This window comes from Suncus etruscus, chromosome X (genome assembly GCF_024139225.1).
Source record: "Suncus etruscus isolate mSunEtr1 chromosome X, mSunEtr1.pri.cur, whole genome shotgun sequence".
NCBI classification, from domain to species: domain Eukaryota; kingdom Metazoa; phylum Chordata; class Mammalia; order Eulipotyphla; family Soricidae; genus Suncus; species Suncus etruscus.
Window position 1 is genome coordinate 74,094,012 of NC_064868.1, and position 72,089 is coordinate 74,166,100.

Genomic DNA, 72,089 nt, shown 5'->3' on the forward strand with positions numbered 1-72,089 from the left:
TCTTTATCTCGGATCACTTTCTTGAGGTTGAATACAATTTGGTCTGATATAAGAATGGCTGTCCCTGCTCTTTTTTGTTTTCCATTGGCCTGAATAATTACTTTCCATCCTTTTATTCTAAGCCTGTGCTTATCCTGTAACTGTAGGTGTGTTTCTTGCAGACAGCAGAAGTCCGGTTTATTTTTCCTAACCCTGTTCTCTACTATGTGTCTTTTAATTGGAGAGTTTAATCCGTTAACATTGAGGGAAATTATTGATAGAGAGGACTGTTGTGCAGTTGTATTGTGTGGAGTGGTTGTTGTTACAATCGGGGGTTTGGATTGTGTAGTTCGTCTCTGAGTAAGTCGCTTAGGATCGCACAAATAGTTCCAGTTCGTTCATGTTTGAGAATGTTTTTAGTCTGCCCTCCCATATGAATGATAGTCTTGCTGGGTATTGGACCCTGGGTTGGAAATTTCTTTCGTTCAGTCGTTTAAATATGTCATTCCACTGTCTTCTTGCTTGAATTATTTCAAATGGGAGATCTGGTTTGATTCTTATGTCCTTTCCTTTGTACTTGAGGTTTTTTTTTCTCCCTTATTGCTTTCAGGAGTTCCTCTTTCTCTTTGTTTTTTGCCATTTGGATTATTATGTGTCTTGGTGTGGGTTTATTAGGGTCTATTTTATTAGGGACTCTTTTGACTTCTTGGATTTGTCCTGAATTGTCTTTCCAGAGGGTGGGAAAGTTCTCTGTTATTATCTCCCTGACCACCTGTTCTTCCCCCTTCCCTATTTCCTCCCCTTCTGGTATACCCACAATTCTTAGATTGTTTCTTTTGTCCTTGTTCATTAGATATTGGATTTTTCCTTCTAGAGCTTTGCCTTTTATTTCTTTGTTGGTTTCTTTATCATTTTTTGATTGCAGTTTTCCTTCGAGTTCTTCGATGTGCTTCTCCAACTCTGTGTTTCTACTCGTAAGGCTTGCTACTTTGTCTTTTAAATCCTTCACTTCTTTTTGTATGGAATCTCTCATGTTCTTTGACATTTCTTCTTTAATTTGGCTGATTCGTTCGTCCATGGATTTCTTATACTCGGTTTCTAGGGTTTCTTTCATTTGTTTTAGTAATTCTTGCATTTCCTTCCTCATGACCGCTTTTAGGTCTTCTTCCCATGGATCTGTGCATTTTGGTGGACTTGGAAACTTGATAGGGTTTGTCATGGTGTCTCCAGTTATTAGGGATCTCCTTGATTTACGCATAATTCTTTTATTTAATGGTGTGTTTTGGAGTGCTGTGGCTTCTAATTTCGGCCTGCTTTGGTCCTCTTCCTGAAGGTGTTTCTAGAGGGTGCTGTTGGGTGGGCTTGTTGAACCTAGCTCTTTCTCTTCCCCTTTGCTGCCTGGAGTTCAGCCTTCCTGCAGTGGTTATTATAGCTTTTCTGCTCCTTATTTCTGTCAGCGGTGCAGTTCCACTCCTGGCCACAATGTTTGCTGGCGCTGTTGAGCCTAGCTCTCAATCCCCCTTCCTTTCTCTGGGAATCAATGTAGCTCCGCCCCCTCCACGCCTCCCTTGAAGGGTTCCCTCAGTCCAACCCTTCAGGCTCTGTCCTAGCCCTTGGGGAGTCCCTGGTCTGCTCCAGGGTCCAGGGGGGTGGACTGCTCTAGGTCACCTGCGAGTCCAGATGGCTGGCCCTATCTCCCTTGTCTATTCGGATGGCTCAACTTGCCTTCCTAGGCGCCCTCCTGGGGGAAGGGAGTCATTCAACCCTCTCCAGCCGGCACGCAGGGGTCCCTGGGGGGAGGGGCCGGCCCAAACGCGCGCAAAGGGGAGAAATTCACTCCCAGTTCTCCAGCCGGCAGTCCGGAGTCCCTTCTCTTCTTTCTTTCTTTCTTCTTTCTCTCTCTTTCTTTCTTTTTGTTTCTTTCTTTCTTTTTCTTTCTTTTTCTTTCTTTCTTTCTTTCTTTCTTTCTTTCTTTCTTTCTTTCTTTCTTCTTTCTTTCTTTCTTTCTTTCTTTCTTTCTTTCTTTCTTTCTTTCTTTCTCCTTCTTTCTTTCCTTTCTTCTTCCTTCCTTCTTCTTCCCTTCCTTCCTTTCCTTCCTTCCTTCCTTCCTTCCTTTCCTTCCTTCCTTCCTTCCTTCCTTCCTTCCTTCCTTCCTTCCTTCCTTCCTTCCTTCCTTCCTTCCTTCCTTCCTTCCTTCCTTCCTTCCTTCCTTCCTTCCTTCCTTCCTTCCTTCCTTCCTTTCTTTCTTTCTTTTTTTTTGGTTTTTGGGCCACACCCGGCAGTGCTCAGGGGTTACTCCTGGCTGTCTGCTCAGAAATAGCTCCTGGCAGGCACGGGGGACCATATGGGACACCGGGATTCGAACCAACCACCTATGGTCCTGGATCGGCTGCTTGCAAGGCAAACACCACTCTGCTATCTCTCTGGGTCTTTCTTTCTTTCTTTCTTTCTTTCTTCTTTCTTTCTTCTCTTTCTTTCTTTTCTTTCTTTTTCTTCTTTCTTTCTTTCTTTCTTTTCTTTCTTTCTTTCTTTCTTTTTCTTTCTTTCTCTCTTTCCTTTTCTTTCTTTCTCTTTCTTTCTTTCTTTCTCTCTCTCTTCTTTCTTCTCTTTCTCTCTTTCTCTTCTTCTTTCTCTTTCTTTTCTTTCTTTTCTTTCTTTCTTTTTTTTCTTCTTTCTTTCTTCTTCTTTCTTTCTTTCTCTTTCTTTCTTTCTTTCTTTTTTCTCTTTCTTTCTTTCTTTCTTTCTTTCTTTCTTTCTTCTCTCTCTCTTTCTTTCTTTCTTTCTTTCTTCTTTCTTCTTTCTTTCTTTCTTTCTTTCTTTCTTTCTTTCTTTCTTTCTTTCTTTCTTCTTTCTTTCTTTCTTTCTTTTTTCTTTCTTTCTTTCTTTCTTTCTTTCTTTCGGGCCACACCCGGTGACGCTCAGGTGTTACTCCTGGCTATGAGCTCAGAAATCGCGCCTGGCTTGGGAGACCATATGGGACGCCGGGGGATCAAACCTAGGTTCGTCCTAGGCTAGCGCAGGCAAGGTAGGCACCTTACCTCTAGTGCCACCACGCTGGCCCCGTCTTTCATTTTTCTTAAAACCCATAGATGAGTGAGACCATTCTGCATCTCTCTCTCTCTCTCTGACTTATTTCACTCAGTATAATAGATTCCATGTACATCCATGTATAGGAAAATTTTATGACTTCATCTCTTCTGACGTCCAGCCAGCTTTTTATTATTCTTTATTCAAGAACCCCACCACCACACCCCCACCCATCCCAGTTGTGAGTGGGTCTGACTATCCAGGAGGGTTTAACATATCAACAGAAAACTTAGTGAGTTGGGGGAGGGATACTTTACAGATGGAATATGCAACTGCATGCCCAAAACTCCTGCTACAGAGCTCATTCGTTGAGTATGTCATTGTAATTTGTTTTCAATTTCAGGTTGTTTACCATTATACCATAATGATCATGATATTAGTTTGCTTTTGGGAAAGGAAGCTGAATGCTCAAGACCTTCTGGTTGATTCTTCATGGTATAGACTCTTCTTACAGTGCTCATTATCATGTTGCTTAGTTTTGAAAATTATGATTGCTTTTAAGAATGCTCTATACACAGTCTAACCCACGAAGACTTTCTTCAGTGAAGTTTACCCTCACCAGTGATGACTGGCATAGAAAATGGGAAACTTTTATATCTGACTTGCTGGCTTTATATTTTTAGGTGTTCTGACCCATTCCACCTGGGTCAGCTTTTCAACTGTAACCCATGGATCAACCCTCAGTGTCTGCCTATGTGTGTGTGTGTGTGACTGTATGTGTTGGCCAGCTCAATGTCTGTATAATGTCAATCTGTAACATACATGTTGTCTATGTTGTATATTGTCCTTCCCTTGTTATATATAACCCTTCACCCCTTTTTGGCTTACCACCTTGTAGAAATAAAGGAGCTTGGAGGGGAGGCCAAAGGAGACAGTTGGACAGAGGCAGTTGGACAGAGGCAGTTGGTGAGAGGGAATTGGAGAGAGGCAGTTGGATAGAGAGGATAAAAGGAGGAGAAGAGAGAAACAAAGGGGGGACACAGAAACAAAAGGACAGACAGAAGGACACACAGGGAGACACAGAAACAGAAGAGAAAGGGAGACACACACAGAAGAAGAGAGATACACAGAGGGAGCAGAGAGAGAAAGAGACACAAAGGAAGAGAGATAGAGGAGAAAGACAGAAGAGAAGACAGACACAGAGAGGAGGACAGAGAGAAAGACAGAGACACAGAGAGAGACAGAGAGGGAGAAGACAGCAGAGACAGGAGAGAAAGACAGAGATACAGAGACAGAGAGACACACAGAGAGAGACAGAGACAGAGAGAAAGACAGAAAGGAGAGACAGGAGAGGAGAGGAGAGAGATTGAACCAGGAAGGATTAGGCTCTTTTGGCCAAACCTTTTGTCCCCCCAAACCTCTTTGTTTGGATCATTTATTGCAGACAATTATTGCCAAGGTCTCCCAGAGAATGGGAGGTGGTCTCTCAATTTGGGAGATATTTGGGGACCCTGGATATATCAACTTCATGCCACACCACCTTACGAATTATTTTCTAGTTCTTTACTCTCTCAGCCCAGATCTGTTATTTCCCCTTATTTAACCCTTTTTACCATCAGTTCTTAGCTCTTCAGGAACCAGAATGTTCTCCCTATCCCAGCCAGCTGCCAACCAGCTCCCAAAATGAAAAGACAGATTACCAGCCCACCTTGTCTCAGCCCTAGAAGAAAATACCACTGCCTCTGCTGCTCAAATTGCTCTTGGTGGCCCCTTTTCCCCCACCTCCCTTCACTGTGGACTGCTGCTCAGTACCATATTTGCTTTCTGAGAAGCCCCCAGCTCGAGGACATTTCCTGATATGTGACTGCTGGGAGCCATTTTTCAGACTCCACAAGACCACATCACAGGCTGAAGCTGTGCTCTGAATTTTATCCTCCCAGACTATTTCAAAAGACTTAAAGGGAACACGTATATCTACATCAAATATTACTTTAGATGTATTTCCTTAATAGGTATAACTGTTATGGCCTATCTTCTTGTGTAGTTTTCCCCATTCCCTTTTTGGACCTATTTATTAGAAAATTCCAGTAGATAAGTTCCTCTACTCTTTCGAGTTCATGTTAGAATTAGGTTATCAGGATTGTTTAGTTTGTTATTTTTATTCTCATATACACCAGTAGTACCATGTGGCATTGTTTCTTTTTGCATAGGCACAATAAAATGGGGGAAATATTACATGTGCAAACAAGTTCTTATCTAAGAGAAAAAGAGAATCCATACATTTTATATTGCAGTGGACCCTTATACCCTAAACAGTTGTCAGAGTGACTGGGGTTAGGTTTCGGAAGATCAGACATTGGCCATTCACCCCTGAACCTTGGATTCTATTTATGGAACCAGCACTGTTTTCTACACCAGTTCCAGTAATTGGACTTCTACTAGGGAAAACTCTAATAATGTCCTGTCATCAAATTTTTCCAAAGTGACACCCTGACAACTTGATAACAGAAATGACTTGCTTTCAGGGCAGGGTTCTCTGCATTGCCACCTAATGGTGAGATGAAACCAGAAGACAACCCATGTCACACTGACTTCGACATAGGATCCGTACAAAAACCAGGATCTGTAACTACAGAAACCTGACCACAACAAGTGATTGTGAAGATTACTGGTACCACAGAGAAAGACTTTGGGATTAGACAATTTAGTATGCCCAGAGCCAGTAGTTGGCCCTTTTCTTTCTTTTTTTTTTTTTTTTTTTTTTTTTGGTTTTTGGGCCACACCCGGCGGTGCTCAGGGGTTAGTTACTCCTGGCTGTCTGCTCAGAAATAGCTCCTGGCAGGCACGGGGGACCATATGGGACACCGGGACTCGAACCAACCAGGTCCTGGATCTGCTGCTTGCAAGGCAAACACCTCTGTGCTATCTCTCCGGGCCCTAGTTGGCCCTTTTCTTAAAATAAAATCTTTATTTAAGAAACATGATTACAAACATTTTTGTAGTTGGGTATCAGTCATAAAAAGAACACTCTCCTTCACCATTGAAACATTCCCACCACCAGTGCTCCATGTCTCCCTCCTCCCTCACCCCCTGCCTGTATTTGAGACAGACATTCTACTCTCATTCATTAACATTGTCTCACAATAGTTGTTAGTGTAGTAATTACTCTAACTGCATTCACCACTCATTATGGTAAGTTTCATACATGGGGTGGTCTTTCCAGCCCTCATCTTTATTGTCTCTGGTATTATTACTATAATTACTTTTATTTTTCATAAATCCCATAGATGAGTGAGACTATTCTGTGTGTCTCTCCCCTCTGACTTATTTCACTCAGCATAGTAGTTTCCAAGTGCATCCATGTATAGGAGAATTTCAAAAACTTCATCTCTCCTGATGGCTGCATAGTATTGTACTGAGTGTATGTGTTTTTTTTAGCCATTCAACTGCTGAAGGACATCTTGATTATTTCCAGATTCTCTATTGCAAATAGAGCTGCAATGAATATAGGCTTGAAGAAGGCATATTTGTATTGTGCTTTAGTGTTCCTAGGATAGCTGGATAATATGGGAGTTAAGTCCCCAGTTTTCTAAGGACTCTTCATATTGTTTTCCATAAAGGCTGGACTAGACAGCATTCCCATCTGCAGTGAATGAGAGTTTCTTTCTCCCCATATCCCCACCAGCACTGATTGTTCTTGTTCTTTGTGTTATGTGCCAGTCTCTGTAGCGTGAGATGGTACATCGTTGTTCTTTTGATTTGAATCTTCCTGATGATTAGTGATATGGAGCACTTTTATGTGCCTTTTGGCCATTTGTATTTATTCTTTGAGAAAGTGTTTGTTCATTTCTGTTCATCATTTTTGATGGGGTTAGATGATTTTTCTCGTTAAGTTCTGTCAGTACCTTGCATATCTTAGATCTTAGCCCCTTATCTGATGGGTATTTGGTGAATAGTTTCTCCCATTCTTTGGTTGGCCTTTTGTATCCTAGTCATTATTTCCTTTGACGTGCAGAAGCTTCTCGGTTTAATATAGTCCCATCTGTTTACCTCTGCTTCCACTTGTTTGGAGAGTACTGTTTCCTCCTTGAAGATACATTTAGTTTCAATGTCATGGAATGTTTTACCTATGTGTTCTTCTATATACTTTATGGTTTTGGGATCTGATATCAAGGTCTTTAATCCATTTGCATTTGACCTTTGTGCATGGTGTTAGATAGAGGCCTGAGTTCACTTTCTTGCATGTGGCTGACCGGTTGTCCCAACACCACTTGTTGAAGAGGCTTTCCTTGCCCCATTTTGCATTTCTGGCCTCTTTATCAAAGACTAATTGTTTGTATGTCTGGGAACATTCTCTGAATACTCAAGTCTATTCCACTGATTTGAGAGTCTGTCTTTATTCCAATACCATGCTATTTTAATCACTATTGCTTTTCTGATACAATTTAAAGTTGGGGAAAGTGATGCCTCCCATATTCCTTTTCACAAAGGTTGCTCTAGCTATTCATGGGTGTTTATTGCTGCAGACTAATTTCAGGAGTGTTTGACCCACTTCTTTGAAGAATGTCATGGGTATTCTTAGAGGAATTGCATTAAACCTTTACAATGCTTTGGAGGTTTTGCCATTTTAATGATATTTTTCTCCCAATTCGTGAGCAGGGTATGTATCTCCATTTCCTTATGTCCTCTTTTATTTCTTGAAGCAGGGTTTTGTGGTTTTCTTTCCTTTTTTGGGGGGGGTCACACCTGGTGACACTCAGGGGTTACCTCTGGCTCTGTGCTCAGAAATCACTCCTTGCAGGTACGGGGGACCATATGGTATGCTGGGATTTGAACCACCTTGCATCCTGGAATAGCTGCATGCAGGGCAAACGCTCTACTGCTGTGCTATCTCTCCAGCCCCTGTAGTTTTCTTTTTATAGGTCTTTCACCTCTTTAGTTGACTCTCCAAGGTATTTGAGTTTGTATGACACTATTGTGAATGGGATTTTTTGAGTTTTTGTTTTTAATAATATCTTTATTTAAACACCATGATTACAAATATTATTGTAGCTGGGTTTCAGTCATAAACAGAACACCCCGCTCCTTTACCAATGCAACATTCTTATCACCTATGCCACTATTTCCCTCCTCCCTCATTTCCTGCCTGTACTTGAGACAGGTTTTCTACTTGCCTCACTCATTCACATTGTTATGATAGTTCTCAGTGTAGTTATTTCTCTAACTGCACTCACCACTCTTTGTGGTGAGCTTAATATCAAGAGCTGGTCATTCAGGTCCTCATCTCTGGGAATTATTTCGATAATTTATTTTTTGCTTGTTTGTTTTGGGGTCACACCCGGCAGCACTCAGGGGTTGCTCAGGCTCTACCCTCAGAAACGGCTCCTGGCAGGCTTGGGAGACCATATGGGATGCAGGGACTGAACCACCGTCCTTCTGCATGCAAGGTAAACGCCCTACCTCCATGCTATCTCTCCATTTTTCTCTTATTTTTCTTAAAACCCATTGATAAATGAGACTATTGTGTGTGTCTCTCTTCCTCTGACTTATTTCACTTAGCAGAAGAGATTTCATAAACATCCCTATATATGAAAATTTCATGACTTCATCTCTCCTGATGTTTGCATAATATTCCTCTGTGTATATGTTCCACGTTTCTTTAGTCATTCATATGTTGAAGGGCATCTCGGTGGTTTCCAGAGTCTGACTATTGTAAATAGTGCTGCAATGAACATACGTGTGAGGAAAGGATTTTTGTATTGCTTTTTTGTGTTCCTAGGGTATATCCGTAGGAGTGGTATAGCTTATCACATGGGATCTCAATTTCGAGTGTTTTGAGGAATCTCTATATTCTTTTCCATAAGGGTCGAACTAGATGGTATTCTTACCAGCAGTGAATGAGAGTTCCTTTGTCCCCACATCCCCACCTGCACTGATTGTTTTTGTTCGTTGTGATGTGTGCCAGTCTCTGTGGCATGAGATGGTACCTCAGTGTTCTTTTGATTTGAATCTCCCTGATGGTTAGTGATGTGGAGTATTTTTATGTGCCTTTGGCTATTCATATTTGTTCTTTGAGAAAGTATCTGTTCATTTCTACTCCCCATGTTTTGATGAGGCTGGATTTTTTTCTAGTAAAGTTCTGTCAGGAAGTTGTATATCTTAGTTATTAACCCCTTATCTGATAGGTATTTGGGGAATAGCTTTTCCCATTCTGTGGGTGGCTCATGTATGCTAGACATTATTTCCTTTGAGTTGCAGAAGCTTCTTAGCTTAATATAGTTCTATCGGTTTACCTCTGCATTTGCTTGTTTGGAGAGTGCTGTTTTCTCCTTAAAGATACCTTTAGTCTAAATGTCATGGAGTGTTTTACCTACATCTTGTTCTATACACCTTACAGTTTCGAGTCTAATATCAAGGTCTTATTATATTTGCACTTACCTTTGTGCAGGTTGTTTGATGGAGATATGAGTTGGTTTTTTTGAAAGTGCCTGACCAGTAGTCCTAACACCACTTGTTGAAGAGGCTTTCCTTGCTCCATTTTCCATTTCTGGCCCCTTTATCAAAGATTAATTGATTGTATATTTGGGAAATATTCTCTGAATACTCAAATCTATTCCACTGATCTGAAGGTCTGTCTTTATTCCATTACCATACTATTTTAATGACCATAGCTATGTAATATAGTTTAAAGTTGGGGAAAGTGATGCCTCCAATATTCCTTTTCTCAAAGGTTGCTCTTGCTATTCTTAGCTGTTTATCCTTCCAGATGAATTTCAGGAGTGTTAGATACACTTCTTTGAGAAATATCATGGGTGTCCTTAGATGGATTGCATTGAATCTGTACAATGCTTTGGGGAGTATTGTCATTTTAATTATGTTAATCTTTCAAATCCATGAGCAGTGTATGTGTCTCAATTTCCTTGTGTTCTCTTTTAATTCTTGTTTCATAATGTTCTTTGTACAGGTCCTCAGCATCTTTAGTTAAGTTTACTCCAAGTTATTTGAGTTTGTGTGAGACTAATATGAATGGGATTGCTTTTATAATGTCCATTTCTTTTCTATAATTATTGGTGTATAAGAAGGCCATTGATTTTACGTGTTAATTTTATAGCCTGCCACTTTGCTATCTGAATTTATTGTTTCTAGAAACTTTTTGGTAGAGTCTTTAGGGTTTTCTAAATATAGTTTAATGTCATCTGAAAACAGTGAGAGCTTGACCTTTTCCTTTTCTATCTGGATGCCCTTGATATCTTTTACTTGACTAACACTATGGCAAGAACTTCCAACACTATGTTGAATAGGAATTGTGAGAGAGGCAGCCTTGTCTTGTTCCAGATTTTAGAGAAAACACTTTTAGCTTATCTCCATTGAGAATAATATTTGCTACTGACTTGTGGTAGATGGCCTTGACTATATTGAGAAAGTTCACTCCATTCCCATGTTGATTAGAGTTTCCATCAAGAATAGATGTTGGGTGTTGGAGTGGTGGCACAGTGGTAGGGTGTTTGCCTTGCATACAGCTGACCTAGGACAGACCACGGTTTGATCCCCTGGCATCCCATATGGTCCCCCAAGCCAGGAGCGATTTCTGAGTGCATAGCCAGGAGTAACCCCTGAATGTCACTGGGTGTGGCCCAAATACCAAAAAAAAAGAATAGTTGTTGGACATAATTGAATGATTTTTCTATAATTATTGATATGATCTTTTTTTTTTGGTCACACCTGGCAGCTCTCAGGGGTTACTCCTGGCTCTACCCTTAGAAAATGCTCCTGGCAGGTTTAGGGGACCATATGGGATGTCAGGATTTGAACCACCATCCTTGTGCATGCAAGCCAAACACACTACCTCCATGCTATCTCTCCAGCCCCCGATCATTGGCTTTTTTCTTTTTGTTGATGTGGTGTGTTATGTTGATTGATTTATGTAATTTCTTTTTGTAATTTTTGGGTCACACCCGCTGGCACTCAGGGGGTAACTCCTGGCTATGCGCATGGAAGTACAACTTGATTCATACCCCCTAGCCTAAGATAAAGTCATTATTGTTTTTAGTTTTATTTTTGAATTGAGGCCACTGCTCCGAGTGCCAAGGGGCTACTGTCATTTCAGTGTTCAGGGATCCTTTTTGGTAGTGCTCAATGAACAGTCAGTACCAGGGTCTCAACCTGGGTGTCTTTTTGCAAAACATGTGATCCAACTATATGGTCTGTCTCTCTGCTACTACCTTACTTTTTTATTTATTTATTTTGGTTTTGGAGCCACACCCAGCAATGCTTATGGCTTACTCCTGGCTCTACACTCAGATCATTCATGGTAGGGATTTGGGAATCAAGTGTGTTTCTGATGATAAAACCTTAGTCTGCTTTGTGCAAGGCAAACACCCTACCCAATATACTATTGCTCGAGTCCAATCTGTTAATTTTTTAAATTTGAGTTTTTTTAAATATTTTTTCTTTATTTAAACATCTTGATTACAAATATGATTGTGATTAGGTTTCAGTTATGTAAAGAACACCCCCCTTCACCAGTGAAACATTACCACCACCAATGTCCCAAATCTCCCTCCACCCCACCCTACCCCAACCTGTACTCCAGACAGGCTTTCCAGTTCCCTCATTCATTCACATGATTATGGTAGTTATCAGTGTAGTTGTTTTTATAACTGCACTCACCACTCTTTGTGGTGAGCTTCATGAAGTGAGCTGGAAGTTCCAGCTCTCCTCTCATTGTCTCTGAGGATTATTGCAAAAATGACTTTTATTTTTCTTAAAACCCATAGATGAGTGAGACTATTCTGCACCTCTCTCTCCCTCTGACTTATTTTACTCAGCATGATAGATTCCATGTACATCCATGTATAGGGAAATTTAATGACTTCATCTCTCCTGACAGCTGCATAATATTCCATTATGTATATTACCACAGTTTCTTTAGCCATTCGTCTGTTGAAGGGCATCTTGGTTGTTTCCAGAGCCTGGCTATTGTGAATAGTGCTGCAATAAATATAGGTGTGAGGAAGGGGTTTTTGTGTTGTATTCTTGTGTTCTTAGGGTATATCCCTAGGAGTGGAATAACTGGGTCGAATGGGAGCTCAATTTCCAGATTTTGGAGAAATCTCCGAATCACTTTCCATAGAGGTTGGACTAGGCAGCATTCCTACAAGCAGTGGATAAGAGTTCCTTTCTCTCCACATCCCCGCCAGCACTGATTGTTCTCATTCTTTGTGATGTGTGCCAATCTCTGTGGTGTGAGATGGTATCTCATCGTTGTTTTGATTTGCATCTCCCTGATGATTACTGACGAGGAGCACTTTTTCATGTGCCTTTTGGCCATTTGTAATTATTTTTTCTATCAAAGTGTCTGTTCATTTCTTCTCCCCATTTTTTGATGGGATTAGATTTTTTTCTTTTAAAGTTCTGTCAGTGTCCTGCATATTTTGGATATTAGCCCCTTATCTGATAGATATTGGGTGAATAGTTTCTCCCACATGGTGGGTGGCTCTTGTATCCTGGGCACTACATTTTTTGAGGTGCAGAAGCTTCTTAGCTTAATGTATTCCCATCTGTTGAACTCTGCTTCCACTTGTTTGGAAAGTGCAGTTCCTCCTTGAAGATGCCTTTAGTCTCAATGGCATGTAGTGTTTTACCTACGTGTTGTTCTATATACCTTATGGTATCAGGTCTGATATAAAGGTCTTTAAACCATTTGGATTTTACCTTCCTACATGATGTTAACTGGGGGTCTATATTTGCTGTTTTGCAAGTGGCTAACCAGTTCTGCCAGCACCACTTGTTGAAGAGGTTTTCCCTGCTCCACTTAGGGTTTCTTGCTCCTTTGTCAAAAATTAGGTGATTGTATGCCTGGGGAACATTATCTGAGAACTCAAGACTATTCCACTGATCTGAGGGTCTGTCGTTATTCCAATACCATGCTGTTTTGATAACTATTGCTTTGTAGTACAGTTTAAAGTTGGGATAAGTAATGCCTCCCAATTTCTTTTTTCCTAGGAGTGCTTTAGCTATTCAAGGGTGTTATTTTTCCAGATGAACTTCATAAGTGTTTGATCCACTTCTTTCAAGAATATCATGGGTAAAAAAAAAAGAATATCATGGGTATTTTTAGAGGGATCTCATTAAATCTGTATAATGCTTTGAGGAGTATTGCCATTTTAATGATGTTAATCCTGCCAATCCATGAGCAGGGTATGTGTTTCCATTTCCATGTGTGCTTTCTTATTCCTTGGAGCAGGGCTTTATAGTTTTCTTTGTATAGGTCCTTCACGTCTTTGGTCAAGTTGACCCAAGATATTTGAGTTTGTGTGGCACTATTGTGAATTGGATTGCCTTCCTGACTTCCATCTCTTCCCTATCATTATTGGTGTATAAAAAGGCCATTGATTTCTGTAGGTTGATTTTGTAGCCTGCCACCTTGCTATATGAGTCTATTGTTTCTAAAAGCTTTTTGGTAGAGTCTTTAGGGTTTTCTAAGTAGAGTATTATGTCATCTGCAAACAGTGAGAGCTTAACTTCTTCCTTTCCTATCTGGATTTCCTTGATATCTTTTTCTTGCCTGATCGCTATATAGCAAGCACGTCCAGTACAGTGTTGAATAGGAGTGATGAGAGAGGACAGCCTTGTCTTGTACCAGAATTTAGAGGGAAGGCTTTTAGTTTTACTCCATTGAGAATATTTGCCTTTGGTTTGTGGTAGATGGTTTCAACTAGATTGAGAAAGGTTTCTTCCATTCCCATCTTGCTGAGAGTTTTTTTTAATCAAGAATGGGTGTTGGACCTTATCAAATGCTTTCTCTGCATCTATTGATATGATTATGTATTTTTTTATTTTTCTTGTTGTTGATGTTGTGTATGATGTTGATAGACTTACGGATGTTAAACCATCCTTGCATTCCTGGGATGAAACCTACTTGGTCGTAGTGTAGGATCTTCTTGATGATGCATTGGATCCTATTTGCCAGGATTTTGGTGAAGATCTTTGCATCTGCATTCATAAGAGATATTGATTTGTAATTTTCTTTTTTGGCAGCATCTCTGTCTGGTTTTGCCTTTGTAGTTCACATCTAAATTCAGAGCCTTGTGATCAGCAAAGGTAGCCTGCAAGATTTCTATCCTCTTAATTTTATGAAGGTATGTTTTATGTGTCAGCATGTAGTCTATCCTGGAGAATGACCCATGTGCATTGGAGAAGAATGTGTATCCACGTTTTCTTGGGGTGGAGTGTCCTCTATATATCTACTAGTCCTCTTTCTTCCAGTACTCTTTTCAGGGCCAGTATGTTTTTGTTGGGTTTCAGTCTGGTTGACCTATGAAGTGTTGACAGGGCCATATTGAGGACTCCCACAATTATTGTGTTATTATTGATGTCTTCTTTCAGATTTGTCAGTAATTGTATTAGATAATTTGCTGGTCTCTAATTGGGTGCATATATCTTTTTTGCTGTTGTTTTTCTGGGTGCATATATCTTTAATAGTCTGATTTATTCCTGTTGCACATATTCCTTGATTACTACACAGTGTCCATCTTTGTCCCTTACCACTTTTCTGAGTATAAAGTTGGTGTCATCAAATATTAATATGGCTACCCCAGCTTTTTTTTTTTTTACTTTTTCCAATCCTGGCCTAATTCCAGGGAGGGGAGGAGAGTGGAGGGGAGGGGAGAGGGGAGGGGAGGAGAGGAGAGGAGAGGGGAAGGGAGGAGATGGGAAGGGAGGGAGGGAGAGGGAAGGAGAGGGGAGGAGAGGGGAGGGGAGAAGAGAGGGGAGGGGAGGAGAGAGAGGAGAGAGATAAGAGAGGGGAGGAGAGGGGAGGGAGGGGAGGAGAGGAGAGGAAGAGAGGAGAGGGGAGGAGAGGAGTGGAGAGACTACCCCAGCTTTTTTAAGGGTGTTGTTTGATTGGCCTTGCATGCACTAACCTAGGACGAACTGCAGTTTGGTCCCCCGGAGTCCCATATGGTCCTCCAAGTCAGGAGCGATTTCTGAGCCCATAGCCAGGCGTAACCCCTGAGCATAGCTGGGTGTGGCCCCAAATAAAAAAATGAATCAGTTAAGTAAATCAGAATACAATATTTACAATTGTAAATTCTGAAGCAGATAGATTTATATATTACATAGGATAGAAAGTCTGCTAAGATGGATTAATCGTTGGGAATGTCAAATACAGACCATTCTGTTTACTATTATTCTCTTTGTGTGCTTTTTTAAATTTACTTTATTTAAAGAACATGTAATGTATACTATAGTTGATCATATCACATTGGTTTCAATGTAAGTGGAAGAGAAATTATTTTAAAAAAGGAAAGCAAAACAGGAAGAGAAAAAAGAGCACAGTGACAAGCAAATTTGTGTAAATTACTGTATTTCACAATGAGGTCACTAAGTCATTGTCAGGAGGTTTAGTAAGCTCTTGCTCCTAGTAGACCATTCTGTTACTTCGTTTGTTTCTGAACATTCAGGTATACGTTGGTGTCTAGATCACTGTGTTTCTATGGGGATGGCAGTCTTAAACAAAAATGAAGGGGGCCGGAGAGATAGTATGGAGGTCAGGCATTTGCCTTGAATGCAGAAGGACGGTGGTTCGAATCCCGGCATCCCATATGGTCCCCCGAGCCTGCCAGGAGTGATTTCTGAGCATAGAGCCAGGAGTAACCCCTGAGCGCTGCTGGGTATGACCCCCCCCACCAACAAAAATGAAGCCATTTCCTGGCCCAGGAGATCCAAGAACTATTGCTGATACTGTGGCTTTTGCAGGGCATATTTTCATCTGCCAGGGCTTCCAGAAGTATGAGAAGGTAGGGGCAAGATGCCCCCATTCACTCCATTAAAACGTCCTGGTGAGGGGGCTGGAGTGGTGGCACAAATGGTAGGGTGTTTGCCTTGCATGTGGCTAATCTAGGACAAACTGCGGTTTGATCCCCTGGCATCCCGTATGTTCCCCCAAGCCAGGGACGATTTCTGAGGGCCTAGCCAGGAGTAACCCCTGAGCGTCACCAGGTGTGGCCTAAAAAAAAAAAAGTCCTGGTGATGTCAGCCCAAATACCAACATATCTGGAGTTTGGGCAACATTGATGTTTCTGTAGAGAACCATAGAGGAATGTTGAAGCAGGACTATTGGTAAAGTGGTGTGGGTGCTCGAGCTATGTCCCCATAATTTGGCTTTTTTTGGGGGGGTCATACCCGGCGTTGCTCAGGGGTTACTCCTGGCTGTCTGCTCAGAAATAGCTTCTGGCAGGCACTGGGGACCATATGGGACACCGGGATTCGAACCAACCACCTTTGGTCCTGGATCGGCTGCTTGCAAGGCAAACACCACTGTGCTATCTCTCCGGGCCCTTCCCATAATTTTTCATGACTTGCTTTACATCCGTTTTGAAAACAGAGTGAGTCTATGGAGCTGGTAGAATGCAGACATAATGACTGAATTTCTCTTTGTGTTTTATTTACATTTTTTAAATATTGTTAGGCTTTTGGGTCACACCTGCCAATGCTCAGGAGTGGCTGATACTCCTGGATCTGCCTTCAGGAGTCACTCCTGGCAGTACTCAGGGGGCTATATGGGATGCCAGGGATAGAACTTAAGTCTGGTGCATTCAGGTCAAGCGCCCTACCTGTTATACTGTCTCATCAGCCCCTTGTGTTTTATTTTTGCTGGGGAAGCCACTCCCAGTGGTACTTGAGGGCTACTCCTGGTACCCAGGGCTCCTGCATACATTTGAGCTCTCTCTGGCCCCATTTTGTTATTTTTGAAAGAGGAGATGTTACTGTGCATGAGATGTTTCTTAAATGAGGCACAAGTTCAGGGAACCATTACCATGTTTTGTAATAAGCCAGTATTTGGTGGTTCTCTGGCCTATTTTTGGATGGGTCTGTGCTTAGAGCCTGAGATGGCACCACTTACATTACTTGGGGGAACCATATGTGGTGTTGGTGACCGAAGCAGGGTCACCTGCCTGTGTGGCAAATGGCTTAACTCCTTTTACTGTCTTTCTGGTCTAGAAAAATTTACATATTTTGGTCACAACCAGTGGTGTTCATGGCTTACTCCTAGCTCTGGGCTAGGTGGACTCAGGGAACTATAAGGGGTACCAAGGATTGAACCCTGATTGACCTTGTGCAAGGCAAGTATTCTACCTGCTGTACCATCTCTCTGGCCCTGAAACCATTCACATTTTATCACATGGTATCCTATATGACTAAGACTATCTTTGAAACACAGGGTTGTGCACATATATGTAAACATATCTGCATGAATATTTTGAATTGTATGTATGCATAATATACATCTATTGTAACAATATATTTGTCCATTTATACAAAAATCACAGATTATAACCGAGATCATCTCAGTCTATTCATAGTGATTTTCTTTCAGAGTCTGAGATTGTGTGTGTTGATTGCTGTTTGAACATTTTCCTGAAAGGGTTGCTTTTATGAGAAAATTGTTTTTATATATGTCATGTTGAACATTTTTAGAAAAATCAAAGATGTTTGTCTCTGAGTGGTGTGAGCACTGTGAAGAGTTGAATGAAGCATATTGTGGAGATGTACAATGATTTTTGAAAGCATCCCTGACAATCACCATTGATTCTTCTTTTCCACTCCTCTTATAAGGAAGATTGGAAAAAAGTCAGATACTCCCGGGGGTGGGGGGGGGCAGACACAGTCTCAAGAGTTTCCCTAGGCCAGACAGCTAAATGATTTCTAATCCAAGACAAACCAGTACTTACCAGGAAGATGTGAACCAACTGGTTTGGGAAATGCTATTTACTTTGAGAAATGCTAATTAAAAGCAGTAATTATTTTTTCCTCTTGATTTGTAGTAAGTTCTGTAAAAAATAAAATGAGTTTTAGAAATATTTGTTGGCTTTGGTTATTTTCAGGGGATTAAGTGATAGTACAATGGGTAGGCCCTTGCCTTGCATGTACCTTAGCATCACTAGAAATGATTACTGAGTAACAGAGCCAGGTGTAAGCATCACTGGGTGTGGCCTCAAAATCAAACCAACCAATGAACAACTTACTTTCATAGGAGTAAGCATTGTCCAGTGTGGCCTAAAAACAGACAAATAGACACAAAATTATTTCACATACATGGTCACTGTCTTTTTGGTTTTTAGGACATACCTGGCAGTGTTCAGGGATGATTCCTGTTTCTGAAGTCGAGGACCATTCCTGATTAATAGGGCTCATGGGACCATATGGTGTGCTGAGGATTGAACCCAGGTCAGCCATGTGCAAGACAAGCACAGACTTACTGTACTGCATCTCAGTCATCAGGGTGACATTTTGAATCTCACATTGACCCTGCGTGATTGACAAATGAGAAAACTAAGGCTCAGGGAGAGATGTGTACTGCCCAAATGGGACAGGGAAGCAATGAGTATTCCATGAGCACCTAGTATGTGCTAGTTCCAGTGCAGAACTTAATTCATTTATCTTTATAATATATAGGCATTGCTTTTTCCTTCTTACAGATGAGGAAATAGGCTGTGAGGAGTCTAAGATTTCCAATTATATTATTATTATTATTATTATTATTATTATTATTATTGTTATATTAGTCTATGTGCCAAATTACCAGAGACTAGAGGGTTTAAACAGTAGGCTGAAAATCCAAGATTAAGGCACTAGTAGAATTGGAATCTGGTTAGGGTTCACTTCCTGTCTAAGAAACAACCATTGCTTTTTGTATTGTTACAAGGTGAAAGAAGGCTGGAATGACAGTACAGGTGAATATAGATGACCTCTGAGTGCAGAACCAGAGATTAGCCCTGGGCACTACCAGTGTAGCCCCAATCCAAACCAACCAAATCAACCAACAGACAAGCACCTGTTGTACAGGAAGACTGGTAAGTAGGAGGCAAATGTAGGAGGGGACATAGGTGGAGGAAATGGCCACTGGTGAAGGGTTTGGTGTTGAAACATTGTATACTTAAAATTCAATCATGAATAACTTTGTAATTTTACAGTGAGAAAATCTTCTAAAACCTTGTGTTATGTAAATACATAAAAGATATAGACATGTGTGTGCTAAAATGCTAATCATGCTATTGACAAACTAGGAATTGAAACCAGATGTGTGAATGTTTAACCTGAATTTATACTTCCCCCAAGTCACGAGATGAGAGAGAGAAAGAGAGAGAGAGATAGAGAGAGATAGAGAGAGAGAGTACAGGCATTAAGGTGCTTGCCTTGCATGTGGCTGTTCCCAGCTCAATCCCGGACATTTGATATGGCAGCCCACCAGTGTCACTCCAGAGCAGAGAGCCAATAATGAACCCCGACTACCAGATTGTGCCCCCCAAAAGATTTAAAATTATTGAAAATAAATAAATGATACAGAGAATACAGGTGTGGGGAAACATTCGTGGTTTCTGCAGAAACTTTCGTGCCCATGTACGAGAGACAGGTGTGTAGGAGCTCTGGAGATACCTTGGCAGGAGACAGATGTGACAGGCACGAATGTGGTCATCCATAGTCATGGTACTATGGAAAAGGACACAATCATTTAGGAAGAGTGAGAGATGTAAGTCCAGGAAGATTCTCAGGGGCACACTGATAAGTAGTTTGGGGGTGGTGGTGGAAAAGAAACAGAAAGTCATTCCGGGACCCAAAAGAGGAGTCTCACTCAGAGAGAACTGAGGAGTTCCAGCAAAGTGAAGGAAGACTAGTCAAGTATTGCCAGAAACATGAGAGAAAAGATCCCATCTCAATACCATATAGAGGGGCCAGAGAAATAGTACAGTGGGCAGGAATTTTTTTGCACACAGCCAACCCTGGTTGGATGCCTGGTAACCCATATACTCCCCTAAGGACCACCAGGAGTAATTCCTGAGTACAGAACCAGGAGGAAGTCTTGAGTATCACAGGGTGTGGCCCCAAAACCAAAAAGACAAACTAACAAATCAATACCTATAGAATGTGTTCCCCCATAGTATTAGCTCATTTCATTAACATAATTCTAAGCTAAGTAAATTTCATTCATGGATTATCATTTAATATATAAATTAACTTACCGTATTTTCCAGCGTATAAGACAACTTTTGAAACAAAAAAAGTCAACCGAAAATCGGGGGTCGTCTTATACGCCAAGTATATCCCAAAAAATGTTTCAATATGCCGCTAAACGAAAATTGTCTGATATTGCCACAAAACGGATTTTCCAACTCGATCCTGCACCAATCACTGCAAGGCTGCCTCTCTAAGTCAGCCAATCCAAGCAGGCTTTTTATGCATGCAAATTAGACCATGTTCTGGACCTGAATCTACACTGTCAAAAGCCTGCTCAGATTGGCCAGAGTCAGAGAGGAAGTCTATTACAGTATAACCTTTGAACCTTTGCTTGTTGTGATTGGCTCACTGTGGTACATACAGTTGCAGCACAGGAACGTTCTATCTGATACAGGGAATATAGGTCTAAACCTATGTTTTAACTGCAAAAATTAGGGGGTCGTCTTATACACCGGAAAATACGGTAATAAAATTTGCTCACGGTCCTGTTGCTAACCCATACTGATATCACAGATATATACTACATGAATTCTTGGTGTCAATGCGATAGTACAGTGGGGAAGGCAATTGCTTTACATGCAGTCAACCCGGATTCAATCTGCAGCATCCTGTATAAGTCTCCTGAACACCTCCAGATGTGATTCCTGAGTGCAGAGCCAGGAGTCACCCCTGAGTAATGCTAAGTATAGTCCAAAAACCCAAACAAAAAGGAAAGGAAACATGAATTCTTGATGCTTTTTGGTATTTATTTCTTCTCCTCTTTTACCTTTGCTGTTGCCACTCAGATTATTGTTGTGATGGCCAGGGAGGCCTGGCAATTCTCTCACACTTGGCTGTTCCCTGAGGCTTGTAACCCTCTATTTGTGGTGTTCACCCATGCTCCATTAAGGCCTGGGTTAAAGGTGGCTGCAGTGCTCACAAGGTCCCACTAGGTGGCGCACTTCCAGATTGTGGCGCTTCTGGGGGGAGGCACCCCTGTTTGTGTTACTCGCACTGTGGCTGTGGCACAGTGGTAAATCACTTGCGGTGTAGGGCATGAAAGACAGCAGAGCTATCGGGAACACGCTGGGCACTTATAAGACACTCAACTCATCACCCTAACCTATTAACCCCAAAATGAATTCTGTTCATTCTGTCCTAGACTCTTCTATAGGTTCAGGTCCTTCCAGGACCATCCACCCATGTTTCTGGTCCTGGAAAAGCAAGAATCGCTTTATCGGGGCAAAAATCACTCCCTTCACTCTTGGTGGCCCCGTTTTCTTTACAGGCACTCTTGCAAACATGAGCAAGATCTGTAGTCCCTGGGAGACTTAAACATGAACTCTCTTGCCACACACTGAATTGACCAAGGGCAAGGATCAGAACTTTTTATCTGTGGCTCTCCAGCATCTAATCTGCACTTGCACACTGGTGGTGGTGGGAGGGCCCCAGAAGTGCCCAAGATTCAAGCCCAGACAGCATCTGTCCCAGCCAGTATCAGCATTTTCAAGGAGTCGCTTTCTCCATGACTGCAATGACCGCCTGTGACCAGAAGACGGCAGCAGAACTGAAGCTCCTGTATCCCCCGGAATCTAATCTCAAACCTTGAGCGATGTGAGCATCTGGAGAGAGAGAGAGAAGGAAGCGTCACTTGGTATTGGACTAAACTGGTTCCCTGACCCTAAGCGCTTGACAACTTTCCTAGTGAAACTAGGGTAATGAACAGTTTTGATCACAAGCCATTCCTAATGGTAGGTGGTCACAACATCCAAGAAGCCTCAACTGCTGGGATGAGTGGCATGCATTTAACTCCTTCCTTCCCACAACAGACCTGAAATATCTTTGCCAGTAAGGTTTATGGGAACTGATGAGAGCTCTAGTTTTACAAGAGTGATTGAGATGCACTCACAGATGGAGAAATAAAAACTTACATTATGGCAGAAAGCCTCTCTTTGGGCGGGGAGCTGGGTTTGGGCCACATCCGGCATTGCTTAGGAGTTACTCCTAGCTCTGCACTCTGAAATTGCTCCTGGCATGGTGGGGGGACCATATGGGATGCTGGGGGTCGAACCCATGTCAGCTGCATGCAAGGCAAATGACCTACCTTCTGTGCTATTGCTCCATTCCCGCTGTTTGTATAAAATATATATTTAGGGGTCTGAGAGATAGTACAGTGGGGTAGGGTGCTTACTTTGCACACAGAAAGCCCAGGTTCGAACCCCAACATCCCTGAGCCTGTCAGGAGTGATTTCAGAGCCAGGAGTAGGTCCTGAGCACTGCAGTGTCTCCTAAATGTATTTTAGAACCAGAGCAAGCAGGTAGGGAACTTGCTTTGCACACTGCCAATCCGGATTCAATCCTCCACCCCAACAGAGTCCCATCCCCAGCCTTGCCAGGAGTGATCCCTGAGTACTGCCGGTGTATCCCCTTCCAAAATATGCTTTAAAGGTGGAGAACTAGTGATTTGTATCTTCGTTTTCAACACAAGGAACTCTCATAAGAGGTATAGAAAGAAACTTTGTGAGAGCATAAACAAAGCCCAAAAGGCATTAGATGAGGTCTGGAAGGACAGGCCCATGGTATGAAGCTTACCACAAAGAGTGGTGAGTTTCTTTAGAGAAATAACTGCACTGATAACTCTCCGGATAATGGTATGAGTGAGAGAAATAGAATGCCTTTCTCGAATACAGGCTAGGAAGGGTGGGAGGGAGATTGAACATTGGTGGTGGGAATATTGCACTGGTGAAGGGGGTTGTCCTTTTTTTTTAATAACTGAAACCCAACTACAAACATGTTTGTTATCATGGTACTTAAATAAAAATATTAACCAAAAGGCGTTAGAGATGAAGAGCAGGAGGAGGGGTCTTCAGAAGGAAGCTTGGAGAGAGATTGGAGGAGGGAATCAGTTAGGGTAGGGGACACTAGGATTTGCTGCAGGGGAAACTGCTGCCACTAGAGGGCTATGGGAAAACGGGGGGGGGGGGGGAGGCACTGGTAGGTAGAGGGAAGCAGACACTGTGAAAGGATGGGTGTTGGAACATGCTAGGCCTGAAACTTAATTGTAACTGTGTAATTCAATGTGATAAAAATTAAAAATAAAATAGGGCCAGAGCAATAGCACAGTGGGTAAGGCTGGTAGGGTGGATAGGGCAGGTAGGGAATTTGCCTTGCATGTGGCTGACCTGGGCTCGATCCCCAGCATTCCATATGGTCCTCCCCACCCAGCCTGCCAGGAGTAATCACTGAACATTTTCGTTGTGTGGCCCCCAAACAAAACAAAAATAAATAAACTAAAATATAAATATGGGCTGGAGAGCTAGCACAACAGGTAGAGAGCTTGTCTTACAAGAGGCTGATTCAGCATTCCATCCTCATCATCCCATATGATCCCTGGAGCACCAGCAGGAGTAATTCCTGGGCGAGAGCTAGGAATAACTAACTCCTGACCATTGCCTGGTGTGGCCACAAAACTAAAAGAAGTTCATTAGGTTAATGAAGTTATAAAAAAAAACAAACAAAAAACAAAAGTGTTTTGAAGACTTCCTCCAGTAAATGTAAAACGTTATGAATCCAAACAATATTATTTAATAAAAGAGAGACCTAGCTACATATTCTGATGTTCTACAGTTAAGTGGGTAAGTAAATAAAACCCCCCACGGGGTTGTAGTCATTTAAATGGTAATTATTTTTAGCTATGCCAAGTGGAAAGGCAGGGCCTTCTGGTCAAGAGGCCTGTTTACTTCTAACTGATGGCCCAAACATCTCTTTTCCATTTGTCACCAAAGACTGCTAGTCCTAATGGCCTTTCAAGAGAAGGCAAAAGCTTTCTATTTGTTTACTTGATTCTCTGGCTTTTACCGGTTCCATTTTAATACACCTAATTACTCTCCACAGTTGAACGCTGGAGGGGGGGAGGCTCCTAGTATGGGCTTTAAAGACCAGATAAAAATCTGGCTGGCATCCTGGTCCCGTGACTTATCAGCCCAATGGACTGGAGCACTTACTGCCCGATTGCATTTCTTTCTCTTGTAAAACAGAAACCCCAATTCTTGTCTGCAAAGGTTATTGTGAACGCTCAATGAGCTGATGCAGCCAAAGCACTTAGCCCAAAGCCTGGGCCAAGAGGAGCGCTTGGCAAATCATAGCCGTTATTCCACAGCTATTAGAAGAATTCTAAACACACACACAACTATAATTTACCCTGAGATTATTCAGTGGCGATAATAAAGCCCACCCCACCCTCCGTGGCACACACAACCACACACGGATTAATTCAGTAGTAATGAAAATTGTGCCCAAAGTGAGTTCTGGTGCAGAAAGAAACTCAAGAAGAGCGCTTTACCCCAAGAGGACCAGAAAGTGCCAGAGATGGACCTTAAAGTCTTATCTGGGGCCAGAGTCATAGTTCAGTGGGGAGGGTGCTTGCCTTGCATGTGTCCAACCTGGGTTTGAGCATCCCACATGATCCCCTATAGGAGTGAGCCCTGAGCACAGCTGGGTGTGGCCCAAAATAAATCAATAGAGAAATCAATAATTTTGTTGGCATGAACTCTCACATTCAAACCCAGACAGAGTATGTGAAAATATTAAGTGGAATTCACCATTTACTTATTATTTTAGAGTGGCCTCAAACAAACAAACAAACAAAATTGACTCCCCCAGTTTCGAGCACCCATCCAGGGAATTAATGAATTTCCAAGTGATAGAGATAATGCCCCAGAAAGCTTCATCTTGCAAGAAAGCACCTTCTCCCCATTTTTTAAACCCCTTGGATAAGGAAACCCTCATGGGACTCTGAATAACTGAGTTCAGCCTTGTAAAGCTGCCCAGACATGAGCTCGTGTCTTTCAGAGACTGGCCTATGGTATTTAGCATAATGTCTATTTTTTTTTAATTTTGGGTCTTCAAGCAGTATACAGGGGTTCAGGAGTCACTCGTGACACTTGATCCAATGACAGAGACCTGAGGTTCAATCTCGGAACCCCACCATACAGTGCTCCTCTGATCCAGTGGTGCAGTGGGGTCATAAAACCGTGCCTGAAGGTGCTCAGAGAACCATATGGAGAATCTGGGGCCCACATGACCAAAGCATGGGCTCTGGCCTCTTGAACTATCTCTCCAGATCACTGAATTTTGTTCGTTACTTTTGTTCAGCTTTACTTGTTTGGTTTGGGAGCTACACCCATAGTACTCAGGATTAACTCCTGGCTCTCTGCTAGAATTTGGGGTGCTGGGGATCAAACCCAGGTCAGCAGTGTGCAAGGCAAACACCCTATCCACTGTGCCACTGTGCTATAGCTCCAGCCCCTCGATCAGAAGGACTTGGACCCCCCCCCCCCCCGAGTGGCACTGGGGAGTGGACCACCCAAGAGCAGGGATACGACACATGGGGTGATTTTACAAAAATTCACTCCTGATAGGACTTGGGTGACTCGATGGTGTGCCAGAGATCAAGCCTGGAATTTCTTTGTGGAAGGCAAGTCCCATATCTACTGTACTGATAAACTTTTAAAAATAATTTTATTGAGGTACAGATATTTAAAATGCTGTTATTTATAAGTTGTTTGTTTGGGGGTCACTGCCTGGGTGTGCTCAGAGGTTCATCCTGGCTCAGCACTCAGAAAAAACTCCTAGCAGGCTGGGCAGTGGGGACAGACAATACGGGATCCCGAGGAACAAATACAGATCGGCATCTTAAAAGACTAATACTACTGTGCTATCCATCCAGCCCCTATTAATTATATTTTAATTAAAACTCTGGTTTGATAAATGTGTTTTACTTTGAGATCACATCCAGCTGTATTTACCACTTATTCCTACTCGATGCTTAAGGATCTGTCTTGACAAAGAAAAGCAAAAGCAACATGTAAAAAGTATATGTGAAAGAGGGTGGTTCAAACCAAGGCATCCCACATGGTCCCCCGAACCTGCCAGGAGCAATTTCTGAGCACAGAGCCAGGAGTAACCCTTGAGCATGGCCGGGTGTGACCCAAAAACCAAAAAGAAAGGTGTTATCCTTGACTCCAGTTTGATTTTGATCCTTAATATGGAGTAGTCCTGGAGCAATCCCCAGCAAAAAGCCAAGAATAGCCCCCAACTTCTCTCAGATCTGGCTCCCAAACCATGAAAACAATCATCCCTATTTAGCTTTAATTGGGGACTTTTTCTTCCTTATGTCAAAAATGAAAGTCCAGAGTGAGAAAAACCCACATGCTAGAGTGACTGGCTGGGGTTTGGTGTTAAATCTTAAACCGCCCACGTTTCAGTGGAGGGTGACTAAACTATGAAGTGGCACCTCCCCAGCACTTCCTTTGAAGTTCCTCCCAGTGACTTCTGTCACCTATTTTATAATTAGTAGTTGATTTACATGAAGAGAAAAAAAAGATATCCCTTCCTCAATGAAACCTGGCTGCTGTTTTTAACCTCTGACCCTAATTACAGTACAATTGTTGGTTTGCTTGCCTTTTTTCATGATTTTTCTTTTGCCCTAGCCACGTTCTTGCCACACATTATGCACTGAGCTGCTTAAACGGCAAGTGACACAAAGTCTGTGCACCAATCAAAGATCACTTCTCAAACTTTCTGCTTTCAGTTTCCACCAATGATAGAAAACTGCCTTTTTTTCTTTTGGAGTAAAAGTCAAAGCCCAGCAGTCAAGGGGCAGCCAGGGTGCAGGTGGGCAGAAACCAAAGCCTAAATTTCATTTACAGGAAAGTAGGTTCCAGAGGTTTTTATTCCAAGGATATATGGTTTTGAGTGGACATACGGGGCTGGTGGTCTGAAACATCTGCCTTGTTGTAGTTGGAGACACATCCAAGGCTTCTCTAGCACTTGCTCTGAGAAGGCTCCTCCACTAAAGGGACCCACTTCCTGTTCAAACTTGATTGGTTTTACTCATCAGCAAGAAATGTAAATGTCCTTTTCACTTCTTTCTGATCATCTTCTCAACTCAGCAACTTCATACACCGCTGTCACTTTGATTTATTCAAATGATATGAAATGTCAACCTCCTGAAGACCTGTTCGGGACCCGTGGGTAGTGTTACCCACAGCCTTGAAAAGCCAACGGATTTCAACTCTCTTACCGGATGTCAGAGAGGGTAGTAGAGCTGAGCCAGTGGGATCTTTTCCTGCCATGCTTCTCGATGGAGGGATTTGAAGGTTGTCTGAGCAACCTGAGCACTTGTGAGGAAACTCTTTGCTTGTTGGACTTTCAGTTTGATAGGCACCATGTTGGCAAAGAGGGAAGATATTCACTTTATCTTCCCTCCTGTCATTTCTTAGAGAGCCACCATATTCTTTTTTATGGTGAATTATATAAAATATTTTTTGTGGGGCCAGTGAGGTGGTGCTAGAGGTACGGTGTCTGCCTTGCAAGCACTAGCCAAGGAAGGACCACGGTTTGATCCCCCGGCGTCCCATATTGTCCCCTTAAGCCAGGGGCAATTTCTGAGCACTTAGCCAGGAGTAACTCCTGAGCATCAAATGGGTGTGGCCCCCCCAAAAAAACAAAAAATTTTTGTTTGCCTGTTTTATTATTTTTAATTAATGTCTTTATTTAAACACCTAGATTACAAACATGATTATGGTTGGGTTTCAGTTATGTAAAGAACACCCCCCTTCACCAGTGCAACATTCCCATCACCAATGTCCCAAATCTCCCTCCTCCCCACTTCACCCCCGCCTGTACTCTAGACAGGCTTTCTACTTCCCCCGTTCATTCTCATTGTTAGGATAGTTCTCAATGTAGTTATTTCTCTAATTGCACTCATCACTCTTCGTGGTGAGCTTCATGTAGTGAGCTGGAACTTCCAGCTCTCCTCTCTTTTGTCTCTGAAAATTATTGCAAGAATGTCTTTCATTTTTTTAAAAATCCATATATGAGTGAGTCTATTCTGTGTCTTTCTCTCTCCCTCTGACTTATTTCACTCAGCATAATAGATTCCATGTACATCCATGTATAGGAAAATTTCATGACTTCATCTCTCCTGATGATACATAATATTCCATTGTATATATGTACCACAGTTTCTTTAGCCATTCAACTGTTGAAGGGCATCTTGGTTGTTTCCAGAGTCTTGCTATGGTAAATAGTGCTGCAATGAATATAGGTGTAAGGAAGGGATTTTTGTATTGTATTTTTGTGTTCCTAGGGTATATTCCTCGGAGTGGTATAGCTGGATCATATGGGAGCTCAATTTCCAGTTTTTGAAGGAATCTCCATATAAGTCACCATATTCTTTTCTTCCCTTGTTTAGATATTTGGTTTTATTAAAGCACTGAGATTTACATAGTTTAGTATTAGATACAATGTTCCAATACTGATCCCCTTCACTCAATTTCTGTCTCTTTACTCAACCAAGAGTGATCTAAATATCCTCACCCCCTTTTAAGTCATTGCCTTCTCACATCACTTACTCTAAACACCAGATCTAAGTAATATCATTCTGTGTTTATCCTTTCTGTCTTCTAGCTCACTTTATTTAATATGACATCTTCCAATTTCATTTATCATGTGAATTACATGATTTCCCCAGTCTCTGCAGTGGCCACATCTTTTGTCATGAGATGAAGCAGAACTTTATCATCAACTGTGCTCTGATCCTATTGAGTTGTCAACAGTTCCAGCTTACTGACAATAGAAATTAGCGTGCCCATGGTTCAGGACTCTATCTGATGCTTTATTAATCATCTAGGCACAGGGGGAGGAAGTAGTAATTGCATATTAGCTAATGCTAGGATGATAAAATAGTCAATGTCAGAGAGTTCTATCTGTGGCACAAACTATGATCAGGAGCCTCCAAACCACAGTGACCATTCATTCTTTGGTTCGATCCTGCTGGTGGCTGGTTTTAGGTTTGGGCATGGAAGTCAAAATCCTTACTAGAAACTTCAGGAAAATGTCTCAGTTCTCCCATTGCATTGGAATTCTCAGTAGACTCTGACTGGTCTTGATAGAAATAGATCAATATCTGAGGTTTGGAAGATATTTGCTATATGGGTTTTGGGGCAAATTTTTCTTTAAAGTCAGACCTATACCATCTTGATTGATTTCCTGGGAAGAAAGTTGGTATTAAAGCTTCCAGGAAATGATAAAATACTTGGAAGAGGGGTGAAGGAGAGACAACTCAATGGTTTGGAGCCTGTCCTTTGCAGGCTGGAGATCTGGCTTCATTCCCTGGCCCTGCATGGTTCATTTGGTACAACTAGGAGTAAGCCTTGAGCACTGAGCAGGAGTATCTCCTGGGCACCTCTGGGTATGACCTGAAAAAAAAAGAACCTACAAAGAAAAACAACAAAACAAAAAACAAAAACACACAAACCCCCTCTAAAGCTAAAACCCAAAACATAAAATGTAAATATCCAAACACTTGTCAGGTCCTCATTCCAATGCCCTGTGTATAGGAAGGTGGTCATGCTGTCCTCTATTTAAGAGATCTTGACCTTACTCTTAGCTAAAGTCAGCTTGGCTTCCTCTGAGAGTAGTTGTCAAGTGGCCTTTCTGGTTAAGCACTGCTCTAAACTCTTAAGTTAACTTGTTTCTGAGTGAGAACCACAGGGACCCACCTGGCTGGCTACAGTGAACATTAGTGAGTGTCTCTGACATGCTAGGTTCTAGAGGTGCAGAAGAACATAACAGTTTCTGCTCAGTCCCCAAGGAGCCACAATCCAGTCAGGGAGACACACAGTGATGAGCACCTACTGCTTTAGGACATACGTTGAATAATTTTGCAAACCCTATGGTTAAACATACCATTATTAAAAATTGAAGGGTATAGGCAGGAGATATTATTCTTTTTTTTTATTCCGCCCACCCTTCCCCAGGAGATATTCTAAAGGTGGAACATGTACCTTGCATGGATAAGGTTCTGGATTATATCCCTGATACCATACTCAAAAAGTAAAATAACATGGACCTGTATTAATTTTAAAACATTTTAAGGACCCAGAGAGAGTGCAAGCATTGAATTTGTCTTGTGAGACTTTATTTATTTATTTATTTATTTATTTATTTATTTATTTATTTATTTATTTTTGGTATTTTAGGGCCACACCCATTTGATGCTCAGGGGTTACTCCTGGGCTAAGCGCTCAGAAATTGCCCCTGGCTTGGGGGGACCATATGGGACGCCGGGGGATAGAACCGCGGTCGCGATCTTTCCTTGGCTAGCGCTTGCACCTAGACAACTTACTTCTAGCGCCACCTCGCCAGCCCCTCTCTTGTGAGACTTTAAAGGGAAAACATTATTATTTTTTATTTTGGGAGGCCACTCCCAGTAGTGCTCAGGGGTAACTCCTGGTTGTGTCCTCAGAAATAACTCCTAGCAGGTTAAGGTGGCCATATGGGATGCTGGGGATCAAACACATGTAAGGCAAATGCCTTACCCATTGTGCTATTGCTCCTACCCCAAATGGCAGTACTTCAAAGCACAGAAGTGAGAACTGATCTTTGTCCCCCAAACCCACAAACAATTAAATGAACATTAATGGCTTCAGGGGGCCAGCAGGTAGGGTGATTGTCTTGCACGTGGCCAATTTGGGTTTGATCTGCGGCATCCCAGATGGTGACTCTAGGCCCTTCATGAATGTTTCCTGACTGCAGAGGCCAGGAATTAGCTAGGTGTGGCCCAAAACAAAATGGACTTTTAGTGGTGAAGTTGGTGTGGTATGTACAGGTATTAATTTTCAAGAATGGGTATCTGAAACATTTCTCATTACAATGCAATATTAGGAGCCTGAAGTGATAGCATGCAGCCAACACGGGTTGGATCCAGGTTCAATTCCTGGCATCACATCTGGTCCCCTGAGCCTGCCAGAAGTAATTTCTGAGTGCAGAGCCAGGGGTAACCCTGAGTGCCACCGGGTGTGGCCCAAACACCAAATACAAAAACAAAAAATACCAATGCAGTATTACTGCCACTAAAAAAGAAATTAATAAATTTTGGGCTAGAAAGATAGTATAGCGGGCAGGACACAGGCATGTTACTGACCCGGGTTCAATCACTTGCACCACATATAGTCCCCCAAGCACTACCAAAGGACTAATTCCTGAACACAGCTAGGAGTAAGCCCTGAGCACCCCTGTATGTGACCCAAAACCAAAACTAAAACTAAAACCAAAACAACAGAAACAGTAAAGCAAGCTTCAATTAAATAAATGATTCTTTTCACATTCTCAAAGTATTTCACTCCGAATTAAGTTGAAAAAACCATGATGTAATGAGAAAAGGAGACCCCTTAAACAAAGTATTAACAAGGAGGGAAAGAAAGAAAAGAAGACTAAGTTTTGTTTTTGGGAAGTGGACAGAAGTAAAAATGATTGGACTCCTTCAATGGGCCATACAGATGCCATTGTTTTCTTTCTCCTCTTCTTCCCTCACCTTCTTCACCTTCATTCTCACCCCCTTCTTCATAAATATCTTCCAGTCCTCTTACTATTTGTTATAATCATCCTTGTCCCTAACTCATGTTAGGAACCAAGAACTATTGTAATGAATTGTATCCAATTTTATCTTTGAGGAGCTCACCTTCCTCACCAGCCTCTGAACAGTCAATCAATAAAATACAGAAGCTCTGTGGTCCCTCAGATTGTCTCTTCCTACTGCCTTATTATGCTCTTGACTTGAATCTTTCATGAAATTCCAGATTTTCCTTAGATTTTAGTGGGATTTAAAGCTGGATTTCTCTTTTGATAAAATTCTTTTTGTTTGTTTTTATTTGGCTTTGTTTTGTTTGGGGGACACACCCGGTGGCTCTCAGGGGATACTTCTGGATCTGCACTCAGGAATTGCCCCTACTGGGATGGAGAAGCAAAAGAACTAGGGCCCGGAGAGATAGCACAGTGGTGTTTGCCTTGCAAGCAGCCAATCCAGGACCTAAGGTGATTGGTTCGAATCCCGGTGTCCCATATGGTCCCCCGTGACTGCCAGGAGCTATTTCTGAGCAGACAGCCAGGAGTAACCCCTGAGCACCACTGGGTGTGGCCCAAAAACAAAAACAAAAAGAACTAGAGGGACTCTCACCTCCAGCATACCATTGGATGTGATCCAAAAATTAGGGGGAAAGAGAATTATCAAGAAATCTCTCTCTTATTGAAATTTATATAAACTGTGTATGTGTGAGTTTGTGCTTGTGTGTGATGTTGGTGAGAGTGGGGAAAAAGGCAAGTGGTGGCTACATGGTAAGTGAAACCTCAGCCCTGACACAGACCTCTAAATTCTGCCTGAATACTCGGAGTGGAGAGAAGAAAATCAGGGTCATATATTAAATTTCAAACTAATTGGAAGTGGGCCCAGGAGAGATAGCACAGCAGCGTTTGCCTTGCAAGCAGCCAATCCAGGACCTAAGGTGGTTGGTTCGAATCCCGGTGTCCCATATGGTCCCCCGTGTCTGCCAGGAGCTGTTTTTGAGCAGACAGCCAGGAGTAACTCCTGAGCACCACCGGGTGTGGCCCAAAAGCCAAAAAAGAACCAAAAAAACAAAAATAAAAACAAAAACAAAAACTAATTGGAAGGAAGTCCCTCATTGGGGATTTAATTACTAAATTCTACTTCAAAAGTCTAATGTTTGCTAGGCCCTTGGATTTCATGGACAGGGCAGAAACCACCCCAATGTCTCTTTAGTATGGATTTTTTTTTTGGTTTTTGGGTCACACCGGGCAGCTCTCAGGGGTTTCTCCTGGCTCTACGCTCAGAAATCACTCCTGGCAGGCTCAGGGGACCATATGGGATGCCGGGATTTGAACCAATGACCTTCTGCATAAAAGGCAAACACCTTACCTACATGCTTTTTCTCTGACCCCAAGTATGGATTCTTGGATCAGGATTGTGGCTTAGTGGTATAGTGTATGCATGCCTCACATGTGAATGTGTTGGGTTTTGCACTGCAAAAAAGAAAGTGTTTGATGGGGACCAGAGAGATAGCATGAAGGTAAGGTGTTTGCCTTGCATGCAGAAGGACGGTAGTTCAAATCCTGGCATCCCATATGGTCCCCTGAACCTGCAAGGAGCGATTTCTGAGCTTACAGCCAGGAGTAAGCCCTGAACGCTGCTGGGTATCACCCCCCAAAAAATGTTAAGTAAGGACTTATCGATAATAAGCATTCTTATATATATCACAACCTAACTTTCCTGAGAAAATAGGCTCTGGGATATGGAAAAGATATTCCATTTTGGTTTAAGTCCGAATAGCAGGATCTTGGAACTGGGGACCGTTCTTAGCTGTAGAGAAACTAATAACTGATACTGTCTCACTTGGGTACTAACACTTGGGGAAAATACCTACTCTCTCTGCCTTTGGTGCCTTAAAAAACCGCGAAAGGTCAGATTAGCAACCTGAAAATGAAACTAGAATGGTAGAAAGGAATAATATAACATTTCACTCCTAGTTTGAGAAGAGGGAGTCTAGATATTCCAGTTTCTGGCATGACATGTGAGCCCTCTATGTTTTCATAAATTAGATCTCTTGGCAAAGACAATCTTGGAAAGGAACCTGCTCTGAGCTTTCAGAAAGGCCAAAATTTCATTCATTCCTTTGAGTTTGATTCCATTTTACAAGATAGCAAAGAGGAGGGAAGTGGCAGCTGTCAAAAGGAAAGCTGCCACTTTCTCTTTATCTAACTCTGTCACCGTGGTAAGCAAAGCAGATGGGGGAAATCCAGGATGTATAAAAGTCAGCCGTTAAATAAAAATTCTGCTGTGGGCCTTGCTTTTCGCAAGAAAAGAAAGTCAGTCTAGAACCTACCCAGGCCATTTGGGTCATCACCTTTCTCTTGCAGAAAAGAATTTCAGAAGGAGAAGAATAATAAAATAAACGGGTTCTATTTGGAAGTTCTGCGGAAGGGGGGGGGGTCCAGTGTGTAATGTGCTCAAGACAGTGAGTGAATTTTGTACAGGGGACAGGGAGCCCTAATATACATATCAGCCTTAAAGTATGAAATGACACATCTCAAGAGGAGTGTTGTTAGCAGCATGTGTATGGGCAGCAACACATGTGCTTGGGCTGCATGTGTACAGGTGACTCTTTGACTTCAATACCATATATATACACCTTGTTCCAAGTTAGCTTTTATGCTTTTATAGGGTTTGCCCCAAACAGACCTGGTGGAGCTTGCTTCCTAAGAGTGCCTTTTTAAGATGGTTGCCAAGGGGAAGAGTTTGGAGCAATTGATGGCCTTCTTTGACATTTCTTTCCTGGGCTTTGTTCCAGTTGAAACTTTTTTTATTTTGATTTAATTTTTTTTTAAGTATCTACATTTTATTTATTTACTTTTCAGTAAGCTTAAATTCTTGAGGGGTACAGCATCACACGGATTCTATGACCGATTGCCTTAGCAGGAAGGTTGCTTCGGAATTTGGCTCGAACCATGCCACTGTTTCCATGGGCACGGGTTACCTTTCCCCAGATCACTCTGGTTTTGTTAGGTTTGCCACCAGGAGTTACAGTGTTGTTCTTTGCTTTGTACACATAAGCACATCGCTTGCCCAGATAGAATTCAGTTTCATCCCGAGCATAAACACCTTCAATTTTAAGAAGAGCTGTGTGTTCCCTCTGGTTTCGGAGACCCCGTTTATAGCCAGCAAAAATGGCTTTAGACCACAGCCTTCCAGCCATGTCTGTCTCCTAATTAGTCCGGGCCTCCACGGGAGTCCAAGATGGCGGAAAGTTGATTTAATTTTTTAATAAAAAATGTTCATTGTATCACCATGAGATACAACTACAGGCTTTTTTCATTATTGAGTTTGAGTCATGGAATGTTCCAACACCCAACCCTTCACCGTGCACATTTCCTACCACAAATGTTCCCAGTTTCTCTTCTACACTCCCCCCTTTAAATCCCACTACCTAACTCTAAGGCAGACATTTTTTTTCTTTTATCCCTTTGGACACTGTGGTTTACAATATTTTCATTGAAGGAATATCATGCTTATCACTTTACCTCTTTTTATCACTCTGTTCTTGTCAAAAGCAATCATTTCCAACTATCATTGTCATAGTGGACCCTTCTCCGCCCTAACTAGTCTCTGCTCTTTGTGGCAAACTTCCTACCATGACCAGTCCACCTGGCTATCATCTCTAACTATTGTCTTTGTACACTATTACCATACTCTCCTTTTTTATATTTCCCAAATGGTGGATAGATCTTTATATGTCAATCTTTCTCCCTCCTTCTGGAACTTCTTTTGGAGGGGAATCCAACCATATCTGGGTCTATTCTGACACCAGTTAAAGGTATCAGGGTTTAGTTCCTGTGTCCACATGGTGGGTCCTGGTAGCCTTAGCCCTAGAGACAGAATAGATTCTTCCCATCCCTTGGTATTTTACTTCTCAAGAATTCATTGCCATGAGTTTGGGGAACTTTCCCTATCTGCCTTTCTGCTGCTTTGGGATTAAGCAATTAAAGGTCATTGGTAATTTTGACAAATGTATTTTCAGTGGAATCATGGATATAAAAGCTCAATTGGAGAGGACTGAAAAATGAATGGATCAACTCATGAATAGTAAAAAAAATGCATATTTATATAGAGTAGGTATGTAAAAGAATTAATTACAGATAGATGCCATAATGTTGAAACATTATGCTAATTGAAAAAATAAGTGACAAGGCATCCTTCAATTTTTGTGAAATGTACAGAATAGGTATAAATTTTATAGCAAAAGTAGCTTACCCATTACTCAGGTCTGGTGGGATGTAGCTAAACACAGAGCACACACCCTCCTTTCCTCCAAATCAGAAGAAGCCCTAGCTTCTTCTTTTTTTAACCCACCCCTTTTGAGATATAAAGACCCACCTAGGCTTTATCATCATTAGATAGGTACTGTTTACTATGTCCATCCTTCCCTCTAGCTGGACTGTATCTGGTTAATAAAGATCCTTCAGGGAAGACAGCCAGTCCTCAGCCCATGAGGCTGGAAGCCTCCTGACTCCATGCTTTTCTCCCTTAAGTGTGTCATATTTTTCTTTCCTTTTTTGGGGGGTGGGTGGGTGGGTAACACCCGGCAGCGCTTAGGGGTTACTCCTGACTCTAAGCTCAGAAATAGTTCTTGGAAGGCTCGGTGGCCTATATGGGATGCCAGGATTCAAACCACCATCCTTCTGCATGCAAGGCAAATGCCCTATCTCTATGCCATCTCTCCAGCCCCTGTTATATTTTTCTTAATCTTTGTGGCACTTCTGACTCAGACCCTTTCATCCCAAGTTGGATTATGAAAAGTGGAGCCTCTACAGTTGGATGAAGCATATAGCATCAGGATACAGGTTATTTAGAAGTAATGAAAATGTTCCAATTCTGTGATAACACTAACAATCGCTATATTGTGCATTACTTTATTTTATTGTTTAAAATTTGGCCATATCTGACACTGCTCAGGGCTCTGCAAGCAGGAATCATTCCTTGTAGTACTAGATGACCACATATGGTGCCAGCAACTGACCTTGAGTCCCGGGTAGGACAAGTACCTTACCCATTTACTAACTCTGACAGCATAAACTACAGATTTTACGTGGGTGAATTGTATTATAATTATATCTTCAATTAAATGGATATTAAAAGGTGAATGGGAAATGAAAGAATAAAAAGAGTATACACAGTTTCTTGTAATTTTTTTCTTTGAGAGAAAATAACTTGATTGATACATGAGATCCTGTGGTATTGTGCTATGCAAGAAAAATGTTCATGTATATTTAGTCTTCATCCAAACTTTCTGTTTAAAACTTCACCAAACCCCTGCAGTTTCTAAGTGTTGAGTGAGCAATGTGTCTCTTGTATGCTAATTAAGGTAATTTGGAAAATTCTCTAGGTTGGCATCTTTTGGAAAATGCTCTAGGTTGCCAGGGAAACTAGTAGTTATAAACAAGTGAACCTTTTAGTTTCACCCTCTGACCTTCAGAGAATGGAGAGGATTGGATGTGAAGCTCAATTTCTGTGTCCAACAAATTAGTCATCCCTATGTACAGCTACCTCCAAATTAGACAAGACAGGATTTGGAGAGCTTTTGTTTAATGGTCAATATTTTGTTGTATTGTCTTCTCTATAATCTTGAAAAGTTTTAGGGCTGACAGGCAAGGACACTACCCGATCCCTTACTGCTGCAAACCATTTTTCAGACTCCATAAGACCATGGTGCAGGACAAAAATATGCCCTGGACCTTATTCCACCTCAGACTTAAAAGACGTTAATGGGGATATCGATATTTTCTTTGTTTATTTCTTAAATATTTATAATTCTTAGTGTGTTTATTTCCATATGTAATCCATATACCTCCTCCATTCTTTATTATTATTTTTATTATTACCCCATCTTCACTCAATAGCATAAAAACACTACAACGTGTAAAAATACACAGTATAATAATAATCATCCAATTTGATTATGCAGTTTTTTATTTTTTGGTTTTTGGGCCACACCCAGCAGTGCTCAGGGGTTACTCCTGGCTGTCTGCTCAGAAATAGCTCCTGGCAGGCACGGGGGACCATATGGGACACCGGGATTCGAACCAACCACCTTTGGTCCTGGATCGGCTGCTTGCAAGGCAAACACTGCTGTGCTATCTCTCCGGGCCCTGATTATGCAGTTTTTTAAATCTTTATTTAAGCACCATGATTACAAGTGTGATTGTAGTTGGGTTTCTGTCATAAAAGAACACCCCCTTCACCAGTGCAGCATTCCCACCACCACTGCCCCCTCGCACCTTCCCCACCCCTGCCTGTATTTTTTACAGTTGCTTTATTAGATGTGAGTATGCATAAATATATCACATATTTTATACATACATATATATTGAATTCATACAATTTGTGAGAATAGTAGAATATGGACATGAGATCATTTGGGATCAAATCTAGTCATTGAGATATATAGGTCATCTGCTCTAAAAATTGAACCACATCCTTAGCCTCCTCTTCTTGTCTTTTTTCTTCTCTTCTTTTTCTTCTTCCTTTTCTTCTTTCTCCTCTTTTTCTTCTTTCTCTTTTCATCTTCTTACTATTCTTTGCCCTCTTCTTACTCTCCTTCTGCCTCTTCTTTTTCTTCTTCCATTTCATCTTCCCCCCTCTTACTATTATTCACAATATTTTTCTTACTCTTCTTCACCTTATTCTTATTCTTCTTTGCCTTATTTTTTACTCTTCCTTTTCGCCTTATTCTTCTTAAAATTCTTTTTCCTTCTGTTCCTGTTCTCACTCTTTCTCCAACTCATCTTATTATTCTTGTTCTGGGTTTCTGAGACTTTATTGACTCCCATGTTGTTTCTGTTGGGTTTATAAAAAAACCTATTTCCATCAGTTCACATTCTTTAAGTAGTTTAGACATTGTCTGATCATTTGCTTTAAGGTTCTCTTCCAATCTCTTCTGCTATATGGAGTTGTTCTGCATGATAATCTAAAAAGTGCCGCATGCTGCATGGCTCACTAACCTGGTTTGAAGCTGCCCTTAATCCAGTAGAGAGGCTTTCCAATGAGGTTTTCAATTCATAAGCCGAGATTTTCAGACCTATTATTTCAGTGTGAAATTTTCTAATTTCAATCGTCAAATCCTTTGATTCTTATTTGTGTTCCATTCAAGTCTATCGATGCTTTTTTTGAGCTCCATGAACATCTTTCATAATTCTTCTCTAAACACCTATTTTTTATATTTTATTTAAACACCTTGATTACATACATGATTGTGTTTGGGTTTCAGTCATGTAAAGAACACCACCCATCAACAGTGCAACATTCCCATCACCAATGTCCCAAATCTCCCTCCTCCCCACCCAACCCCTGCCTGTACTCTAGACAGGCTTTCTATTTCCCTCATATATTCTCATTATTAAGATAGTTCAAAATGTCGTTATTTCTCTAACTAAACTCATCCCTATTTGTGGTGAGCTTAATGAGGTGAGCTGTAACTTCCAGCCCTTCTCTTTTATGTGTCTGAAAATTATTATTGCAAGAATGTCTTTCATTTTTCTTAAAATTCATAGATGAGTGAGACCATTCTGTGTTTTTCTCTCTCTCTGATTTATTTCACTCAGCATAATAGATTCCATGTACATTCATGTATAGAAAAATTCATGACTTCATCTCTCCTGACAGCTGCATAATATTCCATTGTGTATATGTACCACAGTTTCTTTAGCCATTCATCTGTTGAAGGGTATCTTGGTTGTAAACATCTTATTTGAGAGGATACCTGTTCGGCACTTTTTAGATTATCAGAGCAGCCATCTTGATTCTCTATACATGGGGTTTTAATGCAAAATTTCCCCATTCTGAAGCTTGTAGTGTGCTTTTTACTATGTGCAGAAGTGGGGTTCAGGGGTTAAAAAATGAGCTCTGCCACGGAGCGAAGCGGAGTGGCCACAATCCTCGGGTGTGGGTCCTGGAGGATTATGTTCCTTGATGTCTTCTGGGCTGCCTCCGCAGAAAGAAGGCAGGAAGCAGGGCAGCAGTCCTTTATAATGGCTCTGGGCGCCCAGTCACATGGCAGGAATTAGCCCCACATTGGTTGGGTGGGGACATCTTACCGGGTATGGGTCCTGAAGAGATTATGTTCCTTGGTGTCTTCTGGGCTGCCTCCTGCAGAAAGCTCCATTCTTTTTCTGTGCTTGTTTAGAAAGAAACAAGCTTAGTAAGAAATTCTAGTAGAAAAGTCTTGCTTGGGATAAGAGCTCAGGTCAAAACCAGGGCACAGAGATTGTATAGCTTGTCATTTTTACCCACAAAAGCACTAATAATATAATATGGCATCATTCCTTTTCTCATATGCACACTAAAATGGGGGTATTTTATGTAGAGAAACAAGTTCTTATCTAATAGGAATAAGAACCCATAAATTTTATAATACAATTACACCTTCCACTCTGAATATTTTTCATGAGGACTCGACTTAGACCTCAAGTGATCAGACATTAACTGTCCAACCCCAAACCCTGGATCCCAACATTAGAATTGACACAGTTCCCTGCACCAGCACTAGAAATCAAAAACCCCTCAATGGAGGCTCTAATACCACTCTGACACCAATTTGAGCCAGGGTAGGTTCATATTACATCCTGGTGACAAGGAAGCAGCAACAATCTTGATCTAAGGGCAGATTTCCCTACCTCATCACCTAACTGTGAGATGAAATCAGAAAACCCTCCATCTTAGGATCTGTGCAGAAACCAAGGTCACTAATTACAGAAGACTGACTACAACAACCATGACTGAGCAGAACTTTTTCTGGACCATAAAGCAAGACTCTATCCTAGGCTTCATCCTAGGATATGTGCAAAAACCAAGATCTCTAATTGCAGAGGACTGACTTTGACAACCATGACTGGGCAGAACGTTTCCTGACACCATAAAGAAAGACCTTGGTGTTTGACAGCTAACATGTCTGGAGCCTGTAGTCATGACAGTATGATTCAAGGGTAGAGGCACACTGTACCTCTTAGGCCAAGGATTTTCCTTTCTAATTTTCCCAATATTTACCATGCCTATGCAAAAACAAAAATAAACCAAGCTTGCCACATCCCCCATTTTATTTATTTATCTAATTTATTTATTTATTTTTGGTTTTGGCCACACCCAAAACCCCAAAACCCCAGCTGTGCTCAGGGGTTACTCCTGGCTGTCTGCTCAGAAATAGCTCCTGGCAGGCACGGGGGACCATATGGGACACTGGGATTCGAACCAACCACCTTTGGTCCTGAATCGGCTGCTTGCAAGGCAAAAGCCAACTTGCTATCTCTCCGGGCCCATCTAATTTATTTTTAATTTAATTTTTTCTATTTTTCTTCTTTCTTTTTCTTTTTCCCTTCTTTTAATTTTACTTATATTTATAGCTTCTAGACAGAAATTCCCACACACCTTTTTTTTTAACAGAACCATAGAAAATTTTCATCTTGTTCTGCTTCATATTTCTATGCCTTTCTATAAACTGAGAAATAAAGAGTGGATGGGACCTAGAGACCAAGCGGGCTCAGGAGCATTGAGTGGAAATAAAACATGGTCAAACCTATATACCCAAATCAAAGTCAACAGCAATAGAATCAAACTACAAACTACAACAAGTTATACACAAAAGGGACCTGTTACACCATGGGCCTAAGCGTGGAGGTATGGGATGATTGATGAGAACACTGGCAGAGGGAGGTCAACACTGGTGATGGGAATGGCCCTAATTCACTGTCACTATGTACCTTAAATACAACTGTGAAAGACTTATAATTTACATTGGTCTCAATAAAAATCCTTTAACAAAACATTTAGGACCAAAGAACAGAAGTCTTGCACGTTGACTGACCCTGCTTTGATCCCCATCATGCCATATGGTCCCTTGAGCATCATCAGGAATGACTTCTAAGTGCAGAGCCAGGAGTAACCCTTGAGCACCGCTGGGTGTGGCTCCAAAAACAACAGCAACAAAATTATATATAGTTAAATTATATATAGTGAAATCACAAAGTTTCTTTTTTTTTTTTTTTGGTTTTTGGGCCACAATCGGCGATGCTCAGGGGTTACTCCTGGCTGTCTGCTCAGAAATAGCTCCTGGCAGGCACGGGGGACCATATGGGACACCGGGATTCGAATCAACCACCTTTGGTCCTGGATTGGCTGCTTGCAAGGCAAACGCCACTGTGCTATCTCTCCAGGCCCGAAATCATGAAGTTTCTTATTACTGGGTTTCAGGCATAGTGTTTCAAAAAAAAAAAAAAACAAAACAAAACGATAGACATGAGCTAGAGAAACTGTAGTACATCTATACAATGGAATACTATGCAGTTTTTAGGAAGAAATAAAGTCAGAAATTTTCTTATACATGGATGGACATGGTTATTAATAAAAGACAGACAGACAGACAAGATGATCTTTTATATGTGGGTAATACAGAATGATCTCTCATATGCAGGATCTAAAAACATAATGGTAGACTAACGAATCCCCAAAGACAATAAAAAAAGAACATAAAAACTGGTCTTTAGTGGAAAGCTTCTGTTAAAAGGTCAGAATGAATTATAATTTTAATTAACTAATAACATTTTCGACTCTTGATAATCTATTAAGTTATGAAAAACAAAATTCAGGGCCGGGCAGTGGCGCTAGAGGTAAGGTGCCTGCCTTGCCTGTGCTAGCCTTGGATGGACCGCGGTTCTATCCCCCGGTGTCCCACATGGTCCCCCAAGCCAGGAGCGACTTCTGAGTGCATAGCCAGGAGTAACCCCTGAGCATCACTGGGTGTGGCCCAAAAACCAAAAAAAAAAAAAGAAAAACAAAATTCCCCATATGAATTCAAATATTTTCTCATATGAGTGTGTACTTGGAGTTGGTGAACTAAGACTTGGGCTGTAGAGATAATATGGGGGTTAAGACACTGGCCTTGATCCCAGAACCACATGGACATCTTCCCTATTTCCCCAGCATCATCAGGATAGAGACCCCAAGACAGAATAAGCTACTGTTGGAGGTGGTCCATTACCCCCCACACCAGAAAAATAGTTAGGGGAAGAAAGGATGATTTGGGAGAGGGCAGAAAGCTCCGTGCTTTTTCTTCGATCTCATCCTGTGCATCTCATTGATTTGGATGATGACACAGAACTTTAGCATTTGTTACCAGCTGGTGATGTGGTAAGTAAACAAGTGGGTTTCTGAGTTCTGTGCACGATGCTAGCAAATTACATGAGTGTGAGGAGGCCATCCTGGAAACCTGAGATTTATAGTCAGTTGGCAAAATCTGGGTTTGTGGCATACACCTATCATCTGTAGAATGGGTAGTAGGCACCTTTAATCTCTGACCACTTAGTTCCTCGGCACCTGGAGGTTTTCTGGGGTGGCAGAAAACTTCTGGATTGTATGGTGGTCTTGGGACACTGAGACCTTAATCTGTGTAATCTGGTGCCATCTAGTGGTAGAGAGTGCCAGAACTGAGTTGCATTTTCCAACAATCATCCGGGGTGTTATAGAATTATTTGTGCATATGGGACAGCAGTTTGCAGTCAACCTGTGAATACTAACAATGCAGATAAAGAGAAAATTTGTTTTCAAATAGGAAGTCCGAGAGTTTGATTTGGGGTTGGAGCTATAGGAAAGTGGTTATAGTCAACTATTTAAAAAAAATAGCTGGCCTGGATTTGATCCCCAGCACCCAGTCAGGAGGAAGTCTTGAGCACCACCAGATATGCCTCCACTAAATAATAATAGAATATGTTTATAATTGAAGAAGACTTGAATGGAAGTTGGGAGAGATTAGTGATATAGCAAAGGGAGGGGATGCCTTCAGGTATTTCCAGCTATCTGCAGGATAGTTTCACTGTGGGCCTTGCAACAAACTTGGAAATGATCATGCTCTATCACTACCAAGATATGCTTCTTAAATTTTTTTTGGGTTTTGGGTCACACCCAGAAGTGCTTAGGGCTTCTTCCAGACTCTGTGATCTCTGGCAATGACAGGGGATCATATATAGTGTGAATGATTTGAACTGAATGTCTGTGGGGTGCAGAACAATTGTATCTTGTATGTCTTTCATTTTTTTTTGTTTTTGTTATTTGGGTCACACCCAGCAGCACTCATGGGTTACTCCTGGCTCTATCTCAGAAATCACCCCTGGCAGGCTCAGGGTACCATATAGGATGCCGGGATTCTGTGTCTAAGGCAAACACCCTATTGCTGTGCAATCTCTCTGGCCCTGTATCTTATATTTCACAAAACAAAGCAAATATCTCTCTGGCCCCTCTTCTAAATTTTATAGTTTGACACATTCATTCTAGGTCTGGAGATATAAGACAACAGGACACTTGCCTTGTATGTAAGCAAACCAGGTTCAATCTCCCGCACTGCATATGGTCCCCAGAGCTCTACCAGAAGTTATTCCTGAGCACTGCTGGGTGTGACCCCCAAATCAAAATCAAACAAGTAAAAATTCTTTCTCTGAGCTTCAAGAAAAAGTGCAGGAATGACTTTGAGGTCTTTGTTCCATCATGTGCCCCTCCAAAACCATTATGAAATTCATTTTTTTAAATAAAATTTTTATTTAAGCACCATCATTACAAGCATGATTGTAGTTGGGCTTCAGTCATAAACAAAACACCTCCTACACCAGTGCAACATTCCCACCACCAATGCCCCCCACTCCCCTCCTCTGCCCCTGCCTGTATTTGAAACAGGCATTCTACTTCTCTCATTCATTAACATTGTCATGCTAATTGTTAGTGTAGTTATTTCCCTTACAACATTCACCACTATTTGTGGTGAGTTTTATATTATGAGCCAGTCTTTTTGGCCCTCATCTTTATTGTCTCTGGGCCTTATTACAGTAATATCTTTCATTTTTCTTAAAACCCATACATGAGGGCTCGGAGAGATAGCACAGCGGCGTTTGCCTTGCAAGTAGCCGATCCAGGACCAAAGGTGGTTGGTTCGAATCCCGGTGTCCCATATGGTCCCCCGTGCCTGCCAGGAGCTTTTTCTGAGCAGACAGCAAGGAGTAACCCCTGAGTATCACCGGGTGTGGCCCAAAAACCAAAAAAAAAAAAAAACAAAACTCATACATGAATTAGTCTATTCTGTGTCTATCTCTCTCTCTCTGACTTATTTCACTCAGCATAATAGATTCCATGTACATCCATGTATAGAAAAAATTCATGACTTCATTTCTTTTGATGGCTGTATAATATTCCATTGTGTATATGTAGCACAGTTTCTTTAGCCAGTCCTCTGTTGAAGGGCATCTTGATTGTTTCCAGAGTCTGGCTATTATACACTGCAATGAATATAGGTGTGAGGAAGGGATTTTTTGTATTGTATTTTTTCCTTGGGTATATTTCTAGAAGTGATATAGTTGGATCATATGGGAGCTCAATTTCCAGTTTTTTGAGGAATCTCCATATGTTTTTCATAAAGGCTGGACTAGATGGCATTCCCACCAGCAGTGAATAAGAATTGCCTTCTCTCCACATCACTGTCAGCACTGCTTGTTCCCATTCTTTGTGATGTGCGCCAGTCTCTGTGGTGTGAGGTGGTACCTCATTTAATTTGCATATCCCTGATGGTTAGTGATGTGGAGCATTTTTTCATGTGTCTTTTGACCAGAGTTCTCAAACTCGCGGCCCATGAGCCACAAACGGACCTCCACACAACATTTTGAGACCCCTGCAGTTTTGGCCATTTGAATTTCTTCTTTGAGGAAGTGTCTTTTCATTTCTTTTCCCCATTTTTTGATGGGGTTAGACTTTTTTCTTGTTAAGCTCTGTCAGTATCTTTTATATTTTGGATATTAGCCCCTTATCTGATGGGTATTAGGTGAATAGTTTCTTCATTCTGTGGTTGGTTCTTGTATCCTAGGCACCATTTCCTTTGAGGTGCAGAAGCTTCCTAGCTTAATATAGTTCATCTGATTATCTCTGTTTCCACTTGTATGGAGAATGCCATTTCCTCCTTGAAGATACCTTTAGTCTCAATGTCATTAAGTATTTCACCTATATGTTGTTCAATATATCTTATGGTTTTGATTCTGATATCAAGATCTTTCATCCATTTTGATTTGACCTTTGTGAATGGCAAATATTATACTCAATGGAGAAAAACTAAAATCCTTTCCTCTAAAATCTGGGACAAAATCTCTCACCACCCCTTTTCAACACAGTCCTGGAAGTACTTGCTATAGCGATTAGGCAAGAAAAAGGTATCAAGGGCACAAAATAGGAAAGGAAGAAGTTAACTTCTCACTTTTTGCAGATGACATGATACTATATTTAGAAAACCCTAAAGACTCTACCAAAAAGCTTCTAGAAATAATACATTCATATTTAAAACTCATAAATCAATGGCCTTCTTATACACCAATAATGATAGAGAAGAAATGAACATTAAAAACAATCCCATTCACATTAGTGTCACACAAACTAAAATATCTTCGTGTAAACTTAAATAAAGAGGTGAAGGAACTATACAAAGGAGACTATAAAAGGCTGCTTCACAAAATAATAGAGGACATAGGAAATAGTGACATATACCCTGCTCATGGACTGGGAGGATTAACACCATTAAAATGGCAATACTCCCTGTAGCATTGTACATATTTAATGCAGTCCCTCCAAAGATACCCATGACAGTCTTCAAAGAAGTAGGTTAAATCCTTCCGAAATTTATTTGGAACAATTAACACCCATGAATAGCTAAAGCAATCCTTTGAAAAAAATATGGGAGGTATTACTTTCCTCAATTTTAAATTTTATTACTAAGCAATAGTTATTAAAACAGCATGGTATTGGGATAATGACACATCCTCAGATCAGTGAAATAGACTTGAGTATTCAGAGAATGTTCCCCAGACATAAAATCAATTAAGTTTTTTTGGTTTTTGGGTCACATTCTGCAGCGCTCAGGGGTTACTCCTGGCTCTCTGCTCAGAAATAGCTCCTGGCAGGCTCGGGGGACCATATGGGATGCCGGGATTCGAACCCATGACCTTCTGCATGAAAGGCAAATGCCTTACCTCCATGCTATCTCTCCAGCCCCACAATCAATTAATTTTTGATAAAGGGGGTAAGAAATATAATGTGGAGTGAGGAAAGTCTCTTCAACAAGTGGTGTTGGCACAACTGGTTAGCCACTTGCAAAAAAAGTGAACTCAGACACCACTAAGAAACTCTGTGGTTTTTTCTTCTTCACGAGTTTGCCAAACTCTTTCACATCCATTCCCACTTATACCGTTAAGCAGCTAGTAAATTATTTGGGTGAAGCCATAAGAATAGGAGAAAAGTGCTCGCTTCGGCAGCACATATACTAAAATTGGAACGATACAGAGAAGATTAGCATGGCCCCTGCGCAAGGATGACACGCAAATTCGTGAAGCGTTCCATATTTAAAAAAAAAAAAAGAATAGGAGAAAAACAGGGACAGGCAAAGTAGGTTAACATATGTTCTGAGTGTTGAAACCAAATGATCAGCAGAATTCCAAGATAAGATTTCCTAGAACATTCCATCCATTTTTATGTTCTCCTTCATAGTCTCTCACTTTGTTACAAGCTGGGGGAACAAGTGCAGATCTGTTCTTGGAGAGTTCTGAGGGAACTCTAGCTCACTAAATACCTTATAATGCCTTGATATATCAAAACCACAACCACTGGCACCATGGAAGTTTATAGTTATCATGGTAACTTATGAAGGTGATCACATTTGCTTGGGACCTCAACTTTAATTGGCATACATTTGAAGAGGAGAGTGGGGAGGAATAGGAAAGGTGCAGGAAGCCTGAAACCATAGGCAGAGGTGAAACGAAAAATGGTAGCAATCCCTCTTTGAGCACCCACACCTTGCACATGCAGAAGTGTCTTGATTTTTTTTCTCTATTTCCTTAAGCCAATACTTGATTTGAACTTCAACCTAGTGAATTCTTCCCTTACTTTCTTAAATTCTTGCTTTAAATACTTGGTGTTCCCAAACCATGTTGAACAATGACAAGCCCTTGGACATGGGTTACAAAATGAGTTAGCATGATTATAACTATGTCACCTAAATTATAATGAGAAGACTTCATGTCCACAAAGAAATTCTGTTTGGGGAGACATGAGAATAAGGACAGGAAAGAATGTTATAAGCGCCTGTGCCCTGTTGTCCTCGTGCTTTATTAAGATTGTTTCAGATCCCAATGCTTCTCAATTAGACCATCTACAACAACTTCTTCAATAGGCTGCTGGTTTCCAATTTTTTTGAATCCATATTTTATCCTATTGCTGGAATATTCTCACAAAAATGATAATATGTTTCATTCTGACCACTGCAAACCTGTAGCAGTTCTTAAGTGGGTGTCCATGGAGCTCCAGTCCCCACCTACAAAAGATAACCCTCTTTCGAACCCAAATCTCTCCCGTCTTGCTTATACCATCATTCACTCAGTTGCTTATCATTATCCAGCTGATTGTTTAACCCCTGAATATAAAAGTCTTTGTAACTTCAATCTTTCGCTTATCCCTCACATTCAATTCACAACTGAGTTGTAGTGGCTATCACATAATGTCTCAAGGCTTGTTCTTCCAGTCTATAATCTCCCTTGGACATTTTTGCACATCTCTATTATTTTTGCTTGCTTGGTTCTATACTGGAGAAGCCGAAGCCTCAAGTTTTCTCTTGAACACACACCCTTTCTCTCTGCTATCAGTTTCTAGATAAATTTTCAATAAAATTTCTAGCTAAGTTTTCCATAAAAACTACCTCAAATTACTCTGGCTCTCCTCATTTCCATCTGTATTCCTTTTTTTTCTAAATCCATCATCATCTGCCATTAGAATATTCTAACAGCCTCCTTCAGTCTTTCTGCTGCATCGTTTAGTGCTCATAAAACCATTCTCCACCCTTCCCGGAAATAATCTTTCTAAAACAGTAAAATAATTTGAACTCCCTTCACTCCGAACAATTTAGTCACTCCCTATTGATCTTGCAAGATGGTCTGAGTGTAACTACACCCTTGGTGTAGTTACAGTCTGAGCTCATTAGTTTGCCTCCAAGGTTCTACAAAGCCTGACCTCAAGTTTACATTCAGACTGAATTTTCTCTTCTTTACATGTTAGGTTCCAGTCATTGTGATCTTTCTGTTTCTGGAATTCATCACCATGCCTGTTCTCATCTCTGAACATTTGTACACCTTTGTACATGAGTATTATCTTTTCTTTAAAACTCACTTCCCCATTTCACCATGTGGCATGGTTTAGATCCACCAAATTTAAACCATTTCACCCTCTATGCATTGGCAGAAAATCCTGAGCTCCTTTTATTTTCAGAAAGCAAAGAATATCATTTTCATATGTTTAGTTATCTCACTTCCTCCATGAAGTACAAGCTCCATGAAGACAGAGTATAAGTTTTCCTTGCCTTTACTTTTGCTAGGGTTCTTGCTTGAACATACCTTGGCATGCCAGACCTATAGTTTGTGTTTAAAGTGCTTGTTTTGCATGAGGCTGACTTCATTTCAATTCCAGGTACCCCATATAATTCCCAATCACCACCAGCAGTGATTCTTGAGCCAGAGCTAAAAACCCCAAGAGTCAGATTCCCCTTTTCTCATAAACCATAGCAGCAAAGAGCTGCTTCCTCCAATAGAAATGGCCCAACCCTGGGCTGGAGCAATGGCACAAGCGGTAGTGCTTTTGCCTTGCATGCAGCTGACCTACAACAGACCAGTTTGATCCCCTGGCATCCCATATAGTTCCCCAAGCCAAAAGTGATTTCTGAGCACATATCCAGGAGTATCCCTGAGAGTCATCGGGTGTGGCCCAAAAACCAAACACCAAAAGAAAGAAGAAAGAAAGAAAGAAAGAAAGAAAGAGAAAGAAAGAAAGAAAGAAAGAAAGAAAGAAAGAAAGAAAGAAAGAAAGAAAGAAAGAAAGAAAGAAAGAAATGGCCCAACTCTATGACTGAACTTTATTAAGCTTCCAAACTACCAAATTTGTTTCAAATCTATAAATTCTGGACCTTGAAGCCATGCAACATTTTATAGTAGTATCAGCCCAGTAGTAAAACAGGATATTTGCTGGAATATACTTATTATACTTTCACTTTTGAATTGTAAGAAACAATAAAGTAAATTTGTTTGTACCTGCATGAAGGCAAGCTATATCAGTGGATAGGGAATTGTTGACATTGTTGGAGGGAAAGTCACACTAGTGGTAGAATTGGTGTTTGAACAATTAATGCCTGAAACAACTGTCTTGTGAACACCTTGACTAGTCATGGTACTCTAATAAAAATATTAAAATATATAGGTATATTAGAGGTGACACAAGGATAGTGGAAATTTTTGAGCACTTGGTAGTGATGAAATTGTAGCGACTTTGTATATCAACACCACATACACTAGACAGTGGTCTGCAAACCACGGCTCACGAGCCACATGTGGGTCTTTACACTTTTTAATGCGGCTTTTCTTTTTTTTTCTTTCTTTCTTTTTTTTTTTTTGGTTTTTGGGCCACACCAGGCGGTACTCAGGGGTTACTTCTGGCTGTCCGCTCAGAAACAGCTCCTGGCAGGCACGGGGGACCATATGGGACACCGGGATTTGAACCAACCACCTTTGGTCCTGGATCGGCTGCTTGCAAGGCAAACACCGCTGTGCTATCTCTCCGGGCCCATTAATGCGGCTTTTCTGTGTGCTGGGCAGCCACTCCAGGAGTCAGGGCTCTGCTCCTAGCCTCTGTCAGTGTGCGTCCTGTGTGGCTCTCAAAATAAATTTCAATCGTGGTTTTGGTGAGATTTGGCTCAGTTGAAAAAATAGGTTGCCCACCACTGCACTAGGAAGCATACTACAGATTGTAGGGCATTTGTGCCTTGCATGCAGTTGACCTGGGTTCAATTCCCAGCAATCTATATGGTCTTCTGGGCCAGTCAGGTGTGATCCATGAGCACAGAGTGAGAAGTAATCCCCAAACACCGCTTAAAACCTAAAAGAATTTAAAAAGATGCACACTATCTGGACTACAGTAAAACTAGAATATTAAAATTACAAAAATAATATAATCTCATTTCAAAAATAAAATGTACTTCTGCATGTGCTACCAAATATTCTACCTCTTGACACTGCATGATCACATATGGTGGATGATAATCTGAAAATAATTTTTTTTTCATGAGGCTGAGATGCATGTGGCCCTCAACTCCTTTCCAAATTTGAGTTTCCAATTCTTTGCTTTGCTTGGATTGGAGTCAACTTGTGTACTAAAATCTTGTCCCTTTCAAACTGGCTGACTAGGTCAGGGTTAAAAAAGGTACTTTCCAGAAGTTTATCATCCCAGGCCAACTCATGGTGTCTGGCGTTGCTGTCTCAGCACCTCTGACTTTCCATCTGAAAACTGACTAACTGACTAATTATATGTTCTGAGATTCTTTGATGAAAATGCCATAGTATGTAAGAATCAAGTATTGTTATGAATAATAAAAATGATGTTTCTATAGCTTACTCCTTGAGTGATATTACAGAAAAATAGATGCTTCTTGCCAAATTGCAGGTCATATATGCATTGTATGAGAATGATAAAATAAATTCATCCCCTCAATCTTTTGGATTCCATGTAATAATGTATTTGGTTGAGTACAATAACAAATTTCAATAAACAGAGTAACTTATAGGGAACAAAATTTTGTTTTTTTTTTGTTCATTATTTTTTGTCCTGTTCTTGGCACTGACAATGGGTACCAGGGTTTCATGCATTCATATTTTGCTCTACCACTAACACTTATTCTCAACCCTTTGTTCTCACAGTTATTTTCTTATTTTTATTCATTTTAAATTCATTTGGAGACAACTAGGAAGTATATGATAATAGATTTACAATTTATAAAAATAGTACTAGAAAAAATTACAATACTATCCTATTGCCTTTGAAATTATGTCAAACCTAGCTCTGTATAAGTTAAGATACAATTTCACAGGTTTAATGCTTGGAAGCACCAAGATCAAGGTGCTGGTAGATTTGATGTCTGGCTAGACTCTACTCGATTCCTTGAGAGCTGTCTTCTTGCTATGTCTTCATATGGATGAGGGGGTAATGAAGCTCTCTTTTTATTAGTCCCTAATAATTCACATTCTACTAATAATTTTTATGAGGGCTCCACATTTGTGATCTAATCTCCTCAAGGCCCCACTTTCTTATACCATCATGTACTGTCTTATACCAGCAGTTTAGGGGTTAGAATGTTAATATATGAAGGGTATTTTATTTTGGCTTTAGGGCCACACCCATTGGTGCTCATGGCTCACTTCTTGCTGTAAACTCAGGAGACACACAAATCAGGTTCAGGGAACCATATGGGATGCTGGGGATGAAACTCAGATCAGCCCCATGCAAGAAAAATATCTTACCCATTGTACTGTAACTCTGGCCCCCTCAATATGTGAATTTTGAGGGATACAAAATATTCAATCTATATCATCTTCTTTTGGGAAGGCACACCCTGTAGTGCTCAGGGCTTACCGTTGGCTCTGTGCTTGGGGATTGCTATGGGATAACTTTGATTTAATGTAAAATCGGGGGTCATATGGGTGTGAGGGGTTGAACCTGGGTTGGCTGCATGCAGGGCAAATGCCCTACACATTGTACTATCACTCCAGCCCCCAATCAATAGTATCTTCTGTCTACAAAAATACCATAGAGTTTTTTAGATCACTGTGTAATGTAACTCATCAGCTTCCTATTAAAGAAAATGACACCTCAGTACAATGGCTGTCTAGGGTTTTATCTATTAAGAACACTCTCTACTTCAACCATGCATTGGATAGGTAAAGATACTTTTAAAGAACTCTATAGCCTGGGCACAGTGATTGGTACCTGATCTAAGTTTGGTCACTTAGCATTCTTCCTGGAACAGTAATATGTAGCATTATAAAAGTAAGTAGAAATTCCTGTCTGGCAGAAACTCTGGATTGTGTGGATTCATTTCTGGCTCATTGCCTGCCATGTAATTAACTGTGGAAGAAATCAGTTTTAGAGAATGAATCCAGGTGACATTCAAAGAAGCAGAGATGGGAGACAAAAAGAAAGGAAGACGGAAAGATGAAAGCAAGAATCTTGTCAGTTATTCAGAATATTATATTATCTTCTTTTTATTTTTTGGGTCACCTCCGCGTGTTCCTCGGCTTTACTCCTGCATCTGTGCTCAAATGACACCTGGAGGGGCTTGTGGTGTTGGGGATTGAACTAGGATTGGCAAAGTGTACAAGGCAAGCACCTAAATCCCTGTATTATTCTTTTAGCTCCAATTATTCATGTTCTTCATTATAGTTACCCTTGCACTTCCATCACTTGGGGGCATCATAAACATATGACTAAACATATGACTAAACATATATATGACATATATGACATAAAACATATGACTAAACATAATTTTTATTAAAATTATTATAACTAGTTTTTTGTTAGTTACAGGAAATGCGACTAAGAATACTGATTGCTACACACATGAAATTGTGATTACCTCCACAAATGAAGAACCTGAAAGATTCCAGACCTTTTTATCTTAAATCAGGATACATATCTTTTTGTTTGGGGGGGGGGTTCGTACCCTATGTGCTCAGGGTTTACTCTTTGATCAGAGATCACTCCTGGTGCTGCTCAGGAGACCAAATGTAGTGACAGGGAACAAACCCAGGTCAGTCACTTGCTAGACAAGCATTTTACCCACGGACTCTGGTCCCCAAACAGGGTTTTTTTTTTTTCTGGTGGTGGTGGTGGTGAAAAGATTTGATTCACACTTTTCAGGATTTCTGGTTCTGAGCTCAGGGATCACTTCTTGCAGGATTTGGTGGACCCTCTAGGATGTCAGGGATTCAACCTGGGTCAGCTGCTTGCAAAAAATAAAAATAAATAAATAAATAAATAAATAAATAAATAAACATTCCAACTCCAACTTTTTTTTGGCCACACCCAGCAGCACTCAGGGGTTCCTCCTGGCTCTATGCTCAGAAATTGCTCCTGGCAGGCTCGGGGGACCATATGAGATGCCGGGATTTGAACCATCATCCTTCTGTGTCTAAGGCAAACGCCTTACTGCTGTGCTATCTCTCCGCCCCCCCCCCAAATATTTTCTTTCTTCTTTCATAAACTACTTTGTTGGAGGTTGTGATTGACATTGAAAAATCTGTGAATTTACATTAATTATTAACACAAACAACTTGATTGTTGTGATAGTATGTACCTATAACATCATCACAATCTTTGCAATAAATATATCCATCACATCTAACATGCTCACACACTCTTACTGTTATTATTTGATGATATGAACACTTAAATGTCAAGTAAATCCTCTTAGCAGTTTTTAGCACATAACACATACTGTTAACGACAGTCTCTGTGCTGTATAATAGGACTTATTCATCTTATAACTGAAACTTTACTCCTTTGACTAGGTCCTCCCTGTTTCCTCATACTCTGCAGACACTGTAAACTATTCTAGTCTCTGATTATATGAGTTGGGCTGTTTTAGACCCATCATGTAAGGAGAATTGTGTACTGTTTGTTCATCGGTATCTGGCATAATTTACTTACCAAAGTTTTTTCTTGATTTCTCTGACTGTGTGCCTACTCTCATCAAAGGGACATCTTTAAAATGTTTCACTCTTCCTTCCAAAAAATGTCCTGTATAGGATTTCTGCATTGCCCTTTAATTCTGAGTTGAAATTAGATGCCGCTTCGCACCATCCTGACTTCAATGTAGAATATAGAGATTCCAGGACCTTCAATACAGAAACAGGATACCAACAACAGAGACTTTGAAAAATATAACTGTATGGGCACTACAGACAATGACCAGGATTGGACAAACTAGTTTGCCTGGAGCCTAGAAATGGTCTTATGTCAGGAAACTTCAGGGGTAAGGTCTCCTTGTACTTAGGCCAAAAGTTTTTCCTTTCCATGACCCCCATACTTTGGTGGGCCCATGCAAACGATAATTGCCACTCTAACATTGTTTATACAGTACTCCTTTGACCCTAAACCTTTAAGAAACCACTAGTAAAAATATCTGGAACTGAAAAAAATGGTTTACATTAGTGTTAACATATACGCTTTTACTTAAACTAGCATTCTGGGGGATAAAGTAGGAAGAAAGGGATATATGCTTGGGAACAGGGATGAAGGGAGGACAACACTGGGGGTGATGGATATTCCCCTGATTCAATGTTAATATGTACCTAAAATACTACTGTGAAAGATATGTAAGTCATTATGATAAAAAAATTGTGTTTTATTTAGAAATGTTCTTTGACTTACATGTATTATTATATTATAGTAATTATATGTTATGTTATGTTACTATATTATGTTATGTCAGTTTACTTCAATATATTAATCAATTTTGTCTCTTGAATAAATTCTTACAATAGAAAAGAAATGTCCTGTAGAGTAAAAGGAAAGGGAATTGACCTACACAGGAAAAATGCTTTCAAAATACTTGCATAAACACATGAACTTGTCATCACTGTCAAATTATCCTGCATCCACTGTGAACATATAACTGTAGTTTAGAGATTATGATGTGCTTCACACCATTCTCAGGTTTTTATGAAAAGAATGTATGTAAGTTATTCTGCTTATTGCAATGCTACTAACAATAACCCCAAATCTGGAAGTAGGGATCCAAGCAATAATACAGTGGGTAGTGTGTTTGCTGTGTATACTGCCAATCTGGGTTTAATTTTGTCATTGAATTTGGTCTCCTGAGCACCACAGGAATAGTTCCCGAGTGTAGAGCCAGGAGTCACCCTCTAGCCTCATTAGCTGGGGCCCGAAAACAAAAGAATTTGGAAGCAATGCAAGTGCCCAAGAATACATGAGTTGATAAAGTAACTGTAGATAAAGTTTGGGAGATAATATAAGGGTTAAAGAGCTTGTTTTGCATTTGGCCAACCCAGGTTTTCTGTGGTATTTTTTGTTTCTTTGTTTTTGTTTTTGGGTCACACCCGGCAGTGCTCAGGAGTTACTCCTGGCTCTATGCTCAGAAATCCCACCTGGCAGACTCGGGGGACCATATGGAATGCTGGGATTCAAACCACAGTCCTTCTGCATGCAAGGCAAACGCCTTACCTCCATGCTATCTCTCTGGCCCTGCCAACCCAGGTTTGATACCTGATACCACATGGTACTTCAGGCTCAGAACCAGGAACAGTTCTGAGCAAACTGTGTCCACACAAATAAATATACATCTGTCTCTCTCCATATATATATATATATAAATATATATATATCTTAAAATGAAATAGAATATATCCTAAGTAGGCAAACCAGCAATATTTTGTTATGAAAATCCTACTGCTGGGCTTGTGGACTTGACTTAGTGGAGAAATGCTGCTTTGCACATATATGACCATGAGTCAATCTCTAGAACCTCCAATCTCTGTGTGGCTTCATGGCATTGACATTGTAACCTCCAGCACTACAACCAATGCACACTTTGGTGCACCAAGTATGTGTGAGCTCAACAAACAAATGAGTGCACCCTGACCCCCCCTCAAAGAATGGCAACCAAGTGTGAGGCTGCTAGACATCACAGCCACAATAAAAAACAAGAGGGAAGGGAAGGGAGTGTTTGAATACCACAACTAAAACATGTGTACGTGTCATAAATAGGATGTAACCTTTAGTGAGCATAGTGTGGCAAGCATTACAACCAGAATATTTGCAAGTACCATAACTAAAAAGTGTAACTTCCAGCAAGCACATGTGCAAGCATGTGTACGACCCATGCAAGTGTACGACCTGCAGCTAGGATGGAAGGGAAGCAGTCAAGCAAATCAACAAGTCATAAAAGAAGCAAATTCAACTGCTAATATAATTTATTTTTTTCTTGTTTTTGAGCCACATTCATTGGTGCTCAGGGCTTAAGCCTAATTCTGCACTCAGAGATGTCTCCTTGCAGGTCTCAGAGGACCCCATGTGGTCCAAAATAAAACCTAAAAAGGCTAACTCTTGCAGGCTAGTGCCTCTCCTGCTCTCATCTCTCTAATCCGTTGATGTACTTTAATTATTTTTGTCCTTGGGCACATGTGGTGATGATCAAAGGTAATTTCTGGCTCTGCTCTCAGAAATCAATCCTGGCAGTGAACAGAAGAGCATGAGTAATGCCAGGGATCAAACCCAGGTCTTCTACATACAAGGCAAACATCAAATTAGTTATACTATATCTCTAGCCCCTACTGATATATATTTTAAAAAGAAAAAAGAGGAACTCAAGAGATTTCACTGTTTCCATTTGTTGAATACAATGTCAAACTTTTCTCTGCATCAAGGTTTTTAAAGATAAATTTGGGGGCGGGGTTTGGGCCACACCTAGAGGCACTCAGAGGTAACTCCTGGCTATGCGCTCAGAAATTGCTCCTGATGCAATCAAATCCTGCATGCCCGAGGAGTACCAGCTAAAAGAGACTCAAAGAAAAACACCCCAAGACACATCCTTGTTACGATGACAAATTCCACAGATAGATATAGAATACTAAAATCAGCAAGATAAAAAAGGGAAATTACATTAAAAAAAGCATCCCTAAGACTTTCAGCAGACATTTCACAAGAAACTCTCAAGGCCAGAAGACAATGGTGGGATATTGTGCAAGACTAAATGAAATGATTCCTCACCAAGAATACTGCATTTAGCCCGGCTCACATTCAGGTTTGAAGGAAAGATACATAGCTTCATGGATAAACAACAGCTCAGAAACTTCACAGATGATAAACCAGCCTTAAAGGAAAAACTGAAAGGTCTAGTTTAAGACAAGAGAGACCAACAAACACAGCAAACTTATCTACAAAGATGACATTAAATCCTATGGCAATCATCTTCCTCAATGTCAATGAACTAAATTCACCAATTGAAAGACACAGAGTGGCAAAATGAGTCAAAAAGATGAATCCAACCTTCTGCTGCCTACAAAAAACACACCTGAATAGTCAGACCAAACATAGACTCAAAATCAAAGGCTGGAGGAAAATCATCCAATCAAACAACACCCTCAAAAAAGCTGGGCTGGCCATATTAATATCTGATGACACCAACTTTATACTCAGAAAAATTGTAAGGGACAAAGATAGACACTGTGTACTAATCAAGGGATATGTGCAACAGGAAGAAATCAGACTATTAAGCATATATGCACCCAATGAGAAACCAGCAAATTATCTAATACAATTACTGACAAATCTGAAAGAAGACATCAATAATAACACAATAATTGTGGGAGACCTCAACACGGCCCTGTCAACTCTCGATAGGTCAACCAGACTGAAACCCAACAAAAACATACTAGCCCTGAAAAGAGTAATGGAAGAAAGAGGACTAGTAGATATATATAGGACACTCCATCCCAAAAAACCTGAATACACATTCTTCTCCAATGTACATGGGTCATTCTTCAGGATAGACTACTGTTGAGTAATTGTTGTAATATTTTTTTTGCCTGTCATCCCACCTGGATCTTCCAGGTGGGGGTGATTAAGGAAAGAAATAAATAGCTTGTTGGGGAGGCATAGGGAGCTTTTTTGCCAGAACTGACAGCTTGTTCGGTTTGCTTTTTGGAGCTGGCTGCAACTGACAAAAGACTTTCTTTGCTGAACCTTTGGTCCCCTAATCTTTTGCATTCGTTGATTATTTACTCCGGATATTATTATCAAAATCTCCCCCAAAAGGGGGGACGGAAAAATGGGATTCAATTTATCTTTCTGGGAGTCATTCTTAGACTTGGAGACCATCAACAAGGGGTTTGACCTCCCCCGACAGACTACATACTGACACATAAAACATACCTCCATAAAATCAAGAGGATAGAAATTTTGCAGGCTACCTTTGCTGACCACAAGATTCTGAAATTGATTGTGAACTACAAAGCCACACAGAAGAAAAACTTTAACAATTGGAAATTAGACACCCTGCTACTGAACAACCAGTGGGTCCGAGATGAAATAAAAAAGGAAATCAAAACTTTCCTGGAAATAAATGATAATGAAGACACAAACTGCCAGAATCTATGGAACACAGCAAAAGCAGTCCTGAGAGGAAAATTTATAGCTCTACAAGCATACAACAGGAAGGAAGAGGAGGCATACCTGAATAACTTAATGACGCAGCTCAAAAAATTAGAAAATAACCAACAAAAGAAACCAAAACTAGAGAGACAGAAGGAAATAACAAAGCTGAAAGCAGAACTCAATGAAGTGAAAAATCAAAAAAAAATCTGAAAGAGCAACGAAAGCAGAAGTTGGTTCTTTGAAAAAATAAACAAGATGGAAAGACCATTGGCAAAACTCACAAAGAAAAAGAGAGAGAGAAATCTGATAACCTGTATTAGAAATGAAAAGGGGGAGATCACGACAGATACTGCAGAGATCCAAAGGGTAATCAGAGACTACTTTGAGAAACTTTATGCTACTAAACATGAGAACCTAGAATAAATAGATAAATTCTTGGACAATTATAACCTTCCACATTTAAGTAAGGAGGATGTAGCATATCTAAACACCCCCATCACTACTGAGGAAATTGAAACTGTAATCAAACATCTGCCCAAAAAAGAAAAGCCCAGATGGATTTCCTAATGAATTTTTTCAAATCTTTCAAGAGGAGCTACTACAATCCTAGCCAGGCTCTTCCATGAAATTGAAAAAACGAGAACACTCTCAAACAGCTTTTATGAAGCCAACATCACCTTGATACCATAACCAGATGAAGATGCTGCCAAAAAAATTACAGATTAATATCCCTGATGAATGCTGATGCAAAGATCTTCATCAAAATCCTGGCAAATAGGATCCAATGCATCATCAAGAAGATCATACACTACGGCCAAGTAGGTTTCATCCCAGGAATGCAAGGATGGTTTAACATCCATAATTCTATCAACATCATACACAACATCAACAAGAAGAAAAATAAAAATCACATGATCATATCAATAGACTCTAAGAAAGCATTTGATAAGGTCCAACTCCCATTCTTGATCAAAACTCTCAGCAAGATGGGAATGGAAGGAACCTTTCTCAATCTAGTTGAAGCCATGTACCACAAGCCAATGGCAAATATTATCCTCAATGGAGAAAAACTAAGAGCCTTTCCTCTAAATTCTGGTACAAGACAAGGCTGTCTGCTCTCACCACTCCTCTTCAACATAGTACTGGATGTTCTTGCTATAGCGATCAGGCAAGAAAAAGATATCAAGGGAATCCAGATAGAAAAGGAAGTCAAGCTCTCACTTTTTGCAGATGACATGATACTCTACTTAGAAAACCCTAAAGGCTCTACCAAAAAGCTTCTAGAAACAATAGACTCAAATAGCAAGGTGGCAGGCTACAAAATTAACAGACAAAAATCAATGGCCTTTTTATACACCAATAATGATAGGGAAGAGAAGGAAGTCAAGAAGGCAATCCCATTCACACCAGTGCCACACAAACTCAAATATCTTGGAGTCAACTTAACCAAAGATGTGAAGAAAACTATAAAGCCCTGCTCCAAGAAATGAGAGACACACGGAAATGGAAACACATACCCTGCTCATGGGTTGGCAGGATTAACATAATTAAAATGATAATACTCCCCAAAGCATTATACAGATTTAATGCGATCCCCTTAAAATACCCATGATATTCTTCAAAGAAGTGGATCAAACCCTTATGAAGTTCATCTGAAACTATAAACACCCTCGAATAGCTAAAGCACTCCTAGGGAAAAGCAAAATGGGAGGCATTCCTTTCCCCAACTTTAAACTGTACTACAGAGCAATAGTTATCAAAAAACAGCATGGTATTGGAATAAAGATCAGATCAGTGGAATAGGGTTGAGTTTTCAGACATGTTCCCCAGACATACAATCACCTAATTTTTGACAAAGGAGCAAGAAATCCTAAGTGAAGTAGGGAAAACCTCTTCAACAAGTGGTGCTGGCAGAACTGGTTAGCCACTTGCAAAAAAGCGAACATAGACCCCCAGTTAACATCAATTACGAAGATAAAATCCAAATGGATTAAAGACCTTGATATCAGACCGGATACCATAAGGTATATAGAACAACACGTAGGTAAACACTCCATGACATTGAGACTAAAGGCATCTTCAAGGAGGAAACTGCACTTTCCATACAAGTGGAAGTATAGATAAACAGATGGAAATACATTAAGCTGAGAAGCTTCTGCACCTCAAAAGAAATAGTGCCCAGGATACAAGAGTCACCCAATACCCATCAGATAAGGGGCTAATATCCAAAATATACAGGGCACTGAATGAACTTTACAAGAAAAAACCACCTAATCCCATCAATAAATGGGGAGAAGAAATGAACAGACACTTTGATAAAAAAGAAATACAAATGGCCAAAGGGCACATGAAAAAACACTCCTCATTACTAACCATCAGGGAGATGCAAATCAAAACAATGATGGGATACCATCTCACACCACAGAGATTGGCACACATCACAAAGAATGAGAACAATCAGTGCTGGTGGGGATCTGGAGAGGAAGGAACTCTTGTCCACCTCTGGTGGGAATGCCGTCTAGCCCAACCTTTATGGAAGAGGATTTGGAGATTCCCCCAAGAACTGGAAATTGAGCTCCCATTCGACCCAGCTATTCCACTCCTAGGGATGTACCCTAGGAATACAGGAATACAATACAAAAACCCCTTCCTCACACCTATATTTATTGCAGCACTATTCACAATAGCCAGGCTCTGAAAACAACCAAGATGCCCTTTAGCAGACAAATGGCTAAAGAAACTGTTGTACATATACACAATGGAATATTATGCAGCTGTCAGGAGAGATGAAGTCATGAAATTTTCCTACACATGGATGTAAATGGAATCTATCATGCTGAGTGAAATAAGTCAGAGGGAGAGTGAGAGACACAGAATAGTCTCACTCATCTATGGGTTTTAAGAAAAATAAAAAAAGTCATTTTTGCAACAATCCTCAGAGACAATGAGAGGAGGGCTGGAAGTTCCAGCTCACTCCATGAAGCTCACCACAAAGAGTAGTGAGTTCAGTTATAGAAATCACTGCACTGAGAACTACCATAATCATGTGAATGAATGAGGGAACTGGAAAGCCTGTCTAGAGTACAGGTGGGGGGTGGGGTGGGATGGAGGGAGATTTGGGACATTGGTGGTGGGAATGTTTCACTGGTGAAGGGGAGTGTACTTTACATGACTGAAACCTAATCACAATCATATTTGTAATCAAGATGTTTAAAGAAAGAAAAAAAGTTAAAAAAATTTCTAAATGTAAAAAGAAAAAAAAAAAGAAATTGCTCCTGGTTTGGGGGACCATATGAAATGCCGGGGATCGAACCTGCTTTTATCCTGGATCAGCAATATGCAAGGCAAATGCCTCACTGCTGTACTCAAGCCCCTTAAAGTTAAATTTTTCAAATAAATGCAAGTTGAAATAACAATAGCAGCAAAAATTGCACTGGATGCAGAGTTGTGGCAAATGCAGAAGGAAGAGATAATATTCATACTCTGTCCGATTTATTATACAATCTCACATAATCTTCAGAATGCTCTGATAAGGATTTTTATGCTGTCCCGATTTTATGGAGAACAAAATAGAGTTTTGTTCAAAGGTGCCCAGTTAATCCAAACTCTATTTATTCCATATCTAGATTTTGCACTGACACCTATAACTCAAGTGCTCTTGAACAGGTTTTGTCTCTGTCTTGTAGATTTCAGTTTATGTTGGCTTCAAATAGAAAGTCCATTGACCAACACTAGTTTATACAGTATACACACTACATTTTACTCTCAGAATAAACATGTTTAGAAATAAAAAAGGGACCACAAGTCAGCTCTCAGCTTCCTCTATCTTTCTGCTCTTCTGCCTTTACTGAGGTTGGGTGGGTGGGTAAGCAGCACTTCTCAACCATAGGCCATATGTCTTCCCTGTACTGTGGCTCCAGGCTATTCTAAGGTTATCACAGGTGAAAATTGTGTATACAGAAGAAGGTTTTTAGCCTGAGTCTAGGGGACCAAGTTTTAGGACAGTGGTTGCTGCAGGAAGAAAGCAAGGTCGGAAAGGAATCAAAATCTGAAAAATGTTGAGGAATAGTGGTCTATAGTACTCAGTATTTTCATAGTAGTTCCATAGTAGTTCTTTTTTATAATATTTTATTTAAATACCCTGGTTACAAACATGATTGTGGTTGGGTTTCAGTCATTTAAGAGGACACCACCCCATCACCAATGCAACATTCCCGCCACCTATGTCCCAAAGTAATTCTACTGCAATGTCTCAAATCAGGAAATGGCTATGAGGAAAAGACTTTCTTCATGCCTAATATTTTGGTCAGAAGTGAACCTATCCCAGACCACCCCCAGTGAACATTTCTTGGACTCATTGATTTAATCCACATGTCCATCTAGAACCAAGGCAAGATAAGAGAATGGGGATGGCCATGCTTGGTTTGGACCAGTAATGAAAGTGACTGGTGCCATCTACCCCTATAATCAAGGGCTCTTGTCTTGAAAATTTGACCCTCTCAGGGTTCTATCAAGCAGGCATCCAATGGTGTCTAGTTCAATCTTTATCAGTACAAGAGAAAGGTATTCTAGGATATTGCTCAGTAAGTGGAGAAGGCTCTAGTAACTTTAGCCAAATAAGGGCTGGAGAGATAGTACTTGCTTTGTACGTAACCAACCCCAGTTTGATCCTAGATACTGTATATTGTCCCCTAAGGATTGCTAAAGTGGCTCCTAAGTGCAGTCAGAAGTAGCAACTAAACATTGTTGGGTGTTGTCTAATATCCCCCCACAAAAAGCAAAAACAAATAAAAGGAATATCTGAACATAGAAAAACACCCAGTTAATTTGTTCTTTGTCAACTCAAACTCCTTCCCAATTCTCCACCTACATTAGTCTTAATTTATCAGTTCTTTTTCCCATTAATGATGACATTGACATTTAATTAATTTTTGAATACAGCATTCCTAGGAGTAGGAGGCCATAGAGAAAAGTCTTTCCTTTCCTCTTCCTTCCTCCCACTCCCAAATATCTGACATCAATCATTATTTTTAGTTGTCCTGTCCCCTACTGCTCATAGAAATAAAGACACAGTGGAAATAGTCCACTGCAGTTCAGTAATACATCTAGAACAGATTTGTTTTCCATTAGATTTTTAAAGGGATTATTTGATTTCAGTCCATCCCAAAAGAAAAAAAAATTTTCTACCACTTTTTGTACTTTGCTTTAAAAAGTTGTAATCATTTCTTTAAAATACAGCTGTCAGAGTTAATCACATAAATATGGTGAGCTAAAACTCACCCCTCCCTGAAAAGATGTGGTACTATCTTCGGTGCCAGAAATTCTTATTTTTCTTTTGCATTTAATATTTTACTACCAACATCTTCTGCAAAGAAATGTAGAAACTGAAAGCTTGTCAAAATATTTCATAAGCTTTCTAATACTGCAGCATGATGAAAACTACTTATCATACTCAGATTTTTGATAACACTGACTTTTTCTATTAGAAGACTTATTTTCCTATCTTTGTAAGAAGTGTTTTTTTAAAATCAGAGAATCTCCGAAGACTTATGTCAGACTATCTATACCTCTCCAATGCAAATTTATCATTATCAATTTAACCTTTTCCTTTTAAATGTGGAATTGAACTTGAAAAAAATGCTGAGTATCAGACTCTTCTATGCAAGTGACATCTCCAGCATTCTTAAGGAAAATCAAGTGGAGAGGGAGTAATTATCTTGTGGTCCCCAGCAATACTCACTGTTGATATCAATTGGAAAACCTTCGCCTCATATTGGTCTTAAAAGTCTTAAAAAGAGGGAAGGCATCAACTATATGTTCTCTAAACTGTTGAGTAAAAATGTGGAATTGTTCTTTAGTCACATACTTGCTCACGCAAAAGAATTTTGCTACACAAAAGAATTATAAACAAAAAAGGAAGAGTGTTCAAGTAGTAGCTGTTGACAAACATTACCATTGCAAAACTGGAAGGTTACCCAAAATCCTCTTGTCACTGTCAATAGACAAGTAAAGGGCAAGATTCTTTTTTTTTAATTTCAGTGCTCAGAATATTTAGAACCTAACTGCCACTAAGGATGAGAGTAAAAGAACAGAGTTATGAGTTCTAAATTGCAAAAATAGTATTTGGGTTTGTTTTAAGAATATATTGAAGAACTTTGAGTCTAATACAATCAATATGAATATTTTAAATTTAATTTTTTCTTGTTTATTGTTATATTATTTTTATTTAAACACCATGATTACAAATATGATTTACTTGCATGATTACAGTCATGTAAAAACACACCCCCTTCACCATTGCAAGATTCCCACCACCAATTTCCCAGATCTCCCTCCTCCCCACCCCACCCACACCTGTACTCGAGACAGACTTTCTACTTTCCTCAATCAAGATGTCACATTGTTATGATAGTTCTCAGTGTATTCTCTAACTACACTCATCACTATGTGTTGAGCTTCATGTCATGAGCTGCACTTTCCAGCCCACGTCTCTCTTGTCTCTGAGATACTGCTAAAAATGTCATTCATTTTTCTTAAAACCCATAGAAGAGTGATACTATTCTGCATCTTTCTCTCTCCCTCTGACTTATTTCACTCAGCATAATAGATTCCATGTACATCCATGTATAGGAAAATTTCATGACTTCATCTCTCCTGATGGCTGCATAGTATTCCATTGTGTATATGTACCACAGTTTCTTTAGCCACTCATCTGTTGAAGGGCATCTTGGTTGTTTCCAGAGTCTGGCTATTGTAATAGTGCTGCAATGAATATAGGTGTGAGGAAGGGATTTTTGTATTGTATTTTTGTGTTCCTTGGGTATATTCCTAGGAGTGGTATAACTGGATAGTATGGGAGCTCAATTTCCAGTTTTATGAGGAATCTCCATATCACATTCCATAAAGGTTGGACTAGATGGCATTCCCACCAGCAGTGAAAAAGAGTTCCTTAATCTCCACATCCCTGCCAGCACTGCTTGTTTTCCTTCTTTGTGATGTGTGCCAACCTCAGTGGTGTGAGATGGTACCTCATAGTTGTTTTGATTTGCGTCTCCCTGACTATTAGTGATGTGGAGCATCTTTTCATGTGCCTTTTGGCCATTTGCATTTTTTCTTTTACAAAGTGTCTGTTCATTTCTTCTCACCATTTTTTGATGGGGTTAGATGTTTTTTTCTTGTATAGTTCTGTCAATACCTTGTATATTTTGGGTATTAGTCCTTTATCTGATGGGTATTGGGTGAATAATTTCTCCCACTCAGTGGGTGTCTTTTGTATTCTGGGCACTATCTCCTTTGAGGTGCAGAAGCTTCTCAGCTTAATATAGTCCCATCTATTTATCTCTGCTTCCACTTGTTTGAAGAGTGCTGTTTCCTCTTTAAAGATGCCTTTAGTCTCAATGTCATGGAGTGTTTTACCTACATGTTGTTTTATATATCTTATAGTTTAAGATCTGATATCAAGGTCTTTAATCCATTTGGATTTTACCTTTGTACATGGTGTTAGCTCGGGGCCTGAGTTCTCTTTTTTGCAAGTGGCTAACCAGTTTTGCCAACACCACTTGTTGAAGAGGCTTTCCTTGCTCCATTTTGGATTTCTTGCTCCTTTATCAAAAACTAGGTGGTTATATGTCTGGGGAACATTCTCTAAGTACTCAAGCCTATTCCACTGATCTGAGGGTCTGTCTTTATCCCAATACCATGCTGTTTTGATAACTATTGCTTTGTAATACAGCTTAAAATTGGGGAAATAATGCCTCCCATATTCCTTTTAAGGGCAAGATTCTTGCCCATAGAATGGATGTTCATTCCCCCCCCTTTGGTAAATTTTATTTTATTTTAATTATTTTATTTAACACCTTGGTTATGTAATTATTCATAATAGAGTTGGTTTTTTTTCACAGTTACAATGTTGATCGTGATTCAGTTTCAGTCATACAATCTATAAATACCCTTCACCAGAGCATGTTTCGCCCATCAATGTCCCCAGTTTCTTTCCTGTTCCCCCCCTCCCCATGCTTGCCTCTGGGGTATAAATTTTTCTGCTTTCTATCTCTCTCTTTATCTCTCTTCCTTTTAGGGCATCATGAAATGCATATCACTTTATCTACTATCAGCAGGCCAGATATTATCCAGAGTCATCATTTCCAACTATTATTTTCATAGATGTCAATTCTCTGCCCTTGTTATTTGTGGCAAGGTTCCTCCTGGCCCTGATGGATATTAACTTTGAATACTATTACTGTACTATCTTAAAAAGATATGCCACAAATGAGTGTGATTTTTCTGTCTGTCCCTCACTTTTGATCCATTTCTCTCAGCATAATACTTTAAATAAACATCCATGTATAAACAACTTTCATGATTTCATATCTCCTAAGAGTTGTGTAATACTTCATTGTGTAGATGTACCACAGTTTCTTTATCTACTTATCTGTATTCTGGACTCTGAGTTGTTTCCATATTCTGGCTATTGTGAATAGTGCTACAATAAATATTAAAATGCAGGGTACTTTACTACATTGCTTTTAGGCTCTTAGAGTATATATCCAGAAGCAGTATTGCTGCATCATATGGAAGCTCAATTTCTAGTTTTAGGAGGAATATTCATATTGTTGTCAAAACAGTTGTACCAGTAGTGAATGTACTATTTAAGAAGTACAAAAAGTTCTTCCGCTCAGTATTTATCTAAACAGAACATGTCCAGATATCCTGTTTTTCTCAAGCCTATAATCAACAAATAAATAATAGATGCTGACTTCTATGAATGGCTACTTAGTGACTATTGGCTATTGTAACTTTCTGAATATTCTGAGTATGTATTCTTTGTGTTTCTCTTTTTTGGGGGGGGGAACTACAACCTGCAGTGCTCAGTAACTGCAGTTACTCCTGGCTCTGTGCTCAGAAATCACTCCTGGCAGGCATGAGGGACCATATGGGATGCCAGGATTCGAACCACCATTGGGCCTGGGTCAGCTGCTTGCAAGGCAAACGCCCTACCATTATGCTATCTCTCTGGCCCCTAAATAATATCTTACAGTTCTGGGTATTTTTGTGGGGGTCACACCTGTCAGAGCTCAGGGGTTACTCCTGGCTCTCTGCTCAGAAATTGTTCCTGGCAGGCTCGGGAGACCATATGGGATGTCAGGATTCGAACCAACATCCTTCTGCATGTAAGGCAAACGCCCTACCATTATGGTATCTCTCTTTCCCCTTTGTGTCTCTCTTACTGTAATAATAATGGACACCTTCCCATGTTTTATTCCCCTTACATCCATTTTGAGGCACTATTCATCCAAGTAAGCACACCTTTACAACAAGCATTATTTGCCACATATGTTAATATTAAATGCATTTTGTGGATGTTAATTTTGTTTTTTTAGTAATATCTTTGTTTACACACTGTGACTACAAACATAACTGTAGTTGGATTTCAGTCACAAAAAGAACACCCCCTTCACCAGTGCAACATTTTCACCACCAATACCCTTCATTGCTGCAGTCATCTTGAGTCTCAGCATCTCTAGTGGAGAAGAAATCCTTCACGAGAGGAAAACGAGTACACGAGTGGTCAAATATAAAATATGAAATAATGAAACCACACAAAATAAATTGTATGGAGACCCGTGTCTTCAATAGATGTGAGACAACTTTAATCTCCAGGCTAGGAATATATAAAGGGTAAAGGGACAATCATATCATGAAAGGAATGCCCACATTTGTTTTTTTTCAAAGTACAGAAACTATCAATGTACATTGTTTGATTTTAAAACAAATACACATATTTTAGGTGGTTTGTAATCTCAGAATAGAATAGAGTTCAGTTAGGAGCCAGAGAATAAAAGGAAGGCTAATTTCTTACATATCAAAGTAGTTCCTGGCCCTAGGTGTCATTACTGATATAAATTACAGGATTGCAAGAATCCTGGTTTCCTTCCTAATAACAAATATCCTTAACCTAAGGGAATAGTTTTCTAGCTGGGGCTAAGACCAACTTCCTATGGTCTGGTTATAGAAAGAGATAAAACTTATATGAAAGGGGTACAGAATTATACCTAGTAAATTCAATAGCCCAATTCTACACTGACCAAACCTGTTTGTTAGCAGGAATTTAAAGTGACAGAGAAAGTCCCTGAGGCAAAGTCATCCTGCTGTGGTGTTCAAAGACAAGGAGAAAAGACATTGTCTTTAAGATGCTGTTTTGACTAGGTCTTTAGAAGTAAATAGGCTGACAGAAAAAGACCAAGCCTGTCTTATATGGTATGGAAATTTTGCTGGGAAAAGAAATTTGATAGAGGCCCTAATTCGGCCTGTAATTTTTACAAGGGAGAGAATGTGCCAAATAATAAGAAATTGCCAATGTCACTATCATGTCATGAATTTCGGAAGTATTGCCAGTAATCCACGTAGAGGGTATAATTAACGTCCACCAACGGGCCTGCTGGCTAAAATATTTCTTGGGGAAAATCAGCTCACTGCTCCAGGAAAGTCAATAGACACATCTGGCTGGCCAATATTCTCCCTAAAATGGAGATATCTATGCTGCATGGCGTGGCACTCCATCTCCCTTCTCCCACACCCCTTGCCTGTATTTGAGACAGACATTATACTTCTCTCACTCATCAACATTGTTATGGTAGTTGTTAGTGTATTATTTCTCTAACTGCACTCACCCCTCTTTGAGGTGAGCTTCATATCACGAGCCAGTCCTTCTGGCTCTCATCTCTGATTATTACTATTATGTCTTTTATTTTTCTTAAAACCCATAGATAAGTGAGACTATTCTCTGTGTGTGTGTCTCTCTCCCTCTTGACTTATTTTACTCAGCATAATAGTTTCCATGTACATCCACATAGGAAAATTTCATGACTTCCTTTCTCCTGATGGCTGTATAATATTTCTTTGTGTATATGTATCATGGTTTCTTTAGCCATTCATCTCTTGAAGGGCATCTTATTGTTTCCAGAGTCTAGCTATTGTAAACAGTATTGCAATGAATATAGGTGTAAAGAAGGGATTTTTGTATTGCATTTATGTGTTCCTCGGGTTTCTAGGAGTGGCATAGCTGGATCATATGGGAGCTCAATTTCCAGTTTTTTGAGGAATCTCCAATATTGTTTTCCATAAGGGTTGGACTAGATGGCATTCCTATCTGCAGTAAATGAGTTTCTTTCTCCCCACATTTCTGCCAACACTATTGTTCTTTGTGATGTGTGCAAGTCTCTGGCATGAGATGGTAACTCATTGTTTTTTTGATTTGCATCTCTCTGATTATTAGTGATGTGGAGCATTTTTTCATGTGCCTTTTGGTCATTTATATTTCTTCTTTAAGAAATTGTTCATTGGGCCTGGAGAGATAGCACAGCGGTGTTTGCCTTGCAAGCAGCCCATCCAGGACCTAAGGTGGTTGGTTCGAATCCCAGTGTCCCATATGGTCCCCTGTGCCTGCCAGGAGCTATTTCTGAGTAGACAGCCAGGAGTAACCCCTGAGCACTGCCGGGTGTGGCCCAAAAACCAAAAACCAAAAAAAAAAAAAAAAAAAGAAATTGTTCATTGGGCCCTGAGAGATAGCACAGCGGCGTTTGCCTTGCAAGCAGCCGATCCAGGACCAAAGGTGGTTGGTTCGAATCCCGGTGTCCCATATGGTCCCCCGTGCCTGCCAGGAGCTATTTCTGAGCAGACAGCCAGGAGTAACCCCTGAGCAATGCCGGGTGTGGCCCAAAAACCAAAAAAAAAAAAAAAAAAAAGAAATTGTTCATTACTTCTCCTCATTTTTGATGGGGTTGGATTCTTTTCTTGTTAAGTTCTGTCAGTACCTTGTATATCTTAGATCTTAGCCCCTTATCTGATGGGTATTGGGTAAATAGTTTCTTCCATTCTGTGGTTGGCTTTTGTATTTTAGTCATTATTTTCTTTGAGGTGCAGAAGCTTCTCAGCTTAATACAGTCCCATCTGTTTATCTCTGCTTTGGTTTGTTTGGAGAGTGCTATTTCCTTCTTGAAGATGCCTTTAGTCTCAATGTCATGGAGTATTTTACCTATGTTTTGTTCAATATACCTTATGGTTTCGAATATGATATCCAGGTTTTTGATCCACTTGGATTTGACCTTTGTGCATGGTGTTAGATGGAGGTCTGGGTTCGCTTTTTTCATATGTATGACCAATTGTGCCAACAGTACTTGTTGAAGAGCACTTGTTGCTGAATACTCAAGTCTATTCCACTGATCTGAGGGTCTGTCTTTATGTGGATGTTAATTTTGAACATATTAATGACTCTAGAAGTTAAAATAGCTTCCAGAAACATGTGATGGAAAATGATCAGAAAAAAGAAAACCAAAGAGAAAGGGATTTGTAATCAATGGTAGCCTCAGCCAGAAAGGCACATTATATGAAAGTCAAATATGAAAAGAAGTTGGCTGCTGGAACCCATTACTTAGGAATTAATAGTATCATGGTTGACTTTGGAAGATATAAATAACAAAAAAATCAAAACAACAAATTAACAAAAATCAAAACAACAAATCAGAACGAAGAAACAACCTCAGGGAGAGCAAAGGCATAAAAGCATCTGAATTATCAGACAGAACTAGTTAGCTCTTATTTGGTCTTGACTGTACCTTCTTTTGCTCATTCACTAATAATCACATCGTTATCTTCTTCTAATGTCCACTGACTGATGTAGGCCTAAGAAAACATCAAGTCATAAGACAAAGAACAGTCTTTCAGAGTTCTATACACACTATCTTTAGGAGACAATATCCCCTGGCAAAAGCATGGAATGTAATATCATAAAATATGTTTTACAGAGCCTCTAGAGTAGTTCAATGGTATCTTACAGCTGAAAGACTGGTATATTTTTCTAAAAGCACACAGCTGCTCCATGGGATTTGAATCCATATTTCTTTTTCAAAAAATGATGAATAAAGCAGAGATTCTTTGGAAAAAAAATTTCTCTTTGCCTCTTAGGAAATATATCTTCTTTAATAGAACAAATAAAATGTTCCCCAAGTTCATCTGAGGCTACTTCCATTTCACTATTAACCCAGAACATCCAACACCACACTATCGCCCACTTTGAGAAACTCTCCTTTTAACATGCAGGTTTTGTATGTAGCACCATAGTTCAACTTCTTTGTTTTTATCACCAGAAGTTTGCTTTCTTATTTTTTGAAAGGGTATTTCACCCCTACTTTTATAGCAACATTTGCACAATAAACCAACATCACAGCAACTCAAATGTCCATCAATAGATAGATTTTTTTGTATGAAACTTGCTTAGAAAGATGTGAGAGGAGAGAAAGGAGAGGAGAAAGTGTTCAATAGATATCATGGGCTTCTAAAGAATGAAAATAAGCAAGCAAAGAAATAGAGACAAGTGAGATAAAATATTCAAGAGAGAACACAGGATTGAAAAGGAAGCCTAGTTTGTAAAAAACAAAATGAGAGTCTGTGGTTTATAATACTTTGAATAACAATTCTTTTTTTGGGGGGTGGATTGGACCACACCTGACACTTTTCAGGGGTTATTACTGACTCTGCACTCAATAATTGCTCCTGCAAATTCGGGGGACCATATGGGATGCTAGAGATTGAACAATCGTTATCTCACCTTTATCCC

The 72,089-nt window shown here is 40.3% G+C and overlaps 1 protein-coding gene and 1 non-coding gene across 2 annotated transcripts; one reads left to right on the forward strand and one right to left on the reverse strand.

Annotated features, from left to right (window-relative positions):
- Positions 1-34,244: 34,244 nt before the first annotated feature.
- On the reverse strand, positions 34,245-34,662 carry LOC125998607 (60S ribosomal protein L35a). Its single transcript, XM_049766646.1, has one exon. The coding sequence runs from the start codon at positions 34,614-34,616 to the stop codon at positions 34,284-34,286; it is 333 nt and encodes a 110-aa protein (XP_049622603.1). The 5' UTR covers positions 34,617-34,662; the 3' UTR covers positions 34,245-34,283.
- A 12,065-nt stretch (positions 34,663-46,727) lies between these two features.
- On the forward strand, positions 46,728-46,834 carry LOC126000127 (U6 spliceosomal RNA). Its single transcript, XR_007492492.1, has one exon. It is a non-coding gene; the product is annotated as a U6 spliceosomal RNA (small nuclear RNA).
- Positions 46,835-72,089: the final 25,255 nt, after the last annotated feature.

Bases quoted from the DNA above. Each gene is read 5' to 3' on its own strand.
- LOC125998607 (XM_049766646.1), bottom strand. From the start codon at position 34,616: ATGGCTGGAAGGCTGTGGTCTAAAGCCATTTTTGCTGGCTATAAACGG.